General features: G+C 38.6%; 2 protein-coding genes across 3 annotated transcripts in view; one reads left to right on the top strand and one right to left on the bottom strand.

The window, feature by feature from the left end:
* Nucleotides 1-35,507: 35,507 nt before the first annotated feature.
* fam78ab (family with sequence similarity 78 member Ab) lies at nt 35,508-50,546 on the bottom strand. Of its 2 annotated transcripts, XM_061733641.1 has the most exons (3): nt 50,139-50,546; nt 49,192-49,495; nt 35,509-37,347 (listed from the first exon to the last, which is right to left on the bottom strand). In XM_061733641.1, the coding sequence occupies exons 2-3, from the start codon at nt 49,452-49,454 to the stop codon at nt 36,822-36,824; spliced, it is 789 nt and encodes a 262-aa protein (XP_061589625.1). In that variant the 5' UTR covers nt 49,455-49,495; nt 50,139-50,546; the 3' UTR covers nt 35,509-36,821. The 2 variants fall into 2 exon arrangements, with proteins under 2 accessions (XP_061589624.1, XP_061589625.1); XM_061733640.1 differs by having other exon boundaries at nt 35,508-37,347; nt 49,192-50,546.
* Nucleotides 50,547-63,658: 13,112 nt separating this feature from the next.
* Nucleotides 63,659-72,089, top strand: part of LOC133454525 (inactive phospholipid phosphatase 7) — a 14,474-nt gene continuing 6,043 nt past the window's right edge. Inside the window, 4 exon segments of the mRNA XM_061733248.1 lie at nt 63,659-63,890; nt 64,002-64,399; nt 65,121-65,162; nt 65,164-65,458. Coding sequence (XP_061589232.1) covers nt 64,199-64,399; nt 65,121-65,162; nt 65,164-65,458 — 538 coding nt within the window. The 5' untranslated portion in view covers nt 63,659-63,890; nt 64,002-64,198.

The following is a 72,089-nucleotide window of genomic DNA, read 5'->3' as shown; positions in this document are numbered from 1 at the left end:
CTCCGTCAGGCTGCAGACGCTGCAACCTACATCTCTGATGAGAAGGAATCTTTCCCTTTACCCTAATTTAATGGATCTTATTGACGGAAATGTAACAATAAAGAACTCAGTAGGCCTAGTAGCAGTTGGCACAATTGTGGCCCATAAAAACACAATACTGTAGCCTAAATAAATGATTAGCCTACCTTAAATGATGCCAAAGGTGCTCTTGCGCTCTGGCGTGATGGAGATGAAAACTTGGGCTTGGCCCGGTAGCGGCTCTAGCTGGCCAAGCCCTCCAGCCTCCGGCTTGGCCCCTGCTCACCCGGCTGATGTTACCAAGGAGGCGGCGGTGGAAACTCCGGTACGTTTTCCTCCTCTTTTTCCTCTTCCTCCGAATCCGATAACTGGACTACAGACTCATTTGATTGATCTATCCTTTTTGTTTTGGGCCCGGGCCCGGTGCCAAAGAAATCAGATATCCTTTTTTGGGACATACTGAAAGCTAAACACTGAACTGATAGCTGTCATCATAGCGCGCCGGCGACGCGTTTTGGTATACGCTGATTCGCGTGATGATAAAACTAAAGTGTAGTTTAAGAATATTTATTTCTAAAATAGTATTTTATTCCCCAACCCAGTCCAACTTTTTATTTATTTGAATAATGTGACAGGTTTTATTTTATTTTATTTTTTCATCATCCCTCCCTCCTGTCTGGAGGGGGGGCGGGAGCTGGGGGAGGGGGTGCGCTACCAAGAGGAGGGGGTGCTGCCGCACCCCCAGCACCCCTACTTCCCGCGGTACTGCCTAGAGTAGCTGCTGTTAGCTGCTCCCCTGCAGCTCCCGAGCAGCCGGCCAGTCAGGGCAGCTGGGTGACGGTTCAAAGGAAGCGTTGTCCTAAAAGGCACACAAAACACCACCACTTGCTTCACGTCTCTAACCATTTTTCCCCACTCAGCGACACACCCGCTGAGAAACCGACCCTGGTGATTGGCGACTCCATAGTGGGGCATGTGAGGCCGACTCCAGCGACCATAGTTAGGTGAATACCGGGGGCCAGAGCGGGCGATATTGAAGCAAATTTGAAACTGCTGGCAAAGAGTAATCGTAAATTTGGTTAAATTTTGTTATCATACATGTCGGCGCTAATGACTCCCGTCTACGCTAGTCGGAAGTCACTAAAGTTAATATTGTGTCGGTGTGTCCGTAGGTTTCTCTGGTCCCCTCCCCAATCTGACCAGCGATCCTATGTTTAGCCGCATGTTATCGCTCTGCCGCTGGTTAACTCGGTGGTGTTCAGAAAACAATGTGGCCTGCATCCAACATGATCTCTTTAAGCTACTGTCCCCTTTAAAATATAGGATCTGAGCAAGATAGGCATCAAAAATAAAGCAAAAAAAACTAACTAAAAGCTATAAAACTGTAAGAACTATGAAAAACTGTGTTGTGCCACAGAGGGGGTGCTGGTTCAGTTATCAAAGAGTTATTAATGATTGTCGAGGGACAATCCTTAATAATTAATAAAGTAGATTATTTATCAAATTGAATTATCAAAATGACTTAATCAAAACAGGGCACCACCTGATGTAATCAGGAAAATTGATAACTAAACAGCAAAAATCAGCCTCAAGGTAAATTATTCTTCAGAATAATAGTGTAGGGAGAAGTTCGAACACAGGCCTTTGCAACCAGCAATTGTGACAAATATGTGTAAAATAAGCACAAACAACTTCTTTCATTCAAATTAATCATAATTTATTTACACAAGTGTCAAGAAGATTGTAAGACAACACTTTGGATCAATTCCGATTGCTAAACTACCCAAAAACAACAACTAACTAACTATCTAAACATGAACACAAAACTTCAGATTACATTTGATTGAGACTCACGTGACTCAAAATGGCGGACGAGATTTCGTCTCATCCAGTGAGAGTGTGCGTGTGTGTGGGGGGGGGGGTTAGTAGGAGCAGGATGAGAGGAGAAAGCAATAAGATAAGCAAACACACTTAAACTAATGAACACAGTTGTGACAGGATCAGAAGGCCGGCTCACAACGTAAAACTCAAGCCTGGATTATGGTTCTGCGCTACACCAACGCAGAGCACACGCCGCTGCCGTGACGCCGTCGTGAACCCTTCGGACTTCTCTGTCACTCCATTTCGCCGCGGTGCAGTACCCCCCACGAGCGCTAGAGGGGTGCGTTCTTTTCCTGAATGGTTTATCCGACTTTTCCGGTCACAGTGAATCAAAGAGATAAGGACAACTTGTTCAAAAAACCAAAACAAAAAAATCACACACACACACGAAGAAAAGAGCGCTGAAAGTTCACGACTGCTTCACGAACTGGAACCGGAAATGCATTGCTACCAAGCAAACCAATCACAGCCCTCTCGGTCAACATTGGGTCTGCGACCTCTCGACGCATAGTTACAATTTTTGGGAGATGTGCGTCACGCACGGCATGGCATGCGCCGTGGGGTGCTCATTGCGGCGCAACCTGCAGTGTACGCTTGGCGTCGATTTAACGCAGAACCATAATCCAGCCTTAACTTTTGAAATGTGTTACTAAGTTTTTCTGCCCAGACACAAAACAGCCTCTTACGTGGATCTTGTAAATGAAGAAAAAGTGGTTTGGTCTGGCCGGTCGGCGTTCCTTGTTGAATAAAGGGTGGTTACGCTCAGCAGGGGATCCTGATGTCTCTCACTCTATGTTCCATGTGGATGAGGGCGCTGCATCATGGGCACAGCAGCTGGTTTCCTTCAGCTTCAGGTCGGTCCAAAGGCGTTCACGTCGAGGCATGCAGGGTACCTGGTTCAGCTTCTCTGAGGCTCGGAACACTCGTGGGCCACCAGTTGCAGCGCTCCAGACGATTCTTCGGTCAACAATCCTGGAGGGGCCAGATCATAGCTAGTCGCTCTTCATACTAAAGTAGTAGTTCCTGCTCACAGGGAACTTCATGGGACCGTGGGCAGGTCCGAAGTGCAGAGATCCTTTAGGGAAGAGAGCAAAAAGAGAAGAGAAGAGGAGAGCTTTAGTCTTTATAGCTGGGCCCAGGAAGTCATTGCGGCCCCCCCTGTGGCTTGCGGTTTATGTCCAATGAGGTGGCTCTTCCTTATCACTGAAGGGCCACTGTGGAGGTCGCACCACACCAAAATGGTTGTAATTTTCTATGTAGTTTTGTTTGTTTCACTATTAACATGCTAACACTTCAAGTAATGACAGTACACATAGTCTTTTGTTTTCACATGACACACATTTTATTATTTGACAGTTAGTTTCTAAATTGAGTGCATGCATTTTAGTTAACAGTCTGTCATTTAATATTATTTGTTAATTGTTTTACTTTTTGTTCCTTACATGGATCTGGAGAGTCCTCCCCTGGCCAAAGGGGGCGACGCTGCTTGAGTTGGCCTTTTATCCTGGAGCAGGAAGTGGAAGAGGCCAACTGAGTGTGCCAGAGGGGGGGGACTCTACCAGCAATGATCCAGTTTCATTAATTATATTTGACTTTTTGGTTTGTTTTGTTTTTGTTATATAACAATAAGTTTAGTTGAAATTAATTTAGTTATTTAAATCTTTATTGTTGTTTAGGTTAATTTAGGATATTGAGTTAATTGTTTATTCCTGCCCCCCTTTTGTTTCTTTGTAGGCTAGCCTGTTTGTATATAAACCCCCCTCTTGTGTCTAATGGCAGGTCAGTTATGTTGAGTTCATGTTAAGTTACTCTTTGTTTCTGTTGACCTCATTTTTGTTTAGATGATCCCATTTTTCAGAAGTTGTTTTCTTATGTTTGCATTTTGGAGGTTTATTTTGTTAAGTTAGTTGTTTTGTAAAATAAACGCAAAGCCCTTTACTTTACACACCTGGTGTTCTGCCGTCTTATGCTTGGTCCCTCACAGCCACATAATGCAAATCCTGCTTGAGCTTTGATTCCGTGGAGTTTCCTTTGTTCCAAACAGGCGGTCAGTTGTAAGGAAAATCGAGGCTGGTCTCAGAACAAGGCCTTAAAGGCCTTAAAGTTTGCTTAAAGCAGGACAATGTAACTTTCAGCTTTTGTTGAGTTTGGCGGCTCCTTTGGACAAAAGTGGTAGTGCTTTACCAGTAGTGTGGAAGGGTTCCTACCATCCACCTCCAAGTTATATAGTGCCATTGAAGGCGATACAGACCCCTCAGACCATGACAGAGGTGTCATTAAACCTGTTGTAGGTTGATGTACCATCACAATGACTCTGGAAATATTATATTAAGGTCTAAAAGTTACATTGTGCTGCTTTAAGGCCTCCACTGTTCATATAATCACACAATGCAAGTAGCCACTCAGACATAAAAGTGATGCCGAAATGGATATTTTCGGCTTTCTAAAAAAGAAAATAAATACCAAACTATTTGCTGAAAGTAAAGACCTAGTTATTCAGGTATGAATACTAAACCCGCAAAACCGTCGCAGAGATAAAAGATTACTTTATTTTTTCACGACTGAACTTGAGCTTTGAAATTCGCTGGTTTTATTTACACCCAAGAGGTGAGGCGGCATCACCCACCCAGGGATGCGCGTCAACGGCAGATCCATTTCACGGTGAAGGTAAATTATTGTAGCTGGACACGGAGGCAGATTACCGGGGCACACTCACTGTTACGAGCCCAAAGTCTGTAATGCTTTCAGCTAAATCGGATGAGCTTAGGAGATTTTCAGCACCCACTCCACAACTGGCCTCAATGAAAGCATTAAAAGCAGAGTGGCCATTTGTCATTGTTGTGTATTTTAATATCTCCTCCTCGGTTTGAACTGAAATGTGCAGAAATTATCTTTTAAATTTCATCATCTCATTCTTTCCGATGATGAATAAGTGTAGGGTGAGTCTCTCAGACGCTCTAAAGGTTGGCTGTCTTTGTGATATCCTGATTAAAAATAGCTCGGTCCAAACCAAACACCCCTCCCCCAGCTGCTTTTGTTTGACATACATGCTCTTGAGCACATCCTGCTTTTGCTGACATATTCATCATCTCTTCATGTGCCGCTGCACCCCACACTGTGTGCATTTTTCGGGCCTTGAGGCATTTCTATGAATAGCATGCTACTTCTGGGATGAATGCTGCTGATTGTGGTCACTCAAGCATCTCCCATACTGTACATATTGTACCGGCCAGGCTGTTTGGGTCACTGTGGAACATCAAGCGAGATGTGGATGTTATGCACGGTGTTGACGAACACGAGTGCCTCTGGAGCTGAATGAACAGTTAACGCTAATGGGTAATTTGGTCTGCACAGATAATCCAAATCCAATAATCCACCAACAAATATGCACAACCTTGCTTCAGATTTCTCTTGACTCTGTGCACACTGCTGGCATGATACTGCACCTTATACCAAGACCTCGTTGCATACATATTCCTATTACTAAACTTTGAACCCCCTACCTGCCAGGGCCTTCCTTGAAAATAATGCTCAGCAAGCCCTTCTGATCATTCCTGGGGCCCGGCTTGTGACCAAAGGTGATGGAGCTTTTGCAGTCCGGGCCCCCAAACTTTGGAACTCTTTACCTGCTGAGATCAGGTCAGCTAAATCCCCCACTGCTTTTAAATCTTTACTAAAAACATTCCTTTTTAAAAAAGCTTTTATTGTGGTGGGAATATTGGTATTAATTTTACACTTGGTTAGTGCTGTCTTACGTTCTTATCCACTAGGCACTTTATTTTTATCTTGATGTATTTTATTGTTCTTGGGAAGGACCCCCGTGACCCTGCAAAGGATACAGCGGGTATAGATAATGGATGGATGGATTATTATTATTATTAGGGCCCAAGCACTGAGAGTGCGAAGGCCCTATTGTATCTGTAGGAATTTTTTCCTTCTTCCAACAAAAGGAGGGCCTTTTTTTCCCCCTAAACGTGCCCCAAAAGTCACCAAATTTTGCACGCAAGCCAGGCCTGGCGAAAAATTTGATATTTAATGGTTTGTATTAATGGGCGTGGCCTAATGGTTCAACAGCGCCCCCTAGAAAACTTCGTGCCCCAAGCCCCACAATACGGTTTGACGTACATGCACGAAAATCAGAACACACCTGTATCATGTCGCAACTTAAAGAAAAGTCACAGGAAGTCGGGCATTTTTAATTAATCGTGTAATTTTGGTGCAATTTATGCCATTTCTTCACCCGTTTCTTCGCCCGAACCGCAACGTGCACCCAGGTGTGTTATACATCAAAATCTGCTACGGTGGGCATTACTTTTCTCAGTCAAAAGCGTTACCGTGGCGACGATAGACGCCAAAAAGCGCGCGCCCCCCCCCCCCCCCCCCCCCCCCCTCATCTGATTGGTCCATATTTGATAGTTCCTATTTTCTGCCATAACTTTTGAATGGTTTGACATAAAGACTGGTGGGTGGTGTCATAGGACTCGGTTTTGAGTCCTTAAACAAAATTGGTGCAAATTATTCCCGCCCCTTCATCTGATTGGTCGATATCTGATATTTCCTACTTTCTGCCATAACTTTTGAATGGTTTGATATAGAGAGTCAGGTGGTTTCATCCGCTAAATGTCCAGTTCTGAAGAATCTACATGCAAGTTTTACAAGCGCTTCCACTGCAGCACACCTGAACGTGCACAAGGGTGCGAGGGCCCGTTCATCGCTGCTTGCAGCTTTAATTATTATTATTATTATTGTTATATGTATTATTATTGTTATTATTATTATTATCATTATTATTATCTCTCTTTCCTGGGTAGATGCTCGTGAATTGCTGGAGGAAGGAGACTTCTTATATGTGGAAAAAAAATACATTTATTGAGCTAAAATTTCAAAGTAGTTGATGTGATAGCAGTTTTATAAGAGCTGAGAAAACAAACAGTCCTTAAGCATATCCATCTAAAAGTGAAGTACATTCATTCAAAATTTCCACCAGTAGAGAGAGAGAGAGGTCAGAGTGCATTAACTTTGAGCATTTCACAAACTCGCCAATGGCCTGCTGTGAAAACACCTCCTGGCTCTGCACCACCAGTTGCTCTGCTGTGGGTTGCAGTCATATCCTGATGTCGGTGCAGTCGGCATCACTTCCAAAGTCAGAGGATGTAGGTCACTAAAAAATGAAAAGTTATTATGCTCTTAGAATAAACCAGGAACTTTCATGCATATGGTCTGGGAACCTTATGCCAACCTGTTGCAAACTTCTGGCAACAGGTTGCAACTGCATTATCCTCGATAACAGTACAGAATATTCCAGAAAACCCTCAAACATTTATTTTAAATAATTTATCCACAATTAATGCTTCACTATGTCAAAAACGAATTTTGCTTGCTGGCCTAACAGCAGCAAAAAAGATGATTGCAGTAAGTTGGAAACCTCCACACACGCTTAACATCTCCCATTGGTATCTGACTTTTCTTGATATTATCTATCTGGAAATATCTACTGCCCGAATCCATAATGAAAAACAACAAAATATTTTATTTTGGTATATGGCAGCAGATCAAATTAAAGCCAAACTTGAAAGATGCATTTAAAATTGATATAGACTACCTTGTTGCAGCTATCCAGTTTTTGATATTATTATGTTTTGCCTTCTTCTTTTTCCTGTTTTCCTTATGATTAATTATTAATTGTTTTCATCGAATGCTTAAGTCCGAGGGGTGTGTTTGGAAGGGGGTGAAAATATGTGTATAATGTGTGTTTGACATCATTGTGGATGCCATCGTTCATAATAAAAAAAAGAAATATAAATAAAAACATTTGATCACGAAAAAAAATTAAAAGTCACACTCAGCATTTTAAGGATAAGCTGAGATAATAAATCATCTGTCAAGTGTTGCATTAAAATTCTTTAAGAACTACCTTAACGAAAGGATAGGTGGACAGCTACTGGATATAAAGTTTTCCGCAGCATTTCCCAGAGATCCTCAGTGATCTGGACCCATAGCGGGCCGATACATTTGAGTCCAGTGAGTATTGGCTTACCGGTACTTCTGGGGTCCGTTTCACAAAGCAGGTTCAACAAACTCTGAGTCTAATCCTGAACTCTTAGTTGATCTACTCTGAGATCGGGAACTCTGAGTTTTCGGTTCCAGAACAGCGGATTTGAGTTAATTTACTCAACTCTAAGTAGTTTCACCTGGAGTTAAGCGCGTGCGCCACAACTATAAAAAGCCAGTATCTATAGAGCCCTGATACAACGATTCACCATGGCAACCGGCGACAACAAAAGATCCACATACCTTTTTTTTTTTTTTTTAAACTTTATTTAACATTTCAATTTACAAAATCCCTTTGAGGAAAAATTAGTTTGCATCTGAAGATCCACATACTTCACGCCGTGTCCTTTTTCACCCGAATGGAATTAGAGATTTTAATGTGCGCATACGGCGAATTTGAACATGTTTTTTGAAAAAAAGAGTAACACTGCAGCACAAAATAATATAAAATTAATTTAACAGATCTCTACATCATTCACCTGCAATCCTGTGGAACTCCTCCTTGGTGGCTTGGACAGGTTGATCATAAACCTGTCCAAGCCACCCGTCCCTTGAAATACGGAATTGTTCCATAATTGGGAGTTAAAAGTTGCGTTACGTATTGCAGTGTTTCCCAACCCTGGTCCTCGAGGCACACTGTCCTGCATGTTTTAGTTGTTTCCCTGCTTCAGCACACCGTGATACAAGTGGCTGTGTCATCAACAGAAGTGTCAAGACCTTGATGACAAGCTAATTAGGACCATTAATTAGAATCAGGTGTGATGATGAAGGGAAACATCTAAAACATGCAGGACATTGTGCCCCGAGGACCAGGGTTGGGAAACACTGCCGTATTGAACCAATACAGACACATATTATGCTCTTATTTATTCATGTAATAATACAGGTGGAGGTCGGAAAATTTGAATATATTGCAAAACTTCATTCGTTCGTAGTAAATTCAACTTAAGGTGAAACAAATATTATTTCCCACTACATGCAAAGTGAGATATTTCAAGCCTTTATTTGTTATAATTTTGATGATTATGGCTCACAGTTTATGAAAACCCCAAATAAAAAATCTCAAAAAATTAGAATATATTATGAAATCATTAAACAATTCAATCATCAAAATTATAAAAAATAAAGGATTAACATATATTGCTTTGCGAGTACTGAGACTATGTTATATACATGTATTACGCGGTCTGATAACCATCTCCCGACGAATATTTAATTCTCTGCGCATTAATTCTGCACCTTCATCAATTGTGTCTTCATCAAAAGGACATGCCATGTTCGTGACAATGGACTTCTAATATATATACTGACTCTGTTTTTAATGACAGACGGCAGAACTTTGCCAAAACTCGCCTGCTGACTGAATGAATGAGGAAATCAAATGTGCGTGTGTCTCTGAAAGAGGCGGAGACGCAGAGAAACTCCAGGTTTCACGATATAAACCTGGTCCCGACCAGGTTAGGTTCAGAGCGTCTGTTACTACGGTAACTGACCCAGATCTCAAGTTACCTCTCTTTGTGAAACAGGCTAGAGTTACCTCTCTTTCTCTGGTTTGAGTTACCTCCCTTTGTGAAACGGAAAACTCAGAGTTTCCCTCATTTCAGGGTTAACAGACTCCGAGTTTTCACTAAACCTGCTTTGTGAAACGGACCCCTGCTGTAAAATGAAACAGTGATTAGTTGAAGCAATCCCAGATCATAACGCTGCACCCACAGATGCCAGGCATGATGGGTGTAGCACATCTCCTGCTCTTCCAACCAAACTTAAAACGTTTCTGTTTAGAAAAGCCTCTAGTAACTGTAACTCTAGTCAACGAAGGATGGGACTTGACACAAAAGTAATAGTTTGTAGGATCTTTAATAGCCCAACTGACCTCAATAGAGAACAGAATATTTTTTTTGTTTGTTTTTTTTTTATTACCAACATGAAAAATACACGTATAACAAGCAGCTCCCAAATATACACACAACAAAGGGAGGGCATTACAAGACAACAGGGGCCTGTACTACGAAGCGGGATTTGGGGTTAGCGAGGTAACTTCAGGTTTAACCCTGGGTTTTCAGGACTACGACGGTGGTTCACTTCTTACCGGGGTACATCGCCATGGTAACTTATGCTGAACAGCTAACCTGCTCCGGAGCAGGTTATGTTCCAGATACAGATCGCCGGGTATAAAAGCACCGCCCACTGACCAATCAGCTCTCTTGGAAAATGGCATGCCCTTTCGAAGAGAATCCAGTGGAGCTCGGTGCGCGGATCGTGAGAGGATCCCTCCGATCTTCTTCTTGTCATTTTTTTTTCTGTTTGCTGCAAGAAATGTCAATGCTATTTCATTGTGCTTTTGTATACTGATATCATCCTAAAACAGAGAGTGATAGAAACACTAAAGCCTTGTACTTGTTGTACTTCTAAGATATGAAAGTGAGCCTACTTACCGCTTTGAATTATGTTTTTATATTTATTTTTTATTTGCTCCCATGTGCGTTTCACTCCGCTGGGGTTGCAGCTGAAGGAATGAGGCTACAATTGTCATACACGCCATACGAATACATCTAAGCAACACATGCATTTAACAGAATAGACAACTGTAATTATAGTCAGATCTACTTATGCCCTAATGATGGGGCAGTGATGTTTATATCCCTATGAACTTACGCATTTATACAGTCAGCGATCTTTTGCCAGCTGTCTTTCCTGCATTTTGCAGCTGCAACTGTGTTGCTTTTTGCCTGTATTATATGCCTATACTCATCATATTTCCGTAAAATTATTGTTTGCTCTTCGCTACTGAAATAAGCGGCTCTGACAGCGGACTTCTCCATGCTTGCGATTGGTCATGCGCTGAAAACACCGCCCCTTTTATGTGCACGCGCTCATATCCAGATTGGAGAAACCTGGGTTGATATACCGAGTTGATAACCACCGTCGTGTGACCGCTTAGCGTGATTGCAATTGTCCGGGTTAGTGAATCTGGATAAGGAAAAGATATCCTGGGTATGTTGAACTTGCTTCGTAGTACAGGCCCCAGGTGGGGTTTCAAAGTGTTTACATAAAATACATACAGAGTGCATATTATTTACATTTAAGCTGGTATTGGTTGCAAAATATCATAAAAATACATTTTCACTGAAATTTTATTGAATGTAATGTGTGTGTGTTTTTGTTTGTTTGTTTGTTTGTTTGTTTGTTTGTTTGTGTGTGTGTGTGTGTGTGTGTGTGTGTGTGTGTGTGTGTGTGTGTGTGTGTGTGTGTGTGTGTGTGTGTGTGTGTGTGTGTGTGTGTTAATTCATTTGTTTAATTCTCAAAAAAAAAAAAAAAAAAAAAAAAATAGGTCAAATGTGTCCTGTGAAGTATTTTGTATTGTATTAACTGTAGGTTTGCGCTTTTTTGCCATAAGATACATGTTTTAACAGATTTGATTTCAGAAGTTGGCATCAGGAGCGATTGATCGGTCCTGTTCCCATTTTATTGTTGGTATGGAGAGTGTTTTTTCTGGATGGGAAATAATTCTGTATATTTTGGAGAGAAGTTGTTTTGTTGATTTAATGTCAATTAAGTCTTAGCATGATGGCGGAAGATTGGGGTTAATGGTTTTTATGTCAAATGAAGCTTGAATTGCTGAATTAAATTGTATATATATGTATAATATATATATATATATATATATATATATATATATATATATATATATATATATATATATATATATATATATATATATATATATACACATATGTACTCCTCCTTGAACCGCCACCTTACTGTGGTGGCGGGGTTTGTGTTGCCCGAGTGATCCTAGGAGCTATGTTGTCTGGGGCATTGTTGCGCTGTATAATAAAATCGCGGTGAGCCGCGAGTCGTTCTCGCGCTGACTCCCCGCTTCCTGATTCAAACGTCTGACGGCCCCGCCCCCGACCAATCGGTGGCGTGTAGTGTGATGACATCAGATCCAGGGCCGACTCAGCACGCTCAGAACCTCGGCAGAATAGGTACAGAAAAAGTACCTACTTGGCCAGCCTCTACCCGTCTCGGCCCGTAGTGGAGAAGCGCAAGACGGGGGCATGGCGAGTAGAAGCGCACAGAGTAGGTACTAGTCGAAAAGTGCCATAAGAGTGGTTTACAATCTAATCATGGTGAAGAAAAAACCAAGGACCGTTATATCGCCCCGATCGGCGTCACCGGGGCCCCTCCATGGAGCCAGGCCTGGGGTTGGGGCTCGAAGGTGAGTGCCTGGTGGCCGGGTCTTTGCCCAGCCCAAAACGCCTTCCCGTAGGTCCACCACCCGCAGGAAGGACCATGAGAGGCTGGTGCATTGTGGACAGGGTAGCGGTCGTAGCGGCCGTAGCGGTCGTAGCGGTCGTGGCGGGGCCTCGACGACCCAATCCCTGGACCAAAACCCTCTCAGTGGGGACATGGAATGTCACCTCGCTGTGGGGGAAGGAGCCGGAGCTTGTGCGTGAGGTTGAGAGATACCAGCTAGAGATAGTCGGGCTCACCTCCACACATAGCTTGGGCTCTGGAACCCAGCTCCTTGAAGGGGGCTGGACCCTCCACTACTCTGGAGTTGCCCAGGGTGAGAGGCGGCGGGCTGGTGTGGGCTTGTTAATAGCCCCCCAGCTCAGTCCGTGTGTTGGAGTTCACCCCGGTGAAACGAGAGGGTCGCTTCCCTGCGCCTTCGAGTCGGGAAAAGGTCTCTCACTGTTGTTTGTGCCTACGGGCCGAACAGCAGACAATTCAATGCAATTAAGGTTTTCCTCCCTCTAGGGGAGTTTTTTACCTGCCATTGTTTATGTTTATATAATAATTGATCAGGGTTTATGTTCTGTTCTCTGGAAAGAGTCTAGAGACAACTTCTGTTTTAATAGATGCTACATATAAAAATGTCATTGAATTAAATTCTTACCTCCCTGCACCCATAATTCTGTAAAAGTCCAACTACGTGACTCTTCCACTTCTCCAGAGTGCAGTCTTCATGCTCCCGAGCCTCCCAATTAACTTCCCAGATAAGTGGTTTTCCCAAGGCTTCACAGCCGTTTGATCTCAATACCTTCACCTCGTCTTGCTGTCTGCATGTGGGAATGTTACTTCCACACTAAACAGAGCAATAAGATCAGCTGCTGATTTTCTCTAACTGATCTCACCGAGCATTAAAGTCATCTCAGATCACAAGCATTCAAGATGTAGTTCCAAGTAGGCCGAGGTTTAAAAACAGTCGAGCACTTTTTCCGTCTGTGAAATACAAGCAGTTATAAAATGACAGTGACAAGATTACTCTGATTAATACATTAAGGCAAGTAAAGTATTTTCTGTCATGGTTGGTCCACCAGCCTTCAGTAATTTTCCACTCACCTCTCTCCTGCTCCCCCCATCTGCCAGCCACGCCCACCTCGTCACTCACTCCACTCACCTGCTCTCCCAGCTGCAGCTCCTCAGCAATCAAGACAGCATAAAAGCTCCACTCTCCTCTTTGCCCACTGCCACATCGTCTCTATGCATCTAGATGCAAGACCCTCCAGCATTCCCTGTCTTGACTTCCCGTTGCCGACCCTGCCCGTTCCTGGACTCTGCCTCGTCTCCTTTTCTCCGGTGCCTGACCTTGTCTTCCGAACCTGACACTGATTACTGCCTGCTCTTCGTCCCTCGTTCCGTCTGCTTTGTGTGCTGCATTTGGGTCCGAAACCTCACTCTGTAACAATTTTGTAACAATAGAAATCCCAAGCATTGTCTTCTTGAATACGAATGGTTTTGTAGTTTCCCAGGTTTCTAGTGTGACAGCACAGAGCCATACTTGTACTGAAGTCTATTTTAGCACCGGCCATTTATCATCGTCTGTTTTCCCCCTCCAGCTACGCGTTCGTCTCGAAACCGCTGTCACCCAGTCCTGCACTTAGCTTCTTAAAGTCACTGAGTGTTTCTGATATTAGACAAGAGTTACGCTTTTAACTAAATGTTTGATAGAATCTGAGCCAATGAAGTCCATCTTTAACTGCACAAATTTGAATTACCTACCTGCCTCAGATCTTCGTCCTCACTCCCTTTACATTTGCCTTTAGCTTGCTTGAGGATTATGCAGGTTGCTTATCTTGATACTTCAAAGGAGCTTTAATACAGAACATGTTCATTTCAGTCAGACTCTATTTAGTCTTCAAAGTGAAGTTTCTAACAGCCTCTGCAGAAGAAGACTTTTACACGTGGCACAACTGACACAGGTGCTTTCAACAGCAATTAAAAAGCTTGGCTGCTTTGCACGTGAATGGATTACAGAGAATGGGTTTAAAGTCTTATCTAATAGACGTTACCATGGATGTCAGAGGTGAAGCTCTCAGCATCATTATAGCTGCTGTGTTTTTAGAGAAAGGACAGAAGGCAAACACGGAAAGCGCAAGACACCCGCGACGTCGACATCTGGTTTTTCTTGTCCCATTTTAAAGTGCATATGATTCTGTTAATCCTCGTTCTCTGTACTTGCTTCGGGTTACTCAAACATAAGGCGATTGCAGGGGTTTTGAATTAGTGTTAAGGCTCGGTTAGCTCATAATTCATCAATATCCCCTTGAGATCAGTTTGAGCTCTTCACTCCCAGTAAACACTTTAAAGTCGTTGATGATCGTATGTGCAGAATCAGAGGATGAACCAAGCGATCTTCTTGTAAATAAATGCATATTGAGCCCCAGCTGATGTCGACAGAGGTGTTCCCCCCCAGTTTTTAGCCAAATCTGTAAAAATGTTTCAAGACCACTATAATAACGGGGTAATTTAAAAGCCTGAAATCCTACTTACTTAAGGGCATTCAATCCTTCAAGTGTGATTATCTAAGATTCTTGCACATATCCTGTAAGGTCAGATATAATTTGTGATCGTTACTAAGCTTTAACCAGCATGTGATGGACCAAATGATGCACATCACATAAATAAATTGTTATTTTATCACAACGCAAGTTCACTACAGTCAACTACAAGAGGTAAGACAGAGGTATATACAACGTGCTTGTGCTGTGTTAATACACTACATGTAACAGGCAATCACAGCACACAGTCTTGTATTGACAAATCTCAGGCTTATTGAATCAGCAAATTGGTAATCAGACAATGTACAAGTACATTATAATTCCATTTTGATTGTGTCATTTATTTTTATAAAAACATGTTAACTGTAAAGAAATCACAACACTGAATGTTCGCAAATGATAACTTTATTGTTAAAAAAAATCAAATAAAATAACATTTGTACACATTATATACACCATACACTGTTTATATACACCAAGTTGTATATAAATAACATTATTCATATAATGAATAATGATGTGATTTTTTTATATTGCGCATCCACTTTTTCAAATGTCACTATGCACTAGGAAGGCACCACCTGCCTCCATCAGTGCCAGGCTCCTTTTCAGGCCCTCCTTCTCCATGTGGTAACTCCCACCGACTTCATTGCTCTGTATAACAAAAGAAGTGAGACACAAAAAGGGATATGTAATACCATTTGAGTGTTATGTGTTATAAAATTAAAACAAATGTGCTGTACCCATTGACCACTGACCTGCACTAGCTGTACATCAATGATGGTGTTTCTCTTCAGGTTCATAAGAGTGTAACTCCAATATTTGGCACAGTGTCCTGAGGAATTAAATTTTATTAAGGAAAATATGAACAAAATAAATCAACATTTCTTAGTCAAAAGTCAATTTTGAAGCCCATGCCTTGCAGTAATAAAGTTTCAATAAAGTACCTGGAGAGTCAGCCCTCATGTCTTCCGAAGGTGTCGTTGAACAGCTTCAGGTGCATTTCTTGGAAGATCTGAAACCATAGACAGAAAAAAATTGTATTACTAATAGAGCTTCAAGCTTTTCAAGCGGGGATAATTTGCACCAATTATGTTCAAGGACTCAAAACCGAGTCCGATGACACCACCCACGACTCTTTATGTCAAACCATTCCAAAGTTATGGCAGAAAGTAGGAACTATGAAATATGGACCAATCAGATGAAGCGGGGGCACGCTTTTTGACGTCTATCGTCGCCACGGTAACGCTTTTGACTGAGAAAAGTAATGTCCATCGTCGCAGGATCGAGACGCACATTTTGATGTATAACACACCTGGGTGCACGTTACGGTTCGGGCGAAGAAACGGCCAAAGAAATGACGTAAATTGTGCCAAAATTACACGATTAATTAAAAATGGCCGACTTCCTGTTCGGTTTCGGCCATGGCGCCAAGAGACTTTTCTTTAAGTTGCAACATGATACAGGTGTGTTTTCGAGGGGGCGCTGTCGAGCCATTAGGCCACGCCCATTAATGCAAACCATTAAATATCACATTTTTCGCCAGGCCTGGCTTGCGTGCAAAATTTTGTGACTTTTGGGGCACGTTTAGGGGGGCAAAAAGGCCCTCCTTTCGTCGGAAGAAAAACGAGAAAAAAAAATTCCTACAGATAGAATAGGGCCTTCGCACTGTCAGTGCTCGGGCAGTTATATAATAATAATAATACATATTATATATAATAATAAACTTTATTTATATAGCACCTTTCTTAACAAAGTTACAAAGTTTTTCCCAAGAACAATAAAATACATCAAGATAAAAAGACAGTGCATAGTGGATAAGAACATAAGATAGCAATAACCAAGTCTAAAATGAATACCAGTATTCACACCACAATAAAAGCTTATCTAAAAAGGAATGTTTTTAGTAAAGATTTAAAAGCAGTGGGGGATTTAGCTGACCTGATCAGCAGGTTCCAAAGTTTGGGGGCCCAGACTGCAAAAGCTCCATCACCTTTGGCCACAAGCCAATGGTGATGAGGGAGGCCCTAGCAGGTAGGGAGTTAAAAGTTCTTTAAAATAACTAGGGGCTTAATTATGCCTTAAAAGTCAGCAATAGAATTTTAAATCAATGCGATATTGAACAGGAAGCTAGTGAAGGGACGACAGAATTGGAGTGATATGTTCAAATTTTCTTAAGGCAGTGATCAGACGAGCAGCAGCGTTTTGTACCAACTGAAGGCGGTGGAGTGATGATTGAGAAATACTGGTGTAAAGGGCGTTACAATAATCCAGGCCAGAAAGAATAAAAGCATAGATAACTTTGTGGAGATTATCAGGAGATAAAAAAGATTTGATTTTGGAAATCAGCTTCAGCTGGTAAAAACACGACTGGACAACTTTCTTAATTTGTTCATTAAAACAAAGGCCGGAGTTAAATAAAACACCCAAATTCCTAGCAGTTGGTTTCATGTAGTGTGAGAGGGTTCCGAGATTGGCAATTATCTGGCTGGAGGATTTGGGAGTGGCAAATAAAATAATTTATGTTTTATCATTTCATTTGAGAAAAGATTTTGGGATGTCCAGGAATTGATGTTGGAAAGACAGTTGGGTGAGACTGATCTGATTGGTGGCTCTTAATGGAACATATAACTGTCGTCGGCATAACACTGGTACTGTATGTTGTGTTTCTTGATGACTTGACGCAGGCATAAGGCACCAGTGTAGTCTCATCCAGATAATGCTCAAAGGCTTGAGGCAAATCAACTCAATCCAGTTGTCTTGAGTCAAGTCTTTGCAGAAATCCTTTGTTAAGGAGAAATAGTTAAAACTATATAATTATCGGGACATAGGCATCGCATGATTGTTTCTGACCACTCACCTTGTTCATGAAAACATCAAATTCCCGAAAATATTTTTTCATTATGGGGTAGCATTGCCTCAGTGGGTGGAATCAGTTCTCCCACCAGTGTTGGAACAACTCATCCCCTGTCGAAGTGTCCTTGGGCCAGGCACTGAGCTTACACTGCCTCCCACATTGCAAATCACTGCCACTTGAGGGTAACGACCCAGAGCTCCAATAGTACCAGTCCTTCTGGTGAAGGTAGTGTCAGGTCATCACTTGGCCAGCAATTCCTCTTCAATGTGTTCCCATGGCGTGGGGCTAAGGAAGTGTGTCTGTGTCAGACAGGAAGCGGGCATAAAATAAATAAAATGTGACTTAAAACACCAGATCAATTACGAACAAATGAATCTGCTGAATCTGATTCCAAATCCAACTAACAGTGAGTAGGTCTCTAGTTAGTCCCTCTAGTTAGTGTTAGTAAACCTCTAGTTAGTGTTAGTCTAGTTAGTGTTAGTAAACCTCTAGTTAGTGTTCAGTAAACCTCTAGTTAGTGTTGGTAAACCTCTAGTTAGTGTTCCGTTAACCTCTAGTTAGTGTTAGTAAACATCTAGTTAGTTTTGGTAAACCTCTAGTTAGTGTTACGTTAACCTCTAGTTAGTTTAGTAAACCTCTAGTTAGTGTTGGTAAACCTCTAGTTAGTGTTCAGTAAAGCCTCTAGTTAGTGTTTAGTAAACCTCTAGTTATTTTAGTAAAGCCTCTAGTTAGTGTTCAGTAAACCTCTAGTTAGTGTTGGTAAACCTCTAGTTAGTGTTAGTAAACCTCTAGTTAGTGTTCAGTAAAGCCTCTAGTTAATGTTAGTAAATATCTAATTAGTGTTAGTAAACCTCTAGTTAGTTTCAGTAAACCTCTAGTTAGTGTTAGTAAACCTCTAGTTAGTGTTCAGTTAACCTCTAGTTAGTGTTGGTCTAGTTAGTGTTAGTTAACCTGTAGTTAGTGTTTAGTAAACCTCTTGTTAGTGTTAGTAAACCTCTAGTTAGTGTCAGTAAACCTCTAGTTAGTGTTAGTAAACCTCTAGTTAGTGTTAGTAAAACCTCTAGTTAGTATTTAGTAAACCTCTAGTTAGTTTCGTCAACCTCTAGTTAGTGTTTACTAAACCTCTAGTTAGTGTTAGTAAACATCTAGTTAGTGTTTACTAAACCTCTAGTTAGTGTTTAGTAAACCTCTGGTTAGTGTTAGTAAACCTCTGGTTAGTTTAGTAAACCTCTAGTTAGTATTTAGTAAAGCCTCTAGTTAGTTTAGTCAAACCTCTAGTTAGTGTTTACTAAACCTCTAGTTAGTGTTAGTAAACCTCTAGTTAGTGTTTAGTAAACCTCTAGTTAGTATTTAGTAAAGCCTCTAGTTAGTGTTTACTAAACCTCTAGTTAGTGTTAGTAAACCTCTGGTTCGGTTTAGGCTCCTGGGACACCATCTTCTCTGGCTCACTCATTGGGTAGTCATGTGACCTTAGTCATGTGACTCCGTTGTGTCTATAACTGCCAGAGCTACTTCCTGTGGACCAAACAACTGATGAAGGTGTTTGGATGAACACCGAAACGTCTTGTGTTTTTAAGTATGTTTTAAGTCCAGTGTTTTTAAAATAAAATCCTTTTTAGAAAAAACTCTGGTTAGTTTACTAAAGCCTCTAGTTAGTGTTAGTAAACCTCTAGTTAGTGTTTAGTAAACCTATATTTAGTGTTTAGTAAACCTATAGTTAGTGTTTAGTAAACCTATAGTTAGTTTAGTAAAGCCGCTAGTTAGTGTTTAGTAAACCTCTAGTTAGTGTTTAATAAACCCCTAGTTAGTTTAGTAAACCTCTAGTTAGTTTAGTAAAGCCTCTAGTTAGTGTTTAGTAAACCTCTAGTTAGTGTTTAGTAAACCTCTAGTTAGTGTTAGTAAACCTCTAGTTAGTTTAGTAAAGCCTCTAGTTAGTGTTTAGTAAACCTCTAGTTAGTATTTAGAAAACATCTAGTTAGTGTTTAGTAAACCTCTAGTTAGTTTAGTAAAGCCTCTAGTTAGTGTTTAGTAAACCTCTAGTTAGTGTTTAGTAAACCTCTAGTTAGTGTTAGTAAACCTCTAGTTAGTGCTAGTAAACATCTAGTTAGTGTTTAGTAAACCTCTAGTTAGTGTTTAGTAAACCTCTAGTTAGTGCTAGTAAACCTCTAGTTAGTGTTTAGTAAACATCTAGTTAGTGTTTAGTAAATCTCTAGTTAGTGTTTACTAAACCTCTAGTTAGTGTTTACTAAACCTCTAGTTAGTGTTTAGTAAACCTTTGGTTAGTTTAGTAAATCTCTAGTTAGCATTTAGTAAACATCTAGTTAGTGTTTAGTAAACCTCTAGTTAGTGCTAGTAAACCTCTAGTTAGTGTTTAGTAAAGCCTCTAGTTAGTGTTTAGTAAAGCCTCTAGTTAGTGTTAGTAAACCTCTAGTTGGTGTTTAGTAAACCTCTAGTTGGTGTTTAGTAAAGCCTCTAGTTAGTGTTTAGTAAACCTCTAGTTAGTGTTTAGTAAACCTCTAGTTAGTGTTTAGTAAACCTTTGGTTAGTTTAGTAAATCTCTAGTTAGTATTTAGTAAAACCTCTAGTTAGTGTTTAGTGAACCTCTAGTTAGTGTTTAGTAAACCTTTGGTTAGTTTAGTAAATCTCTAGTTAGCATTTAGTAAACATCTAGTTAGTGTTTAGTAAACCTCTAGTTGGTGTTTAGTAAACCTCTAGTTAGTGTTTAGTAAACCTATAGTTAGTTTAGTAAAGCCGCTAGTTAGTGTTTAATAAACCCCTAGTTAGTTTAGTAAACCTCTAGTTAGTTTAGTAAAGCCTCTAGTTAGTGTTTAGTAAACCTCTAGTTAGTGTTTAGTAAACCTCTAGTTAGTGTTAGTAAACCTCTAGTTAGTTTAGTAAAGCCTCTAGTTAGTGTTTAGTAAACCTCTAGTTAGTATTTAGAAAACATCTAGTTAGTGTTTAGTAAACCTCTAGTTAGTTTAGTAAAGCCTCTAGTTAGTGTTTAGTAAACCTCTAGTTAGTGTTTAGTAAACCTCTAGTTAGTTTAGTAAACCTCTAGTTAGTGTTTAGTAAACCTCTAGTTAGTGTTTAGTAAACCTCTAGTTAGTGCTAGTAAACCTCTAGTTAGTGTTTAGTAAAGCCTCTAGTTAGTGTTTAGTAAACCTCTAGTTAGTGTTTAGTAACATCTAGTTAGTGTTTAGTAAATCTCTAGTTAGTGTTTAGTAAACCTCTAGTTAGTGTTTAGTAAACCTCTAGTTAGTGTTTAGTAAACATCTAGTTAGTGTTTAGTAAACCTCTAGTTAGTGTTTACTAAACCTCTAGTTAGTGTTTAGTAAACCTCTAGTTAGTGTTCAGTAAAGCCTCTAGTTAGTTTTTAGTAAACCTCTAGTTAGTGTTTAGTAAACCTCTAGTTAGTTTAGTAAAGCCTCTAGTTAGTGTTTAGTAAAGCCTCTAGTTAGTGTTTAGTAAATCTCTAGTTAGTTTAGTAAAACCTCTAGTTAGTGTTTAATAAACCTCTAGTTAGTGTTTAGTAAAGCCTCTAGTTAGTGTTTAGTAAATCTCTAGTTAGTTTAGTAAAACTTCTAGTTAGTGTTCAGTAAAGCCTCTAGTTAGTGTTTAGTAAACCTCTAGTTAGTTTAGTAAAGCCTCTAGTTAGTATTTAGTAAAGCCTCTATTTAGTATTTAGTAAAGCCTCTAGTTAGTATTTAGTAAAGCCTCTATTTAGTATTTAGTAAAGCCTCTAGTTAGTATTTAGTAAAGCCTCTATTTAGTATTTAGTAAACCTCTAGTTAGTTTAGTAAAGCCTCTAGTTAGTATTTAGTAAAGCCTCTAGTCATGGGCGTCAGTTTGATTTCAGAAGTGCTGGGGACATTTACCATAAACCTGAGTAAGGTTTGAAAAGTGCTGGGTACGAGCTAGGCCCATTACTTCCGAATTGAGGTTTCATGATAAATAATAGGCATTGCATTAGATGATGCGTATTGACGCGATATTGTCCCCATATTAAAAGCCATCTGCGCGGTCTTATTTAGGTCGTCGGAAACATCATATACATATTGCAAGCCTTTTATTATTTTAATATTGCTGATCATGGCTTACAGTTTAAGAAAACTCAAATATCCTATCTCAAAATATTAGAATATTCTGGGAATCTTAAACTGTAAACCATAATCAGCAATATTAAAATAATAAAAGGCTTGCAATATTTCAGTTGATTTGTAATGAATCCAGAATGTATGACATTTTTGGACTCCAGAAAAATAAAGGACTTTATCACAATATTCTAATTTTCTGAGACAGTCCTGTAAACTTGTTTATGTCGTTGTGCTGAACCACTTGGGAATATCCACGGTTACTTTGTGTTAACGGAGCAGCAGAGAGCAGCGTCTTGCTGCTGCAGGAAACTGCGCGCTGGAAGCAGATCAGTGACGGACACTGGCTGACTTATGGTTCCGCGTTGCACCAACGCAAAGCGTACGCCGTAGGATACGCAGGGATGCGAACGTACGGTACGCAACGCTGCGTAACCTACGCCGTAGGCTACGCCGCCGATTTAACGCAGAACCATAAATCAGGCGCATTTGTCAGTTTTTTCAGACTTTTCGTCTTTTCAACTGAGCATGAAGACACATAAAATGAGGGTGCAATGCTTGCTTATGCACCCTCGTAGAACCGGGCCTGCAGAACGCAACTTTTAATTCCCAATTCCCAACTCCTACCTGGAGGTGAAGCCCGAGTCCTCCCCGCAGCGCTGTCTGTCACACACATATGATCTGGGCACAGACGCAGCAGGTCCTGTTGTCCCGCCACTAAGATTTTGCTGGCCTTAATGTTGCCTGTGTTTTATTTTGTTCATTATTGATAAATTTAGTGTTGATATGTGTGTGACAGACGTGTGTATGGGGGGTTAATGAAAATACGGGACAAATCGCGTCTTACTTAATTTTTTTTTTTTTTTTTTTTTAAAGTGGTGGGGACAAATCTGCTCGTCAGACAAAGTGGTGGGGACGCGTCCCCACCGTCCCCGGCGGAGATGACGCGCCTGCCTCTAGTTAGTTTAGTAAAGCCTCTAGTTAGTGTTTAGTAAAGCCTCTAGTTAGTGTTTAGTAAACCTCTAGTTAGTGTTAGTAAACATTTGGTTCGTTTAGTAAAGCCTCTAGTTAGTGTTTAGTAAAGCCTTTAGTTAGTATTTAGTAAACCTCTAGTTAGTTTAGTAAAGCCTCTAGTTAGTATTTAGTAAAGCCTCTAGTTAGTGTTTACTAAAGCCTCTAGTTAGTATTTAGTAAAGCCTCTAGTTAGTGTTCAGTAAAGCCTCTAGTTAGTATTTAGTAAAGCCTCTAGTTAGTGTAAGTAAATCTCTAGTTAGTGTTCAGTAAAGCCTTTAGTTAGTGTTTAGTAAACCTCTAGTTAGTGTTTAGTAAAGCCTCTAGTTAGTATTTAGTAAACCTCTAGTTAGTTTAGTAAAGCCTCTAGTTAGTATTTAGTAAAGCCTCTAGTTAGTGTTTACTAAAGCCTCTAGTTAGTATTTAGTAAAGCCTCTAGTTAGTGTAAGTAAATCTCTAGTTAGTGTTCAGTAAAGCCTCTAGTTAGTGTTTAGTAAACCTTTGGTTAGTTTAGTAAAGCCTCTGGTTAGTATTTAGTAAAGCCTCTAGTTAGTATTTAGTAAAGCCTCTAGTTAGTGTAAGTAAATCTCTAGTTAGTGTTCAGTAAAGCCTCTAGTTAGTGTTTAGTAAAGCCTCTAGTTAGTGTTTAGTAAAGGCTCTAGTTAATGTAAGTAAACCTCCAGTTAGTGTTTAGTAAAGCCTCTAGTTAGTGTTTAGTAAACCTCTACTTAGTTTAGTAAACCTCTAGTTAGTGTTGAGTTAGTGTAGTGTTCTCCAGCAGGAGGGCCCCCCCCCCTTATGACCCAGGTCCTCAAGGTTTCTTCCCTCCTAAGGGAGTTTTTTTTACCTGCCACTGTTTATGTAATAATTGCTCTGGGGTTATGTTCTAGTCTCTTGAAAGATCGTGGAGACAACTTCTGTTGTAATAGATGCTAGTTATATAAAACATAATTTAATTTAATTGAACCAGAGTGGTGTGTTTTATTAATGTGAAGGTATTTATATTCATAGAAGTTAACGATTGAGGTGTTCAGTTTTAAATTTCACAAATTTGAGCCTGTAATTGCGAAAAAAGGATCTAGATGTTTTCCCTCAGGAGCTGCTTGTGATGTTTGAGTTTATTACAAAAGTCTTGGCAGAGCGTGGGAGCTGTGGGATCCAGCTCCATCACATACCGTAATCACACTGACGGCAGTTCCAGGCGGCCCACGAGACGTTCAGTGTTTAGTGACCAACTTTAATTCAGATGGAAAACTACATTTTTGCTGTACGCCGATCAGTCTTTGTCCTTGTTCGGGGCTTAGTCTGGCAGTCCAGATGCACACGTAGTTTAAAAGTCCCTCTCTTACGTAACTGCAGGGGCTGCAATCAGAGCGCCAGGCTCAAGCTTAGCAGTGATTTATCTGCTTTGTTTGCAGCGTTTCATTTCAATAAAAGTTACATAATATTCTCTGGATGTCACCTACAGGCACTGAAAATGTTACAGCTCTTGAGGATTTCAAAAAGTTTTAAATTGTGTTTACAGACGTCTGCCCCAGACTTTAATATCTTTTATAAAAATGTCCAGTTAGTCTAGGCAGAATTTCTGAAAATGTGCTTATTTAAAGTGCTGAAGGCATTTTGTGAATATTTACAATATACACCATTTCTAGGGGTATTAAGGGGTGCTGGATCCAAATCTGCTGTATATGAAGCTCAGAAATGTCCCAAAATGCCTCAAAATTGAGAAATCCAACATGGCCGCCAGGCTGAAATCTATTTTTCAGTATATCTTTTTGACTAAACAAGGTACAAACATGAATTAAATGTACTTTTGTAAGTTTTCCTACATGACAACCTCTTTATCACTAATGACCACCTTTTTCTCTTTACTTGTGCTGATTATTGACACTTGATCTAAATCAGGACAGGATGTTAAATTCCCATGTGTGAAAACCTGTGAACATTTAATTCAAGTTCGTAACTTTTTGTACATTTGTTTGTACATTTGACCTCAAAACAAAATACAAAGTAAGTAAAAGTAGCCTAATAAAAATAATAATAACTGAGTAATTATTCATAGTTAAAAACAACTTTTTTTGCAATATCTAAGCAGTTTCTTCACATTACATCTCAATTCTGAATATCGAATTGCCCATGTAGGAAAACTTACAAAAGTACATTTAATTCATGTTTGTACCTTGTTTAGTCAAAAAGATATATTGAAAAATAGATTTTCGCTTGGCAGTGGCGACGATGTTGGATTTCTCAATTTTGAGGCATTTAGGGACATTTTTGAGCTTCATATACAGCAGATTTGGATCCAGCACCCCTTAATACCCCTAGAAATGTTGTCAGTTATAAATATTCGCAAAATGCCTTCGGGGTTCTGATTTTGTGAAAATTGACCCTGTCTAAGTAGAATGTTGCCTGAAGGTGGGATTTTTGCTGCTCCTTCAAACAGTCATCAGTGTGTTATCACTTCTTCTGTCTATAAATACTCAGCGGCTCATGACAAGTATGTAAAAAGTATGTTGGCAAAGTGTTAGATGTGTTTTGTGCTTTAAGCCAGGAGTCTCTGCGGCGTCGTTAATGTGGAATTAACTGTAAATCCTGTCTGTTTCAACCTCGACAAACACTGAGACCTTTAAAACTCAGGTGTGCGCCTTCTTAATCAATCCAAACAAATAAAAGAGGTCAACGCCCTTTCACCTGCAAAAGTATCTCCAACACAAAGCATTGTACATGCTTGAGCTTTTTCAACGTCAAAGACATTTTTAGCAATAAAAACGTCTTTTTTTTTTTTATTAACTAAATTCATGTTAGGATAAAAGATAAATCTGTAACGCTACGTGTATGGGCAGAAATATGTGCCACTAGAAACTGAATTTGAATAATTTATATTTGAATTTGAATTGCTCAACTTGAATAATTTCATCGAAAAACTGAATCTGAATCACATAATTTGAATTCGTATCGTTTAATTTGAATCATTGCATTGCACAACTCACAATTCAAATACAGTTCTTGCAATTCAATTTCAATTTCACTGTGCCAGACATCCGGGTCTTCCGCAGGAACAGCAATCGAGTGCAGATACAAAGAACTCCTTTTCACGTAGCCTGCTATAACCTCTATTTTCTTTCAACGATATAAACGACCAATGGGAGCTAGATATTTCGAAACCTATTGTGTTTTCTGTATATATATTTTTGTCCATATACGTGTCCCTGATTTCAAGCAGTGTAACTGTGAAAATCTGACTTCAGTCTTTCTGAAAGCAATGGAGTTATTTAGAGGTTGATCCTGGGGAGGATAGAAGTCTTATCGATCGAAAATAACCAAGCGGGCGGGTTCCTGTGGATCAGCGGTTAATAAGCTTGGTATTGTTCTGTAGCCTGCAGAAACTTTAACTGTTGCAGCTTTTAACCCTGCCACAATGAGAGTATTAATAGTAAAGTCTGGTGTAGTGCTGGTGCAGTGATTATTTGGAATAACAAACCGTGACAGGTGGATCTTTGCAGGGAGACACTACAGCCATGTAAATATAGCCGTGAATGTGCAGTTCAGGAATGTGACCAGGATAGGAGACACGGTGGAGGTTGTAGGTCTGGAAGCGAGTCAACTGGACTAAACTTTTCATGCACATGGCTTCCCAAAGATGTTGTTTTCATTAGGCCTGTGTTGAAAACAATCAATTTTCTGATTCTAAATCGATTCTCATATTAATTCCTAAAAATCGATTTGTATGTCTAAAGATCGATTTTTTTTATTTTTATTTTTTTATTATTTATTTATTTATTTTTTTTCATCATTACATTTTTGCCTGGTGAACTTTAATCCCAGTAGTCCCACTAGTTTTGAAAACTCTTTTTCTTTAAAGAAATTGCTGGACATTTCAGCTTACATTTCTAAATGTTATATTAGTTCAATGAAGTTCATATTATCTATATTTACTAGAGCTTGTTTGGTTTTCTCTGTTATCAGACACGGTTTGTCATGAAATACCTGAAAAATGCCGGTGCTTCATGTCCAGCTGTGTCTGGTGACAGAATAAATCAGACAAGCTAAAATAATCTGTTTACTGCTTGAGCTGTTGCAATTTCTTTCTTTTTTTGCACTTTAAATGGATATTGAAATGCCTATTTGAGTTATTTATTTCTTAGTTATTTCACAATAATTATTGTGAAATTATTATTTCAATAGTTATTTTACAGTCATATAATCCAGGAAACACTAACCCAAATCAATATTGAATTGAATCGGATCAAATGGTGATTATCGATTCTGAATCTTAAGAATCGGAATCGAATCGATTCTTGACATTTGAATCGATCCCCAGCTCTAGTTTTCATACAATCTCGCACTATTTTTTTTCTCTGCATGTCTATATTTAATTTTTTGGAATTTTGCTGATTAACCGTCGGAGAGATAGAAATATCAGCCCTCTGCTTGTGCTGTACTAGATATTCATTTTCAGCTGTTCCCCGGACACTAAATGAGTTAATCTTTCATAACCAGAGTCATTTCCAGAAAATTATAAAGAACCCACCAGAGCTTTGACAGCTCTCTGTAGACTTACAATGTAAATGTGGAGCATAACATACTGAAATATCTGTTTATGACCCATGCATATTAATAACTTCATTCACATTCATACGTTTTGCACAATTGATCCAATCGATCCCACTTTACAGCGACCGTAGCGGCACCTTAGGAACCTGAGGTACTTATCGGTCACCGTGCCAAAATTCTCACTCCCTCATCAATGGTGAATTAATCTGCAGCTGAAAATAGTCCCTGACAAATGCACCATTTCCTTTTCTTAATGACTCCAGTGCCCAGTGTCTCCAGGAAATGTATTAACATTTTATGAATCAGTTTATAGGCTACGATGATGATGAGTCAACCGTTGAAATGCTGCAGGCGGAGCAGTACTTGATCTCGCCAGCTTATCTCTTTAAGTAAAACGTGTCTGAAAGTGTTTGAAAATATTTTAAAAAACTGACAATATTTGGATATATTTGGCACCTCACATCTCAAAGCTGCAGGCTTTCCATGTGGGATGTGGAGTTTAATCATCCTGGGGTCGATATAGACTGCAAAAAAGTGTAAAATTTCCTCTTCTGTGCCCCAGGAACTTGTAACTGTGAGCTTGTGAGCACTTCCATGGATGTTAATCATTCATATTAACTCAGCATAATATATTCCTTATGTACTCTGTCGCTCATTACTTTCCACCACTGGCATCAACAAAAGGAGAATAACTGTATACACAGGCTTGTAACATCCATTCCTGTATCCTGTAGCCACAGGATTTGTTTATATGTGTGCAAGCTTTTAAAAGATTTAACAATTCGGCCCTTAAGACTGCAGATCTTTGTCCTGGCTCGGAGGATGTTTGACTGGATGAGTTCGGTGGGTTGAATTAACACAGAGCCAGAAATATTTGGCATGAAAGCCAGCCTGGAGTGGCACATGAATAGCTGAATGTGGTGTGTATTCATTAGCAGGTCCAGAATTAGCCCCTGACCAGAGCCAAATGCATAAGTGAGCTGTTGTTACTAGCCATTTGCTGATAATTAGCAAACATATAATTCACCCCTGTGTTTTCTTTAATATATTTACTGGCTGAGATTAAAATTACCTTCAAAATCCTCCATATGGTTCATATCCCACAAGCTTATAAGGGTTTCATGTTAAAGGCAGGGTAAGCAAGTTCTAGAGCAGGGGTCGGCAACCCAAAATGTCGAAAGATCCATATTGGACCAAAAACGCAAAAAACAAATATGTCTGGAGCCGCAAAAAATGAAAAGTCTTGTATCATCCTTAGAATGAAGACAACACATGCTGCATGTTTCTATATTAGTTAGAACTGGGGGAAGATTTTTTTTCATTATGCACTTCGAGAAAAAAGTCGAAATGTCGAGAAAAAAGTCGAAATGTTGATAAAAAAAGTTCAAAATTTTGTGAAAAAAGTTGAAATGTTGAGAAAAAAGTTGAAATGTCGAGAAAAAAGTCAAAATTTTGAGAAAAAAATTGAAATGTCGAAATTAATGTTGAAGTACAATCTCGAGAAAAAAGTCGAAATGTTGAGGAAAAAGTTGAAATGTCAAGATTAAAAAAGGAAAAAGGAAGAAAGAGGAAAAAAAGGAAAAAAAAAGAGAAAAAAAGGAAAAAAAAGAAAAAAGGAAAAAAAAAGAGAAAAAAAGGAAAAAAAAGAAAAAAGGAAAAAAAAGAAGAAAAAAGAAAAAAAGAAAAGGAAAAAAAAGGTCAAACATTTTTGAAAAAGCTCCAGGAGCCACTAGGGCGGCGCTAAAGCCCCCTGTTCTAGATGATTGTTGATATTTGTAAGAAAACATCAACAAAACAGAGAGCTATAATAACTTTCACTTCATCATATTCTCTTTGAAGTCATTACTTTTCTCATCATTTTTAGAAAACATCACAAATACACTAAAAGGAAAAAGAAAGACGGTATTTATTTGTACACATTACTGTTTTAATGAAAAAACAACATATTATTCTATATGTATATATTTTTTTTACTTTTAAGGGGTTATTTCCCCAGTTTTGTGCATTTTCACAGTTTTAAATAATTGCCAGAACCAACCCATTTTCAAGTATTGTTGCAGAAGTCAACGTCAAACACAAGAACACATTCTGCTCGAACTATTTCAGTGCTGTATTTCCAGAAAGCAAACCACACTAAATGAGAAACATACGCAGCAGTCGCTCACATCATTACGTGTGCTACATTTGGGCTTACATTTAAAACAACGACTCTCCAGATATAAAAAGAAGAGCAAGATGAATTGACCTTTACAACCATGAGGTTAATTCTAGGAGATGAAGCTCAGGCGGTTCCAAGTGGCTGCTGATGTCTCGTGGTGAATAAATTACTACATAAAAATGTAAAGTCAAGGTAGCAGCCCTCCACAGCTTTCAGGAGGAGTGTGGGTTTAGGAGAGGAGACATCCCTGTACTTGGCACCGCCCTGCAAGCGTGGCTACCTCTGCAATATTTCTCTGGAAATACAAACATGCAATTAATCAAAAACAACTGAAAACAGGCCTGTCGTTAAGTGCCAAAAGGTTTTTGAGTTCACAAGTCTCCTAATGGGTACCACTGCATAGTTTTGGCTTTGTCCAATATTGGCAGCAGATTATACACACACACATATATATAAATATATATATACATATATAAGGGCTGTGCGATTAATCGATTTTAAATCTAAATCGGATTTATTAATCACAATCGATGTTAAAAAAAGGAAAACGGATTTTCCTTTTTTGCAGCTGGCTGCATTACAGACAGAGCTCGTCTAGTCATCTTTGTTTGGTCAAGAAAATTGTAAATGTTGTCACTTTACTAAACTCAAGGAGGATTTACAGTATCTTTCAATTGCACTTCATTCCCAATAGGGAAATTTGTTTGCTATTTTTCTTTAAAAATAAAGATAAAATATCCATCCATCCATTATCTATACCCGCTTTATCCTTTGCTGGGTCACGGGGGGGGGTCTGCTGGAGCCTAGCCCAGCTATTTTCAAGCGAGAGGCAGGGGTTACAAGATAAAGATAAAATATTTGAAACAATTTATTTCATTGTCTTTTGTAGTTTTACCAAAAAAAAAAAATCGAAATTGAAATCGAAAATCGGGTTTTCAGAGAAAATCGGGATTTTATTAGTGATGCACCGATTGTTCGGTAACCGAAATTGTTCGGCCGAAAATGGCAAATAAACACTTTCGGTGTTCGGTGGAATAAGTGGGAAAAAAACCGAACAATTAATAATGGCGTTGTAAAATAAGGAAATAGACTCCGTCCCGTAACGTTGCGCACTACATAAATCGTTGGCCAACCAAAAACTAACCACATAAGAATATTACCTAACATTCACCAGGAGGTGGAACCAAAACAACATAATGCTGGGAAATTAAAACATTTTCATTTTTTTATGTTCAATAAATATTTTCTACCTTGTAATTTTGTACAAGGTAGAAAGATTGTTTTCTTTTAAAAGCATGCCTAAATCAAATGTATTTGATTTATGCAATGGTGAAAAAATTGGCAAAATAAATGAAAAACTGCGAAAAACCATGTTCGGTATTGTTCGGTATTCGGCCAAGTGTTTATTATTATTTTCGGTTTCGGCCACAAATTTTCATTTCGGTGCATCACTAGATTAGATTTTTGTCCAAAAATCGCCCAGCCCTAATATATATACATGCATATATATATATATATATATATATATATATATATATATATATATATATATACATACATATATATATATACATACATATATATACATATACACACACACACACACACACACACTGTATGCTTGTATGTTAGTTTTGTTTTTCTGAGGCTTAGTTAAGGAAGCACAGGAAGCATCTCTGACATATTTCAGAGTGTGAACATAAACATCATCGTACACGACAGACAGGACACTCGTGCCCTTTTTCCACAACACAACACTCGGTGCTGCTGATGACCAACAGGCACCTGCTCAGCGTCCTCGCTACTCCCCATCTCTCATTTAAAACAATAATATAGTCTCATACCCCCCCCCCCCCCCCAAAAAAAAAATACACGCTACATATCACTTCCTGTTAGTCAACAGGTGTGTTTGTGCATATCTCTGTGTGGCGTGTCCTCAGACGGACAGCGTGCAGGCCTGATAAATGAGTCCATGCTGCCAATGTGACACTGCTGCTGCAATCAGATATCACGCCAGGCTGCTCCTTTCCCCTCCGGGTGTTTTTTCTGTGTGTGTTCGCAAGAGCAAAAAGCTCAGGCTCCTGTTTTTATGACAAGGACGTAACCTTTTCCTGCACACGCTGTGAGTGTGTGTGAGTGAGATGCAGAGAGAAAGAGTCATAACTCAACAACTGCGTGTCCTGCCTAAATCCCTTCAATGGGATTTACAACACACCTACTGAGAGTGTGGGCCACTTGGCGTGTCGCGGTTTAATTACATTACATGAACTCCAGCTCGCACACCATCCAGAGTATTCACCGGCCGTTTGCAGGGTGTTACAAGCTCTCCCCGTGCAGCAGTGTGAATGTTTAATGCAGCTTTATGCAGCTTTAAATACAAACCACCAATTTTAAGCGACTTGTGGCTGGCGTTCAAGTCACCGTTGTACCTGCAGGACCTTTCATGGCGGGACCTCACCTGAGCCGTTTGACCTCACTTAAGCTTCAACCGGGACTCTAGCTCGCCCGGCTGGGCGTCGTGGGCGGCTACTGCAGATTTAATTAAGACAGGAGTTAGGGCTGGGCGATATAATCGAGATTTTAATATATATCGATATATTTTCAAACGCAATATGGTACGAGACAATATCGTTTATATCGATTATTAAAAAAATAAAAATAAATATGATTTTGATATAGATTATTTTGTGACAAATTGATTTGAATGTTTTATTTGAGATTTGCACAAATGTTTTGTTATTTGCACAACTGTCAACCTCAGTGGAAAAGTCTGCCTGTTACTGTCTACATTATATTAATTACACAGTGTATTTTAATTTAATTGTTATGCAGGAAAGGGATATTTGTAATTTATTCAAGAAGCATTTTTAATCTATATATGCAGGCAGTTTATTTTTATTTCATTTGTTTTATACATGTTGATATTGTGCAGACCTCTGTTAATAAAGGAACCTGTGTGACATTTGGCACGAGGCTTTGTATTAAAACTGACGTTTTTTTTAAGGGTTTGCCTCAGAAAAAAATGAAGCTAACAGAGATGCTAACAGAGATGCTATGCTATAATGCTTTGGGGCAGGGGTCGGCAACCCAAAATGTTGAAAGAGCCATATTGGACTAAAAACACAAAAAACAAATATGTCTGGAGCCGCAAAAAATGAAAAGTCTGTGTATAAGCCTTAGAATGAAGGCAACACATGCTGCATGTTTCTATATTAGTTATAACTGGGCGGAGATTTTTTTTTCATTCTGCACGGGAAAAAAGTCGAAATGTTGAGAAAAAAGTCGAAATGTCGAGAAAAAAGTCGAAATGTCGAGAAAAAAGTCGAAATATTGAGAAAAGTCAAAATTTCGAGAAAAAAGTCGAAATGTCGAGATTAAAAAGGAAAGGTAAAAGGAAGAAAAAAAGAAAAAAAAGAAAAAAGAAAAGAAAGAAAAAAAAGAAAAAAAGAAAAAGAGAAAAGAAGAAAAAGGTCAAACATTTTTGAAAAAGCTCCAGGAGCCACTAGGGCGGCGCTAAAGAGCCGCATGCGGCTCTTTAGCCGCGGGTTGCCGACCCCCACTTTGGGGGAAACCCCAATTATGGCACAGAAAAAATATCGATATATATCGAGTATCGCCATTCAGCTAGAAAATATCCAGATATGACTTTTGCTCCATATCGCCCAGCCCTAACAGGAGTCTGTGTAGCCTCTTGCTTCCCTTCACTTTCACCAAAACGCCCTGTGACTCAGATGGATTTGATCTACGACTTCAGGCTCAACTAATACTATTTGATGTTTGGTGCAGAGTTTAACAGAGAGACTGTGCTTGTAAAAAAAAAAATGTGAAGGAATTTAGAAAATACTCTGAATTTATGCTCAAATGAAGCTTGCGATCATTTATTTTCCACTTGTAGGCAAATAAGATAATTAATTTGCATCAGGAGGTGTCAGTAGAGTCTTCATGCGAAACCAAGTCAACAGATCTAATGTCACATAGTTTTCAATCATATATTGAATAAGCTTTTATCCCAGAACAAAGTACTACTGATATTTTTACAATTTCCTATAAAGTGTGCTAATCTCTGTCTAATGGATTAATGATTGGGTCATCAGTTTTCTTTATCCGCTCTTGTATTTGCCTTTGAATGGGTTTAATCTCTTGGAGAATGAGGCTTGTTTCCCCCCCCAAATCTGCTTTTACCAGACTAGCACAGGCCGTTTCAGCTGTTATTTAGATATCTGCTGCAGAAATCTGCCCACTGCTGCTCGAGCTTTAGTCATTAGCCTATAGCTGAAGGGCGATAACGGAGAGATAACGGTGCTTTTAGACGGAGACGGCACGAGTCTTTGTGACACATATAAGAAGATCAGACTTGTGTGGAAATTATTTCTTTGGTCGAAGTTTCAGGTATTTACGACGAGTATTAGGGCCAAACCAAGACAAAAAAATTACGAGAATAAAGTCATAATATTACGAGAATAAAGTCGTAATATTTTGAGAATAAAGTCGTAATATTACGAGAATAAAGTTGTAATATATTATAAATATATAAATATAACTTCACAAGATGCTCAATATTCCTCATTTTAACACAGGGAGAAGATGCTCTTCCTGTTACAGTTCTCATAAATTACCACTTTATTTTCATAATATTACGACTTTATTCTCATAAATTACCACTTTATTTTCATAATATTACGACTTCATTCTCGTAATGTTACAACTTTATTCTCGGAATTTCACGACTTTATTCTCATAATATTACGACTTTATTCTTATAGTATTATTATGACTTTATTCTATTACGACTATATTCTCGCATCATTACGACTTTATTCTCGTAACGTTACGACTTTATTCTCGTAATATTACGACTTTATTCTTGTAATTTTTACGACTTTATTCTCATTATATTATGACTTTATTCTCGTAATTTCCCATTTTTTTTGTCTTAGTTTGGCCCTAATACTCCGTCGTAGGTATTAGAGCTGATGAACTGGGAAGACGTTTCAAACCATTTGAATCCAAAACTCTGCGTTCATTTTTTGTCTGTGGTTTAAAAAAAAAAAAAAAAAAAAACTGATGCCAAAATTCAGCTTGTCTCTCTTTTCTATCTGTTTTCAAGAGCGGTTTCAGCCCTCTCTCAAAGATTTCCATTTAGATGGGCAAAAGGCATTGCTGGACGTGGATATTTAGCTGACCGGAGCTGTTTGTTCATGCGTGCGCCGCATTACATTTGCTGACAGTAAAGTAAATAGGAGCAATCCCCCCATGAGCAGCCCAGAGAAGTGGGTCATCTATATGCCAGCCGAGCAGTTGGCATTAAATCCTCATCCTTCCTGCTCTGCTTTTCAGCTTCGACAAGGGAGAAAAAGAGAGAAGGGAGGGAGGCGCGGGGGGGGGGGGGGTCACTGCTGTAGATAAAGATTAGAGGTGATGGAGGAGGGATGAAAGAAAGTGTTACCGTACAAGACTGATAAATACGAGACGGGAAAACGACCACACAGCGCAGACAGGCTGCTGTGCTAACTCCCCTCACTGAAATGTGTAGGCCTCGATTTTCTGATTCTAAATCGATTCTCATATTAATTCCTAAAAATCGCTTTGTATGTCTAAAGATCGATTTTTTTTTATTAAAAAAAAATATATATATATATTTAAAAAAAAAAAATTATATATATATATATATATATATTTTTTTTTTTTAATAAAAAAAAAATATATATATTTTTTTTTTTTCCCATCATTATATTTTTGCCTGGTGAACTTTAATCCCAGTATTTTTGAAAACTATTTTTCTTTAGAGAAAATGCTGGACATTTCAGCTTAAATTTCTAAATGTTATATTAGTTCCATGAAGTTCATATAATCTATATTTACTATAGCTTGTTTGGTTTCTCTGTTATCGGACACGGTTTGTCATGAAATACCTGAAAAATGCCGGTGCTTCATGTCCAGCTGTGTCTGGTGACGGAATAAATCAGACAAGATAAAATAATTAGTTTACTTCTTGAGCTGTTGCAATTTCTTTCTTTTTTTGCACTTTAAATGGATATTGAAATGCCTATTTGAGTTATTTATTTCTTAGTTATTTCACAATAATTATTGTGAAATTATTATTTCAATAGTTATTTTACAGTCATATAATCCAGGAAACATTAACCCAAATCAATATCAAATCGGATCGGATCAAATGGTGATAATGGATTCTGAATCTTAAGAATCGGAATCGATTCTTGACATTTGAATCGATCCCCAGCTCTAGAAATGTGTTCCTCTGTTTTACCGCTTATTAACGGAAGTACTGATTATTCAGTATGAGGTCTGGTGGCAAGAGTAGCCAAGGCAGGATGGATGAACGAAAGAAAGACAGAGGAAGGATGTAAGAAGGAGCCCTGAGATGTGATGATACATGACGCGAGATTTTCAGTAGATTTTTGTCTCAAGTTGATATTGCATCGCTACAGTTTGGTTTATCGGTGCCGCTGATGAGTGTCGGGTTCACTCGTCCACGCAGAGCATTTCCTCTGTTGCATAATTAACTTGAAACACGGTTATTTTGATTGCACAATCTGTTTTTACACATAAAGCTGCTCGTCTGTCGATAGATTTGAAAGGTGAATGCAGGGAAACACAAAAGGTCCATATTTGAGACCTGGGTTGTATTCAGTGCTTTGGTTCCCTGTCCTAAACCCCCACGCCTGCTGCCAGCACCAACATCTGGATGAAGACGGGACACATATACTGGATTGCACTTCGTTTAAGGCTAAACATTTGCAGTGGAAAGCAATGTAAACTTAAGGCAGCATGGACTGAATGTCTTGCATGTTCTTAAAAAGTACTAAAGTCTACAATGTCACGCATTACACTTTGTCCTGTTTGAAAGAAACACAACAGCAACAAAAAAACAAAATAAACACATTTAAATGCGCGTTTTCTCCAGCCTCATAAATAAAAACACAACTGGTATTTGCACACAAAGTATGCGCAGCATGTGTGCAGACATGACCGTGCACGGTACGTAGATAAAACCCTCCCGCACGCACAAATCCCACATCACTTGGCTCTAATAGCCACAATGTAAAATAGTAAATATAACTCAAAAACACAGTTCTATCATATTTTTGCATTTTAGCACAGTGAAACCCGACCGATGTTTGAAGGTAGAATGGTTGCAGTTAATTCGCTCCAGTTTCAAAAGTATGTTCAAGCCTTCTTCAACAAGTGACAGCTGGTTTTCCCTCAGCGCTGGTTTTCATTTTGCCCATTTTTATAATCTCTGTCAGTCTTTTGAAGACGTGAGAAGAATACTGAGGCAAGAAAAGGGATAAATAAATAAAAAAAAGACGAGTTAAAGCGGTGAAAAGGAGGGCTAAAAGCAATAAAACACATAAGAGGTGATACTGCTAAGGTATCCAAGGCCAGTCTGGTCAGTATTTGGGTGGAATGACCACCACAGGGTCACCGTTCTTTGGCCGCCACATCAGCACCTGGGCATCGTTGGCGTTTGGCTTGACTGTGGCGTTAGGGGGGATAGGCTCGTTCTTGCCCAGGATTTGAGGCTGTTCCTGAGCCACGGGCTCCTTCAGAACAGCCCTCTGACCCAAAGGCTTCTCTGGGTCCACCTGGATGTGGAGACGCATCCTCCAGTGAATGGTCTGGAGGACGAGCGTCTCCGCGGTGGTCTGATTGATGGCCACCAGCCAGGTGGTGAAGCTCTGGTCACGGTAGATACTGCGTAGCTGAGGCACGTTGCTGTCGCTGACCGGCACTCCCCAGGTCACGCTGGGGTAGAAATTGTCATTCATACTAACGGTGAACTTGCTGTCCTTCTTGGTGGGTCCGACCACCGTGCAGGTCTCCGTGGTGTTGCCGTACCACGGGTAGTTGACGCCGTCCGAGTCGCTGATGGCCTGGATCTTGCCATCTCGCAGGTCGGGAAGCTCCCAACTTGACCTGGAGGTTAAACAAAAAGGAGACACGGATGTGGATTTAATCACAAATGGAGACACTATGGAGCTAGAACAGTCTCATAATTGACAAATGCAGAGGACAAGTTTTACAAATGCACAGACCGATTTGCAAATGCACAGAACAATTCACACGTGCGTAGGACAAGATATACAAATGTATTTTTGATGCACACACAGATGTGGGTAGAGTAGCCAAAATTTGTACTCAAGTAAAAGTACTGTTACTTCAGAATAATATGACTCAAGTAGAAGTAAAAAGTAGTCATCCAAATAATTACTTGAGTAAAAGTAAAAAAGTACTTGGTGAAAAAACTACTCAAGTACTGAGTAACTGTTGAGTAACGTCTGATTTATTTTTTAACACAACCATTCAAACAGACAAAAGTACAAAATAATCATCTTCAGGCAAATTAAATCAATAAAATAAATTAAAATTAATGAAAAATAGCTTAAATTAAAATAATCTAAAAGTAAATTCAAGTACTTTAATAAATAAAATAATAACAGAATAAAAAAATAAATTAAGCACAAGTAGCACAACATTTCAAGCCTTTGTACTTTTCTTTTTTAACCAGGCAGAACTAGAACAAACATGAACTCATAGAAACTCTGTGTGTGTTTGAGTCTGTGTAAATGTGACAAAACATGCAAAAACAAACGTTTTTCCCAAAGAATCACCCAGTGATGTCATGAGATTGACGCGTACGCGGATAAAAGGGATAAAAGAAAAGTAACAGCTCAACGTAGCCTAATGTAGCGGAGTAAGAGTAACAGTTTCTTCTTCACAAATCTACTCAAGTAAAAGTAAAAAGTATAGTAATTCAAAACTACTCCTAAAAGTAAAACATTTCCCAAAACTTACTCAAGAAAATGTAACGGAGTAAATGTAACTCGTTAGTACCCACCTCTGTGCACACACAAATATAACCTGATTTACAAATGTTTTTTTGTCTGTGAGCTGCGCTGGATTTGCGTGTGACTTTTGAGACTCCCCTGATGTGACTAGATCCACAAATACGTTTTTTTTAACACAGAAGGATCTGCAACCAATCAGATGTCTTCCTTTGTTCCAGCCAATCATAAGAGCGCACCCCACGTGGGGGACGCAGAGCAGTGGATAAAACACGACTTACTCTAAACCAATCAGATTAAAGGGGCGGATACACCTCCTGTTTCAACTGCGTTAGAGCCGTTCGCTTAGAAAAGTGATTCATATTTAGAGTTGGTGGAGTAAAGATAAATGAACAGCAACAGGAGATAAAAGATAAATAAACAGGATGGAGAGGAGATCACTGTTCTGCTTTTCTTGTGATCCCGGTAAAGAAAACAGCGCGATCGGAGATGGTTTGTCGGGCTGTTCAACCAGATTGGCTGAAACAAAGGAAGACATCTGATTGGTTGCAGATCCTTTTTTTTTTTTTTTTTTTCTTGTCTGCACACATATTAATGATTGATACCATGACGGTAGAAACCAAAGGTATATATATGTGCATTATTACTATATTTAATATACATATATATACGCATACACATACATAAATATACACATACAAACCCAGTGTGTCTCCGTGCAGGAACACACGAAGACACACGTCAAGCACTGGAAATCTGCAACAAAAAACCACAAACAAAACACGAAACCGGCACGGAGCTGACCAAAATGTGCGTGTACATGTCTTTGTGGCACACACACACACACACACACACACACACACACACACACACACACACACACACACACACACACCCCCCCCCCCGCGAGACCGGAGGCCGACACGGAAGAACCCGGAACCCAGGCCACCAGCAACCCCACAGAGGGGAGAAGTAGGAGGGAGGCAACCCACCGCCACCCGGTCCGGGACGGACACGCGGGCAGGTGCACCCGCCCCCACGAAAGTGGCCCTCCGAGACCAGAGGGTCGCCCCGCCGCGGAGGGGGACCGGAGACGGGCCCCGGAGAGAGGGAACCCCCCAACAGGGCGACACCCGCGCAGGCCCGACAATGGAGGGCCCCAGACCCAGGCATCCCATTCATTCATCCATTCACCTATCTGATTTCTATAATAATAATAGTATAATATACTAACAATAATAATAATAATAATAATAACCAACCAAAAAACGTATTTGTGGATCGAGTCACGTCAGGGGAGTCTCAAAAGTCACACGCAAATCCAGCGCAGCTCACAGACAAAAAAACGTTTGTAAATCAGGTTATATTTGTGTGTGCATCAAAAATACATTTGTATATCTTGTCCTACGCACATGTGAATTGTTCTGTGCACGTGTGAAACGGTGTGTGTATTTGCAAATCGGTCTGTGCATTTGTAAAACTTGTCCTGTGCATTTGTCAATTAGGAGACTGTTCTAGCTCCATAAGACACAGCCTTTTCATCATACGTCAGAGTCAGAGTCATTTTTATTGTCCCTCGAGGGGAAATTCATTTAGCAGTATGGGAAACAGTCATCATACAAAGACAGGCATACAAATAAGAACAATTAAAACATTAAAACATGACATAGTAACCATAATAAATGAGTAAAAGCAGAAGTGCTTCCAGCAGTGCTGGCAGAATGAAAAAAATGTAAAAAATATTAAAATGTATGTGAATTGATCATTTTAACAGCGGTTGGTATAAAAGAAAATGTATACCTATTGCTATTGGCCTTGGGAAGCCGAAAGCGTCGCCCAGAAGGGAGTAGGACAAACTCTTCTGACAGAGGGTGATCAGGACTGGCCGAGATATCTTGTGCCTTATCTTATATTCATCTTATATTACGTGCAACCAAAAGTTTAAAAGTTATTGTTTTTGCGCGTCTAGGGATGGGAATTGATACGATTTTTACGATTACAATTCCATTTTCGACTCTGCTTACCGATTCAGTTCTTTATCAATTCCCTTATCGGTTCCCATTTGGAAAAAAAGGACAACAATGAGGCAAATGGCGCTAATATGATAGAGAGTGTTCACTAGTTTATTAGTTACCTGCAGTATTATTAGCCAAGGACATGCTAATGTTGCTGGAAAACGCAACATTCCTTGATCATTATCGCTGCTGTGTGCGCAAATATTTTTGCATGTTGGTAGCATTTCTTTCTTCTTTGACGAAATATTCACTTAGCAAGTATTGCAAGTTAGCCTGTTGTCGTCTGTTTTACTGAAATATAACCATACTTTTGTACATCTGTATCGCTTGGGCGCCATGTCTACTATCGACTGCTGGCTTACGCACGTTACGCAACATGGGTGATGGCGTCATTCGTGCTCACTGGAATCAAAAAGAGAATCGTTTGAAAAATATGCAAACGATTGCAAGGAATTGAAACACTGGGGCTGCGTCCGAAATTGCATACTTCCACCCTAATGAGTATGCAAAATGAGTATGCAAGATTTTTTTGTGCGTCCGAAACATTAGAACGTACTCAATATTGTGCTCTATCCACACTCATTCCGGAGAAATTTATTAGTGTGGATTGATGGACACTAGCTAAGCAGAAACTTCCCACAATGCAATGCAGCGGTGTTTGGTTGCTAAGTGATACGTATATTTCATAAGTATAATATTAAGTATAATAATATTATTATATAATATTAATATTATAATATTCGCATATAATAATATTATATAATGTCATCTTGTTCCGGCCAGATAAACGGGAAATAGCGGAGCGGTGCTGCTACTGCTGCTGTTACCATGGTAACTGCTGCTACTGCTGCTGTGACAGGTCACTTCCTCCCAACGGCAGGAAGTGACGTGCGCGCTCTTAATATATTGTACGTACGAATTAATGCACACTACTGATATTTACTCAAAAGTGTGCCGAATTTAAGTATACTTTTTAGTATATGGGTCAATGACGAATAAGGTTTTTCAACAGGCAGATTTTAAAATAATAAAAAAAGAATATCTATTGCAGTAGTTCAAACATTAAGAATGTTGTGTACACATAAATTCATAAAACTTTTCAATTAAGTGATTTTTTTCAAGATGAATTGGCACTAGCCTTAAAAAAGTCCTGTGCTGCAACCATGATTCATATTAAAATAAATTAATTTTTTTAACATCTTGACATCTTTTTTTTTTTTTTTACAAGTTTTCAGTGTTATACAAAAATGTCTTTTTTAATGGTTGCGTCACATGATATTTCATAAAATGGACATCAGTCAAACTTTGTTTGTATATTATGATGGAAATATAAATACAAATGTGTTGCAATCTTACACACAGACATTTCGGAAATCATGCCAGATAGGGCAGAAGATTGATTTAAAAACATTTAGAGTGATTTCAAAAATAGTTTTCAAAACAAGGGTCCTGGTCGGACGGTCGCACCACATGACATTTTGACGCCTAAAACAAAATCCCAAATAACTAGTATTTTTTGTAAAATTCAAGTGAGTCCATATCTGGGACAGGTAGGTCATATATCTGGTATTTGTTTATCCATTTAAACCTTTTTTGAATTGAAAAAAAAAATCTGTTTTTCAGAAAATATAGGCGTCACGTCATTGACCCATATAGTGTTTAGTATGGCATTTTGGACGCACCATGGGAACCGGTTCTCGATTCCCATCCCTAACAGGGGTAGGGCTGGGGATCGATTCAAATATCAAGAATCGATTCGATTCCGATTCTTAAGATTCAGAATCGATTATCACGATCCGATTCGATCCGATATTGATTTGGGTTAGTGTTAATAAAACTGTTTTTTTAGCTGTTGCATGAATTATATGACTGTAGTTATGCAACATATTACTACTAGTATTATATTGCGATTCAACAGCAAGTGTTGGCAGCTAATGATGCTGTAAGGACCAATCAGCTCCCAGAATGCTGATAGAACTGCTTTCAGAAACATCGTGTGGGTCAGAATTATCAAACAGATCCAGGGAGGAAACAGAGATCGTATGAAATCGCTTTTATTTTTTCCCCATTCATGAGAATTTGGTTTTTAACATTTATGCAAATGTAACCCTAAGACAGTATATAAAGCAAAGAAATATAGACAATTTATGCAATTATAACTGAAAACTTGAATCTTTTCATACCTTTAAACATATTTAAAGGCAAAAACATGGCACCAGTTATTCTCGTGTCCAACTATATATTCCTTTTTTGGGCATAAACAAAAAAGTACCAAAAGTTGTAATGTAATGATAATTTTTTTTTTTTTTTTTTTTTTTTTTTAAAATTGATCTTTAGACATATGAATTGATTTTTAGGAATTAATATGAGAATCGATTTAAAATCGGAGAATCGATTTTTTCAACAAAGGCCTAAACAGGGGCGCATTCATGGGTGAAGAGGAAGTAGAGCAAGGGGCTCAACACACAGCCCTGCGGCACGCCAGTGTTCAGGGTGATGGTGGAGGAGGACACACTTCCTGATTTCACAGCCCCCCCAGTCTGTTAGTAAGGAAGTCCATAATCCAGCTGCGGCGTGAGCCGGCTGAGCTTGGAGATCAGCTTGGATCACCGTGTCGTATGCTGGACTGAATTCAGCGAACAGCATTCTGACATTTGTACTGGTACTGTCCAGGTGGGTGGGTGCCAGATGGAGCGCTGGGGAGAGAGGGCATCCTCATATGGGTGCAGTGTATCAGGCTTCAGTTTCGCAATAACCAGCCTCTCAAAACATTTTGCGATGTCAGTGCAACCGGGCGGAAAAAGGCAGCAGCTTTTAGATATTTTTCGATTGCACCATGTTTTAGCACGTTATCATCAATGAGGCCAGGTTTTAATTCCTCACTAAGAGCAAAAGGGTTAGTTCTGAAATGATCATTTCAGTTTCCATCCTGCTACGTTTGAAAAACAACACAAACGTAAATTAACTCAAACAAAACACAGCGTGTGACGCTCAACAACTGAAGTGACCTAGTACCTCTGTTCTGTCCATTTATTGATTTTTCCACCCGCAGCAGGAAAAAGATCACCTTTCGTTCCCTGATATTGAAGATCAGCAGAACAGCGGTGATAACAGAGGGATCTCCAGCCACATGAATTACTGCCCACTCAGCCAGGACTCACACCATGATTTATGAATTCCCCCAGGAGGGCCGAGATTAGCATGTAAGGCGTGAGGCGAGCTCGCCCTCATCAGTGCATGTGCTCATTTGTCTGTGTGTGCTTTTGTGGGTGCACTTTCTACTCCAAACCGATTACTTAGCCTCTAAAGTGATGCATCAAAGACTTTCTTTATACATATACATACATACATACACACACACACACACACACACACACACACACAGGACTGTCTCAGAAAATTAGAATATTGTGATGAAGTTCTTTATTTTCTGTAATGCAATTAAAAAAACAAAAATGTCATACATTCTGGATTCATTAAAAATCAACTGAAATATTGCAAGCCTTTTATTATTTTAATATTGCTGATTATGGCTGACAGTTTAAGATTAAGATTCCCAGAATATTCTAATTTTTTGAGATAGGATATTTGAGTTTTCTTTAGCTGTAAGCCATGATCAGCAATGTTAAAATAATAAAGCCTTGCAATATTTCAGTTGATTTGTAATGAATCCAGAATGTATGACATTTTTGCATTACAGAAAATAAAGGACTTTATCACAATATTCTAATTTTCTGAGACAGTCCTGTATATACACACACACACACACACACACACACACACACACATATAAAATTATATTTGTCCTTCATTATACGTTTTTTTAAATGTGCACTCGTTTCCCCGCAGGGGAACTTTGATCAAGAAAGGGGAAGACGTGGTAGGCGCACAGCTCACTTCCTGTTTGTGTCTTTGCAGCCTTCTTCACCAGAAGTAAAAGGTGTGCAAGAAGTGGTTTGCAGAATTTGCAGACATGATGTCTGTTACTTTGAGACTTTTTATCACGTTAAGACGTCATCATGCTTTAAATAGTTCAACTGAATGCAATGGGTAGATGAACCATGGTGTTAAGGACCGGATACTTAAGTTCATCTGAACGGGCTTAAAAAAAAAATGAGGCTGGAAATCACAGTTGTAATACTTGGTTGCAATTTCCTGTTAGCTATGCCTGCTGATTGTAAGCTGTGTGCATTGCAGCTTATGACTGAAAATACTCTGGCAGGAGTTTGAATAAACAGAGAAAAGACAAATCTTAACATTTAAGCATCCTCTATTAAAAAAGTCACATGCTAACTGAACAGAAAGAGCGTGGAAGTGGCGTACTTCCGTTTCCTGCAGCTTTGCTGTCTGGTATATGAGCATATTGTGGGGAAATAGTTCGAAGCAATGAAGTCTTGTTGAGAAAACACAATAAAAACATCCAAGAGAGGCTTTTTGACACAGGGCAGATGATGAAGATTAGATCATGTTTTGTAGAAAGAGACTTACATGTAAACAACTTGTCGGATTTGCTCAACCTCATTATATCCGTTGGTAACCAATTAAACAACTTTTGTGTACATTCCCCCCTTATTCCTTTCTTTATTTCTTCTTTGTGTATGCTTGCATGCTTATAAATGCACAAACTAGCCCCACACTCACGTATCTGTACTAGGGCTGGGCGATATATCGAGATTTTAATATATATCGATATATTTTCAAACGCGATATGGTACGAGACAATATCGTTTATCTTGATTTTTTTTTTTTGAATATATATATATATATATATATATATATATATATATATATATATTTTTTTTTTTTTTTTAATGATTTTGATATAGCTTATTTTGTGACAAATTGACTTGAATCTTTTATTTGAGATTTGCACAAATGTTTTGTTTTTTGCACAACTGTCAACCTCAGTGGAAAAGTCTGCCTGTTACTGTCTACATTGTATTAATTGCACAGTGTATTTTAATTTAATTGTTATGCAGGAAAGGGATATTTGTTTTATTTTATTCAAAAAGCATTTTTATTCTATATATGCAGGCAGTTTATTTTTATTTCATTTGTTTTATACATTTTGATATTGTGCAGACCTCTGTTAATAAAGGAACCTGTGTGACATTTGGCACGAGGCTTTGTATTAAAACTGACTGTTTTTTTAAGGGTTTGCCTCAGAAAAAATGAAGCTAACAGAGATGCTATGCTATAATGCTTTGGGGGAAACCCCAATTATGGCACAGAAAAAATATCGATATATATCGAGTATCGTCATTCAGCTAGAAAATATTGAGATATGACTTTTGGTCCATATCGCCCAGCCCTAATCTGTTGGTAACCTATTAAACAACTTTTGTGTACATTCCCCCTTATTCCTTTCTTTATTTCTTCTTTATGTATGCTTGCATGCTTATAAATGCACAAACTAGCCCCACACTCACTGATCTGTACATCAGTATGGCCCAGGAGTGCAAACTGGAGCAATGGACGCGTGCAGAATGTCCGCCATCAGAGAAATCACCCACATTACCGTCCTCAGCTGTTCTGTCTAATTACAGCGTGCTGAGGCTTTATTAGCACGGAGACACGGGAAACTACTTCGTACGAGATTCCCTGCAGAGCAGACACATCTATTGCATCCTAAGTGTGGCATCAGAGATGTGCAGAAACACGTACACGAGGAACAGCTGACCTTGGGATGTGCAAACTTTTGATTGCTACCGTAAAGATAAATACTGTATAAATTTAATTTGCCCAGAGGTGTCAAAAGTATTCACATTCATTACTCAGGTAGAAGTATAGATACTAGAGTTTAAAAATACTCCTGTAGAAGTTGAAGTATCAACTCAAGTTTTTTACTCAAGTAAAAGTATAAAAGTACTGGTTTCAAAACTACTTAAAGTATAAAAGTAAAAGTAATGTAAGGGGGAAAAAAGCCATTAAGGACAAAAGCCATTGAAAATGAATGCATCTTAGTATAATGTAAATATATTAAAGAACCATATATGTGTACTATTGAGCATTAACCAGGGTGCTTGCTCTTTTTCCAAATTAAAATTCCAGACTTTTCCCAGACCTTTTTAAAACTGATATTTTTTTTCCCAAGACCTTAACTTTACGTACTTGTATACTTGTGTGCCTACTGCCGACTTCATTGGTTGAGATTGTACCAATTGTGTTTATTAGAAATGTTTGTTAGAATTTTTTATAGCCTAGTATTCAACGAATGCATTATTCACAGTAAATTATGTTTTTACTGATGAAAACGTTTCAAAACATGAAAATCACAAGTACATGAATTTCACATTTCCACAATGCCTTTGAGCATACTGTAAAATTCTAACATACATTTTTTCCCCATACTTTATTAAGACTTTCACACAAAATTCAAGACTTTTCAAGGTCTGGAAAACAGTGTTTCAAAATTCCATACTTATTAAGACTTTCAAGACTTGCGCAAGCACCCTGATTAACATGTGTTTCAGAGAGCAGGAGATATGATGACTAGTTGCCTATAAAGTATTGTAATGGTGCAAAAAGTCAAACTTCAGAGGCATGTTATCATTTATCCTAACCTTTATTGGAATGTACATCCAAGTTTAGTTGCAGGAATCTGAGGGAACGGATGTAAGAACAAAACTGGACAAGAACATCTGAAACAACCACAACCAAATTCACTCTATCCGGATGGAGCAATTTAACTGGATAGTTTTTATTTAAAGGCCGAAATGAAATAGAGTAACGAGGCTGTTTTTAAAATGTAAGGAGTAAAAAGTACAGATAATTGCGTGAAAATAAGGAGTAAAAGTAAAAAGTCGTCTGAAAAATAATGACTCCAGTGAAGTATAGATAACCAAAATTTCTACTTCAGTAAGGTAACGAAGTATTTGTACTTCGTTACTTGACACCTCTGAATTTGCCAAACGTGATGCAGTTCTGTTTAAGAAACAGAAGACGCAGACAGTTGTAGCACATAGAAGTTCATTTGAAAGAAAAAACACACAGATGAAGGTGGATTTTCAGTGGTTGGAGGTTGTTTAACTTTCTCAGCGGCGGCTTTCTCACACGCAACCTGAAGTGGATGTTTCATTATCGTAAAGCTGAGCAAAATATGCAGAGCTCTATTGGGGTGGGGGGGTTTGTGGGAGAGGACTGTGTTTCTAATCTTGTTCCCACAGAGCTGAAACATCCTCTCCTGCAGCGTCTGCAGATAAAGCTAGTTCGGCTGAACCTGCAGTCGCTCACTTACATACAGTAAAGAGATAAGCAACATTTTTTTTTTAATCGATAAAGCAAAACTTTAAAGCTGTTCTTGTTTCTTTTCATAGTCGTATCCTTAAAAACGACCAGCGTCGTTGCTTGGTCACAAACAGCTGCACTGCTCTCCACCTTCACAATGCTCAGGTCTGAAAGGTCACGAGGGACAGCTGAGCAGCTTGTTGAATATCTCTGCTTTTCTGCATATCTTTGGGAAACATGCGAGACTGATGCTGTTGCGTGAGAGCCGATGCAACCACGGTTTCACTTCTGTGTCATATTTCCCCTCAACGAATCATTTAGGCAATATTTGTCATACAGAAACAGGAACTCAAACATTCTCAGAAATTGAGGCAAGAAGACTGCTGGTACTTGGCTCTGATTGGCCCTCGTTTAGCATCAAGTAACTGATATGTATAATCTATCTTGTCCCTTACCTTTAAGGCCTACTGCAATTTCACTTGTTTACTCGTAGTTTAACTTGTTGCTTTACAAGTTTCTAAGTTAGATTCTTCAAACATTTGAAAAGCCTCCGAAGTCTGAACTTGTCAAACTTGGATGAGAACTTTTGTCAACTGACGCTTGATAGAAAAACACATATATTTGTTAATATAATATACCAATTACATATGCATGTATATATTTTTGAGAGGCATTAAAGTAGATGCTTAAATTTTACTTCCTGACTATCAGTCATGTGATACTCAAAGAAATAATCTAAAGCTTTTAATGTGTGATTAATGTCCTGTCTCATGTTGTGTCCTTATGTACTGTCCTGTGTAATTGTAATTTGTATTATGTGTTTTGTTTTAATGTAAAGCGTCTTTGAGTGCCCTGAAAAGCGCTATATAAATAAAATGTATTATTATTATTATTATTATTATTATTATTTTCCAGACCTATGAATATATCTATTTTTGACATTTCATGTATCAAACAAATGATTAGTAACAAAACAAACGGACAACCCCTCTTATTACATTTATAAGAGGGGTTACACAGTTTTATATACATTTTATATGAATAGTTTTATATACATTTTATATAAATAGTTTTATATACATTTTATATAAAGTTTTATATACATTTTATATAAATAGTTTTATATACATTTTATATAAATAGTTTTATATAAATTTTATATAAATAGTTTTATATAAATTCAATACAATATATATCCTTCTGGTGTTTTATTTATTATTTTTTTCACATAAAACCAAAATTCAAGTAAAATAATTCTAGACATTGCTCGTTATTTGTTATTCTAATATAATAATTCCTCTCCTTTTCTATGCTCCATTATGTGAATTTAAATGCTTAATTTATTTTGTTATACATATGCACCTTTTAATTCTTAGAGCGCCTTGTTTTTTGTTTTTGTATTCCTTACAAGAATCCCCTTTTTTATTTTTATTTTCCTCTTTTCATATTGCATTTAAATTGATATTTGTCCATTATCCCATTTTTGAGAGTTTGTATATTTTTAATAAAGTTTTGTTAAAAAAAAAACATGTAAAAGGCTATGTAGAAACAAAATAAGAAACACAATATAAATATACAATATGAAAATGAATGAATGAGAGAATTATATATATATATATATATATATATATATATATATATATATATATATATATATATATATATTTGCGTAATTTACTCAGGTTATTGGGTCAGACACACTCATCCAGCAGTGAATTGGCGGTGGTACTCACATCCCTTTGTCCCCATACGTATTGTAGAACTCCATGTGGTTGCAGGCTTGGATCCAGCCGATGGTCCACGTCTCTTTGGCCGCCAGAGCCGGCACCAGGACCCGGGCATTGGCTCGGAAGTGCGGCGTCCGGTAGCGCAGCACCACGCTGGACGCCTCGTCGATGCTGGTGGGGTTGGAGTCGATGGACGCGTTCAGCTCCAGGACGAGGATACGCTCTCGGAAACTCTTGGGCTTACACCTGATACTCTGGATGCAGCCCATTGCATTGAACTGCAACACAATCCACAACAACGTCCAGAGCTCTGGAGGAGGAGGAGAAAGACGCATGGAAACAGTAGCAAGAGAATCACCACAGGTGGGTGCACATCTCGTTCCTTTCAAAAAGCAAAAATAGTTTACCAGCACAACTTGTTCATAGAGCGGAAAGTCTTTAAAAAAAAACAAAAAAGGCATAGATCTTTGACTGTGTTGTGAAATAAGAGAAAGACAGGCCCTAAAACCCCATCATGCGTGCGGAGCGCATGCTTTCCGGTGCGTAAAATAACTTTACCAGACCAGATAGGTCGCTGATGTTTTCATCCTGCAAAGCTATGAGTCAACACCATCTAAATATGCTCTAATTAAAGAAAAACTACAACATTTTGGCAGCATGTGGCATCCACTAGACAGCTGTGCGGGTGTGTTTCGGGTTAATTATGAGCTAAATAATTAATAAAAACAACTTATGTTACATCTTGGCGTCAGGTTCCCTTTTGTGTCATGAAAAACTAATAACCCCTGAATGTCTGTGGGCATAATCAATACAATTAATTAAAAACAAATGCAAAAGGCTGCAGAGATGGAACCGTCTAATGATCTAGCCTCTATTTCTAATGGGAATACATTTTTGTTTTTAGGTTTTGGTCTATTTTAAGCCGGAAAAGTAGCATGCGAGAAGAAGTCTACCTATAAAATTATTGAGAGGAGAGTTTCCAGTGTCTTCAGCGGGGTGAAATCCCGGAGAAATCCAGTCCGTGCAGGGTCGGAGAGGTAATTCCCTGATCCCCGGCCCCCCCACCCGCCGCTTCACCGTCCCATTGACAGCGGTGGCATTTCTAGTCGAGCTGGAGTCTCATCGCCGCAGCGTGCAGAGGAGACCGTCGGGTCAACTTCTGCGCCCATTTCACGAGAACAAGCATTCTTAAAATGAGAAAAAAATAAATAAAATAAAATAAAATACTGGGGAATTAAAAACAACGCGCCTCGTTTGTCGCATAGTCCGAGGGGGCCGTCGCTTGCGTTTTTCCTCAGCCTGAATGCCTGTGCAAGCTGTCGCGTCTGGGGCTCCGTCCCATCGCGGCGGCAGGTTCACCCGTTGCGCGTTGCTTTATCTCAGCTGCTTGGGAAGCAGCTTTATAAGCATCTCCATGACGACACTTCCGCGCTGACGCGCAGGAACTCTGGGAGATGTAGTCCGTAAAGCTCTTTATTCCGTGCGGCAATTGTAAACGTTTATACATCTATAAAGGTACTATCAAAAGAAAATCAGTCTATACATGATTTATGTGAAACCATGTTAAAGTCTCTTGCTTTTTAATTTACAAATTTTGCTACGCTTAAACACTTTTGTTGGAATGTCAACCCCTGTGATTATTTTATTTTGTGATTATTTTATTTTATTTTATTTTATTTTATTTTTTATTTAATCTAGAAGATTATCTTGGAAAAAAAATTATAGATTTACATATTCGCTTGTGTGTTGTGAACTTATGTTTCAGTTGCAAACTAATGTTTCCTCAAAGGAATTTTGTACTTTTGAAATGTTGAATAAAGTTTATTTAAAAAAAATATATAAACATTAATTTGTATTATATTTTGAAACTGAAAACACCTCCAATTTTGTCTCCGTCAGTTTTTAAATGACGTTTTTATATATAAATAGAAAGAATAGAAAACCTTTATTAACATTAAGCACAAAGCACTTTTACTGGCAGTAGCTTGGATATTTTTAACTGTACACCCTATGTATGTATGTTGTCTTTTAATGCTGCTCCTTATGCCTTTTAAATTGCCCCTCAAGGACAAATAAAGTGTTTTGAATTGAATTGAATTGAATTTAATTGAATTGAATTGTCATTATAATAATATAATGACATTAAGCAGCAGCTCCATAAAAGTGCACCATGTAAAAGGCTACTCTTGACATTAATAATGTTCCACATTTTGAATTAGGCCATATTATTTTCTTCATGGGTGATTTGGAATTTTCTGTTTCTGATATTATTAATATAATTTTGTTACTGGGTAAGTACCATATTCATTGTGCCAAATGTAAACCATCATTCTGGGGTTTTATTAACGATTTTAAGATTTTTTAACATAAAACAAAAATTCAAGTAAAATAAGTCTAGACATTGCTCGTTATTTGTTATTCTAATTTAATAATTCCTCTCATTTTCTTGCTTAATGCTTAATTTATTTATACATATGCACCTTTTAATTCTTAGAGCGCCTTGTTTTTTTGTTTTTTGTATTCCTTACAAGAATCCCCTTTTTTATTTTTATTGTCCTTTCTTTTCATGTTGCATTTAAATTGATATTTGTACATTATCCTCTTTGAGAGTTTGTGTATTTTTAATAAAGTTTTGTTTAAAAAAAAACATGTGAAAGGATATGCAGAAACAAAATAAGAAACACAATATAAATATATATATACAATATGAAAATGAATGAATGAATGAATGAATATATATATATATATATATATATATATATATATATATATATATATATATATATATATATAAATATGGCACATGAATGGATGAAAGAATATTGCACAGTATGAGGTAGCTTATGAGTTCAGAATGTTCACAGCTTTGGGAAAGAAGCTGTGTGTTCATTTTTTATTTTCATATATATTTGTGTCGGTTTTTATCTATTATATATTTATTTATTTGTTTGTTTAATTGCTTTCAATTTTCACTATGTCCTCAAAGATTAAGGATATGCTGACGTGTGTCTCCGTGTGTTCCTGCTTCCTGGATTGGCAGTGGATGTCGTCACCCCCCCCCCAAAAAAAAAAAAAATCACTGGGTTTGTATGTGTATATTTATGTATGTGTATGCATATGTATGCGTATATATGTATATTAAATATAGTAATAATGCACATATATATGCCTTTGGTTTCTACTGTCATGGTATCAATCATTAATATGTGTGCAGACAAGAGAAAAAAAAAAAAAAAAAAGTTCACGCAGAGGGAAGACAGATGGCAAACAAAAATATGAAGAAAACAGCATGTCTTCTTTTTATTTTATTTTTTTATTATTATGTTTATTGAACAGGGACAAATGTATCAAACATTATTTCATAAAAAGTACAAAACAGATGTCATACATACAGGTTTCTCGCCAGAGCTCATTTGCAACCCCTGTCCCTGGTTAGGCCTTTACCTAAAATTCGAAAGCAGAGTTAAAACAGTACAAAACCATTAAAATACAAAACATGCAAAACATGCTAAACAGAATAAAGACAATACAAAGACAAGAAGCAAAAACACAAACCAGATAAGGACAGAAAACTAAAATAATACAGTGGTACAGTATGTTAAAGTCAATGTTCACAAGCTTGTTTCAGTTTCAGCCATTGTTTTACTTGTGTGCTAAAAACTTTGCTTTTGAACGATAGCAGTGCCGAATAATATGATACATGGTGTTTTGACACCAACAAGAGATGAGTTTGCTCATCAAATGACTTCTCAGATTTTTAAATCCGTGTATGCTGAATGAACATAAAAAATCCCCCCCACCCCCGACCAGAAACGGGCTCTAAATGACATCTGCTTGTCAAGAAACACTTTTTCATACCAATCCAGGGAACTAGGGGTCTTTTCCATTAGTTGTTGATGAAAAACTTTGTTTATATGGACATAATTTAGATATGTAATATCTAATGTTCTGCAGAACCGAACAACTGTATAATCTGCAGTCGGGTAGAAGTAATATTCCGTCATGGTTTGTTGCCGCCTGGAAAATTACACATAGGTAACTGATCAGAATATTTCTCATACTATATCCCATAATGCAATGCACCAATGCACATGCACAACTTTGTAGACTACACTGTAAGAAAAAAAACGCTGTTTTTACGGAAAAAAACTGGCAGCTGTGGTTGCCAGAATAATACTGTAAAAGATACAGCAGATTGTAAAACACATTACAGAACAACCTGTGAATTTTACAATTTTAAACTGTAATCCTTTACAAAATAACATTATACAATTTACCTACAAAACTGGTAAATTCAACATCCATTTTCAGCCAAATTAGCATGACTACACCTTCACTAAAGCTATTTTCTCCTGTACAATTTACGTGCAGCCATTGCTTATTTTACATCTAATCTCATTAAATTTCACTGGAAAACATCAAAATAGAGGCATTATTAATCGGTAAAAGCCTCATTATAAGTAATTAAGTAAGTCTCAAGTATAAGACAGTAATTTGACTGAATTTTTCTGCTTATTTTATTAAAAGATTGTGTGTTGTGTAACATATTTTGTAGTATTAATAGCGACGTTTTGTTGTGAAATAAACATCTACATACTATCATTGAATTCTTTGAGTAATGTCTTCATTAAATGAGTTATTACACGTTAGACAGACAAACTCTGACACAATGTCAACAAAGATTTTCATCTGTAACATTTACGGTCCTTCACCGTTGCTATTTCACAGTTTTTTACTGTAATTTCTACGGGCTTTTCTTACAGTGTACTTACAGCAATGATCAGTAGGACTACATACAATGTTGTAGCTACGGTATGTAGCCTTGTATGGAGTTTCAGAAACAGCCTCAATGGGCTTGATGTGTAACATAGCTCTGCAAAATGATAAGCAGTTGTCCCAAGAGGTGACTGGGGAGGAAGTCCAAAGCTTGGTTTCTTTTTTCTGTAGTAGTAACTACCACGCGAGCTACACTGTAATTGAATATCCCTTTAAATTAAATTGAAACTAATATTATAATATGAAAAAAGTATTTTTTTCATGCTTCAAACAACCTTTTAGTTGCTGTATACCAGGCCCTTTGATGGTAATCAGAATGCTGATGTGGCCTGAGACAAAAATAGCTTCTGTTTTAGATAGTGAAAGAGACCTCTGTGTGAATGTGAACACAGCACTTGTGGGTCCGACGCGCTCCATTTAAACACCTTGGAGAAGTGAAATCCATTTTGGTTACGCTTCGTCCCTATCTTCTGTCGATGGTTTTGATTTCAGGATCACCTTCTCAGGCTTTTGTGCATCTACAATCCTCCCGGAGATGCTGTGTGGGTCCACATCATGGGCTTTGACTTTTCTTGGACATTAAGCGATTATTATCTGTGTTGTTTCTACTCTAACAAAATGTTCATGTTCCTTTTTCATGGCCATGCTTGAAGATCGTCTTTCACAAGATTGGCTGGAAGCGGATGTCATTCAATACATAGCCTGCCTGCATGATATAAACGGCATGGACATAGCAGATTGTGGAGGCTCTAAATATATCTATAAAGGGCAGAGGAGGGGTAGGGCTGCTGTAGAGGGCAGGTTATTCTGGGACATTTCACTGTTGTGGTGAACTCACACCACTTGAGTTGAGTTATCTTTAGATCAGGGGTCGGCAACCCGCGGCTCTAGAGACGCATGCGGCTCTTTAGCGCCGCCCTAGTGGCTCCTGGAGCTTTTTCAAAAATGTTTGACTTTTTTTTCTTCTTTTTTTCTTTTTTTTCCCTTTTTTTCTCTTTTTTCTTTTTTTCCTTTTTTTCTCTTTTTTCTTTTTTCATTTTTTTTCTTTTTTTCCCTTTTTCTTTTTTTCACTTTTTTCACTTTTTTTCTTCCTTTTTCTTTTCCTTTTTAATCTCCATATTTCGACTTTTTTCTCGAAATTTTGACTTTTTTTTCGTCATTTCGACTTTTTTCTCGTCATTTCGACTTTTTTCTCAACATTTCGACTTCTTCTCGTCATTTCAACTTTTTTCTCGAAGTGCATAATAAAAAAAAAAATCTTCCCCCAGTTATAACTAATATAGATACATGCAGCATGTGTTGCCTTCATTCTAAGGCTTATACAAGACTTTTCATTTTTTGCAGCTCCAGACATATTTGTTTTTTGTGTTTTTGGTCCAATATGGCTCTTTCAACACTTTGGGTTGCCGACCCCTGCTTTAGATGAATTATCCTTATACATTGATTACCGGTATACTGTTAAAAAAGCATATGGCTGTCTTGCTTCAATCAACTGTTTCACACTTCCTGTCAGAAAAAGGTTAATTTCTCAACTCATACAACCACTTGTTGATTATGCAGATATTGTTTATCAAAATACTCCAGATATCCATCTTAAACCTCTGACTGTATTATTTAATTCATTCGTTATGTAGATTTGTGTTACGTTGTCCTTTCAGAACACATCATTGTTTTATGTTTGATTCATTGAACTGGTTTCAACCCAAATCTAGACGGCAATTTCACTGGCTTCACTTCCTTTTTAAATGTGTTTATTTTCACTGTCCTCCATATTTAAAAGAACTCATGATTCTATATAACTCTCCATACTCACTCAGACATATTAATTTTCCTTTTTTCTTTGTTCCTAGAATTTTAAAAGTACGACGGAGTATTAGGGCCAAACTATAAGATAAAAAAAAAAATGGAAATTACGAGAATAAAGTCGTAAAATTACGAGAATAAAGTCGTAATATTACGAGAATAAAGTAATATTGTTGCGAGAATAAAGTCGTAATATGACGAGAATAAAGTCATAAAATTACGAGAATAAAGTCATAGCCTAATGTTGCAAGAATAAAGTTGTAATATTACGAAAATAAAGTCGTAATATTACGAGAATAAAGTCGTAAAATTACGAGAATAGTCATAGTCTAATGTTGCGAGAATATAGTCGTAATATTATGAGAATAAAGTTGTAATATTTCGAGAATAAAGTCGTAAAATTACAAGAATAAAGTCATATTGTTGCGAGAATAAAGTTGTAATATTACGACTTTATTCTCGTAACATTAGGCTATGACTTTATTCTCGTAATTTTACGACTTTATTCTTGTAATTTTACGACTTTATTCACGTAATTTCCTTTTTTTTGTCTTAGTTTGGCCCTAATACTCCGTCGTATAAAAGAGGTTGGGAAAAGATCATTTTATTTTAAAGCTCCATCAGATTGGAATAATCTTCCTCTCTTTTTGCGTTCTATTACCTCTTTTCATTGTTTTAAGTTGGCATTATACTCTCATCTTAAAACAAATTGCCTATGTTTTTAATTTATTTATGTATTTTTTTGTGTCCTTTTTTCTATTTATTTATTTTTATTTATTTATTTTTTCTTTTTTCTTTTCTCTCTGTTATGTTATATTTATCTCATTGTCTCGGTTATTCAATTAGTCTACATTGTAACTAGACTTATGTGGGTAGGGGTTGTGTGTGGGAGCAAGATGTCTGTGTTTGTTTTATGTATGTCTGTACTGTAATGTGATATATTAGGGCTGGGCGATATATTGACATTTTAATATATATCGATATATTTTCAAACGCGATATGGTACGAGACAATATCGTTTATATCGATTTAAAAAAAATTTATTTAATTTTTTTTTTACGATTTTGATATAACTTATTTTGTGACAAATTGACTTGAATGTTTTATTTGAGATTTGCACAAATGTTTTGTTATTTGCACAACTGTCAACCTCAGTGGAAAAGTCTGCCTGTTACTGTCTACATTGTATTAATTGCACAGTGTATTTTAATTTAATTGTTATGCAGGAAAGGGATTTTTATTCTATATATGCAGGCAGTTTATTTTTATTTAATTTGTTTTATAAATTTTGATATTGTGCAGACCTCTGTTAATAAAGGTACTATGCTATAATGCTTTGGGGGAAATTATGGCACAGAAAAAATATTGATATATATCGAGTATCGCCATTTAGCTAGAAAATATCGAGATATGACTTTTTGTCCATATCGCCCAGCCCTATGATGTATTGTAATGTATGTTTTATGGGACCCCCTTGAAAATGAGATGTTACATCTCAAGGGGCTATCCTTTAATACATTCTAAAAAAATTCTAAATAGTGAATGCAGGGTGGGTTGAAGCACCATTACCCTCCAGGCCACTAGATGGCGCTACCATAAAATTGTAACGCTAAAATTACTCTCTTATTACAACTGTTATATCGTGATGTTGTGGTGAAGACCCAAGTGCAGGAGACGAGGTGGCGAGAGTACAATCAAAGTCCTTTATTATAACACAAATTGCTGCTCAGGCAAGAATCCCTTCACTTCCAAAGATCAAGGAAAAAATAAAATAACCAGGAAAACACTGCTAGGCAGTCAAACAGACAACGATGACGAACAGACGGGTAGAAACACATACAGACCAGCAGAGAGGAACGGAAGTCAAGGTAAACTCAGAGGGCTGACAATACACAGGTGCGAACAATCAGAAACAGAAAACAAGACAAAGACAGACCTTAAACAGGAAGTAAAGTTTACAGAAACAGAAAAAAGTCAGAGGAGAGAAAAACAAGACAAGACCCTATAAATCAAACATCAAACTGAGCTCAGATCCAACCAGAAAACACAAAAACTACAGAAACATGTATGACAAAAGTATGACAAATGGTAGGACTTTCCCTTAATTTCTGTGAATTTTCTAGCTTAGCTTTGGCTAACCCTCTGTTGTTTTGATAGCGGCTGAAACCCTGATCACCATTATGAGCCAGAGCTTCGCCGTGTCCGGTTTTCTGCTGAGACCTTGTTTTGTTCGACATTATTAGCTCGGACTACACTTGTAGTTCTTGAAACCGGTCTTGGTCTCAAGACCACTTTTATGTGGTCCTGGTCTGGTCTCGGGTCTCTGGGTCTCTCCAGGTCTTGAACTCGGATAACTGAGAGTCCGTTGCAGCAAGGTGACAGAAACTGGTGATCAGCAGTTCTTCCTCTTTTTAAAGGAGCTTGAGGCTCCTTTTAAGAAATGAGACTCTCTAGCGCCACCCTTCACCATGACGGCCGTCGGGGGTACTGCAACCAACAGTGAAGCCGGCACGGGAGAACGGGGAGAACGCGCATGCAGCGTAATGTGACGTCACATCCGCAGCCCAGCGCGGGAAATTCGGGCCCACAATTGCAGCGCATTTTGCAGCACACAGCCTGTTCAAGGCAACGGAGAGATACGCTAGAGGGCTCATTCTTTTTGGTTTGGAACGCTTCATCTGACATTATTACTAGAAAACTTAAAACGTATACGAATTTTTTTCATAAATCCTGCCTCAATCCTGCCTCAAGCTCCTTTAATGTAGAGTTTTGTAAACTATTTGTATTTTATATCTGATTTAATGTTTTGGTGCATCTGCATGTGTCTGTATTTTGTGTTTATAACGGCCTCGTTTGAATAAATATATGAATAATATTTGCATATCGTTGTGATTGATTAAGCATCAGGTCCATTACAGTGATGCTGATATACGGTGTAATCTGATTACTATAATGGTAAATAATGTAATTTCAATCTTTAATATGTAAAATTCAGGTTTCATCTCCAAATTCCGTCCAGTTTAAATCAGTAACATTTACTATTCATTCCTTTTCTGAGGTGGAGGGTGTTGGAGCTGGTTATTCTGCTAGAGGACTTTGGGACTAGTACTAATAGTCGTGTCAATCCTTAAAAGCACTGGAGTCAATCCTCCAATAGTGTAGAAATAGCGGTAGTGCAGTCGCCACACATATCTGATCTCAGCTGATGGATGAAAACATTTATAGTGAGTTCAACATCATCATCCACTTCTCTGTGTTATTGTGCTGCAGTTGAATACAAGCTGATGTTCTACAATCATGCAGGATCAGGACATTACTAGGCAGAGCCGTCTGGGAGATTTGCGAGGCCCTGTGCGAAATGGCCGGGGGGGTGGCCCTCGCACGCTCGCTACGCTCACGCGTGCAAAATTTTTGAGTTTTTCGAAAAAACCCAGAAATTTTTGGGTTTTTCGGGTCGGATCGGGTGTCTATATGCGCAATTTTAACTCTCCAAAATACTGGATACCTTCCCCTGCCTCATCATCATTTGACTTGCCTCGACGCGGGGCCCCACGGCTGCTTGAGGCCTGGTCGGATCGGTGATTTTTCTAACAAATTTATCAAACGAGCCTTTCAGAGAGGCATTAAACTCTTCCATTTTCTTTAGTTTTTTTTTTTTCATTCCCTGATGGAAATTTCCTGAATCTGTCTCGTTCTCTCGACATTGTGTGACAGTTTGTTCCAACTCCACCCGTCTGGATCAGAGCAGCTTGTGTCTGCACTTGGTCTAATCAGTTGTATTGAACAACAGACACGCGCATCATTGCACATATATTTATTGATATGCGCAGACTAGTACACATTTAGGTCTGTAATGGAACGTGACTGTTGATATTTATAAGGGAAAAAAGGAAAAAAAAAAAAGGAAAAAAAAAAAAGAATTTCAATTTTTTTTTTCTTTTTTCAAAAACGGCCCATAGCGCGAGGCCCCTTGGGGCGCGAGGCCCCGTGCGGTCGCACGGTTCACACACCCCTTGCGGCGGCCCTGTTACTAGGTTTGTTTTTGGTCTCGGTCTTGAACCGAACTAGTCTTGGTCTTTATACTCTCTGGTCTCGGTAGTGTCCTGGTCTCGTTTTAGGCCGTCTGAACTACAAGTGTAGCTCGGACTCCAACCCTTCTAAGGCTGTGGTTTACTATTTAGAATAGAATAGAAAGGCTTTATTGTCATTATAGTATAATGAGATTAAGCAGCACCTCCATAAAAGTGCACACTCGTAAAAGGCTATGTAAAAACAAAACAAGAAACAGACAATATAAATATATATATACACATACTACAAATGAATGAATGAAAGAATATTGCACATGAATGGATGAAAGAATATGGTGCAGTATGAGGTAGCGTATGGTGCTGCAGTGCTCAGTGGTCAGTGCAGATATGGCAGTGCAGTTTTATTAATGCAGATGAGTTTTTATTTTTGATCTGACTTAATTTGTGGTTATGTAATTTGAATTTTTTTTTTACAGCTGTTCTAATTTCTTTTATCTTTTTGACAGGCCAACAGCCAGCTCTTGGTGGTGGTGGTCCTCTTTCTGGTTTGTGGTGCACTATTTTCTTAGTTTAATTGTTTGCTGTGTTTTTCTTTTGTGTGGTGCTTTCATTTTAGGTCAATACCCTATCCAGCTCTGTAATCCTAGAGTTGAGTCTTTAAACTGATTATGGTTTTAACTTGCTTACTATTTTAGATAAATTAAATTGTTACATAGGAGGAAACTGTCTCCAGCCTCATCTGCAAGTTTGTGTGCCACCAGTTCAAGGTATTTTGTAGGTGAATTTCACCTTAACAGGTCTATCCAAATTAAATCAAGCATACCTCCACATTTATAAGGGCAATATGCATAATCTTGGTCTCAATGGATAGCTCAGACCTCACAGCATACATTTCTGGTGTCAGAAAAATTGTGAATGCTCACATGCCTGAGCAAATTATGATAAACCAAAGAAAAAAAATGACATTTTTATCCTCGTCTAATTTTCTTTTAGTTTGCACAGAGGAAAACACCATGATATGACAGTGCGTCATTACAGTATGTCGCACATATGACTCATTATTATTAATGTTCTAATCATTAGGGCCCGAGCACTGACAGCGCGAAGGCCTTATCCGTAGGAATTTTTTTCCTGTTTTTTTTTTTTATTTTTATTTTTCCGACGAAATGAGGGCCTTTTTTCCCCCTAAACTTGCCCCAAAAGTCACCAAATTTTGCACCAAGCCAGGCCTGGCGAAAAATGTGATATTTAATGGTTTGCATTAAGGGGCGTGGCCTAATGGCTCAACAGCGCCCCCTAGAAAACTTTGTGCCTCAAGCCCCACAATACGGTTAGATGTACATGCACGAAAATCGGTACACACCTGTATCATGTCACAACTTAAAGAAAAGTCTCTTGGCGCCATGGCCGAAGCCGAACAGGAAGTCGGCCATTTTGAATTAATCGTGTAATTTTTGCGCAATTTATGAAATTTCTTCGGCCGTTTCTTCGCCCAAACCGCAACGTGCACTCAGGTGTGTTATACATCAAAATGTGCGTCTCGATCCTGCAGCGATGTGCATTACTTTTCTCAGTCAAAAGCGTTACCGTGGCGACGATAGACGCCAAAAAGCATAATCTGATTGGTCCATATTTGATAGTCCCTACTTTCTGCCATAACTTTTGAATGGTTTGATATAGAGAGTCGTGGCTGTGTCATCCGCTAAATGTCCAGGCCTGAAGAATCTACATGCAAGTCATACAAGTGCACTGCAGACTATCTATAAAGGCTGGCCAAGACACCACGCCTGTGCCAGATTATTCCGATTATACCGGTACGATAGTGGCCTCAGCTTCCAGTGACTTTTGTGTTTAGTCATCGCTCTTAACCATTCCTGGGATTTTGTGCAGATACCGGGGTGCCTCTCTGCCGTGCCTGATCACTCTGCGTTTCAATTGTAAGCAAAGTAAACATGTCTGCTTACTTTTTAAAATGATCCATAATGCTGCAGCTCCCCCCTTGGAAAAAATGTGTTACTCTCTGCTCTGAGAAGTCAACACGAACAACAAGATCTGTTACAAGGGGTGAGTGTAGTGGACCCCAACGCAAAATTGCATTTGGAAAGTAGGGATGGGCGGTATGGACAAAAAAATGTATCACGATAATTTCTGGCATTTATCCCGATAACGATAAAAATTATGATAAAAAATACCAATTCAACTCCACCTTTGTAACTATAAATCTATCACCACATTCAGTCTTTGGAGCCAAAACACTGCTCTAAAAGATACTAAATGCTACTAAACTCATCAATTAAATTGAATTAATAAAAACCAATGAAATGAGTTACACCTGTACTGCAAAACTGGAATGACTCAGATCCGCCATGTTTGTTACACAAAAACCTATCAACGGGAATTTATCTTTCTTTCTTTCTTTCTTTCTTTCTTTCTTTCTTTCTTTCTTTCTTTCTTTCTTTCTTTCTTTCTTTCTTTCTTTCTTTCTTTCTTTCTTTCTTTCTTTCTTTCTTTCTTTCTTTCTTTCCTTCTTTCTTTCTTTCACGCTTTCACGTACGTTGTGCGTGGATTTAACGCAGAACCATAAATCCGGCTCTACACAAAAACGTCATCAATTTATCGTTTTTACCGTGAGATGACAAATTCTTACCATGGGGAATTTTTTGACGGTATATCGTGAACGGTAAAATATCACCCATTCCTATTGGGAAGTCATCATTTTCCTGTATTGCAATGACTCAATGGAATATTCTGCTTTAAATCTAAGGCCAACATCTGACAGATCCCATGCTCTGGTGAATCTGCTTCCATGTTTCTATTAATCTATTTTATCTATCTATCTATCTATCTATCTATCTATTATCTATCTTTGCTTTGTTCTGCTGTTTTACTTATTTTTTCTTTACAATTTTTTATCACACTGCCCAGGGACTACAGGTGGAAAATAGCAAGCTGCTATAACCTGGCACAATGCATACTCTTGTACAAGATTAATGTCTTATTGTGCCCTGTCCCTGTTTTGCAGGGGTGGCCATGGCCCTCCCTACAAATTTGTTGGCCACCCCACTGGCCTCAATCAAAAAAACAAAAAAACACTTGCCGGTATAGATAAAAAAAACAAATTATATGTATTAATGAAATAAATATAGGATATATTAAAAAATATATTATATATATTATATATTAAAAATGCAAATATATATATGCCTTAAGTTTTTACCAACATGGTATTAACCATTAATATATATGCAGACAAGTCAGAAAGTAAAAAAGAAAAGTATTTCTGAGCATAATAATAAAAAAATATATATAAACAAAAAAATAATATATATATTTTTTTTAAATAAATATATATATATATATATATATATATATATATATATATATATATATATATATATATATATATTAATAAACTAAATATATGATATATTAAAATATATATGATATATATTATATATATTATATATTAAAAATGCATATATATATATATATGTATATATATATATATGTATATATATATATATATATATATATATATATATATATATATATATATATATATATATATATATATATATATATATATATATAATGTTGTTACCAACATGGTATTAACCATTAATATATATGCAGACAAGTTAGAAAGTAAAAAAAGGTATTTCTGAGCAGCCTGTCTACTACAACGGTATAATAAAGTCCTGTAATGATGGCTTTTAGTTTTGGCGTCCACCCCAAGAATTGAAGTCGTCGTCCCCCCCCCCCCCCCCCCCCCACCCCCCCCCCCCCCCCCCCCCCCCCCTAGGAAACAGTTTTGGAGGCGCCCCTGGTTAAGAGTAAGGCATCATTTGGAGAAGTCCACTCCGCAGCAGGACGCACGGCGCAGGCGCCCACCCAGCGTGCGTAAACGACGTCAAATCCGTACGGAAGCGCAAAAGCGCCGCACAGGCGGCGTTGCTTTGTCCTCCTTGTTGATTGTTTTTTTTTATTATTATTTATTTCATTCACCTTCTCGGGTTTTTCTGCAAGTACAATCATTCTCCTCTCCTCGCAGAGAAGACCGGAGATGCTGCGCGCATCCTCATCATCTTCCCCAGGGTAAGACAAAAAAAAACATGGTCCTGTATTTTTCATGCACATGTCAGCTGTGGTTTTTATTTCCCTGCGTAACAAAATGCTCATGTCTCTATTTTATGGCCATGCTTGTAGATCGTCTTTCACATGGTTGGCTGGAAGCAGATGTCACTCAATTCACAAACTGCCTGCATGGACGTGGCAGATTTCGGAGCCTCTAAATATATCTAATAAGGGCACAGGAGGGGGGGGGGTTATTCTGGGATGCTGTTGTGGTGAAGTCGAACCACGAGTGATTGTGAGCTGAAAGAAGAGCCTGCCTGTTTCCAAACATGTCCTCCACTTACAACGTGAGATCCAGGGCTCGGGAGAGGAACAGCGTCCTCAGCAGACCCGAGTTCATGTCCCTGAGCGCGCAGCCGCTCCGCGGCGGCGGCGGCGGCGGCGGCCCCGGCCCCGGCCCCGGCCCCTCGGAGAGCCGCCGCGCGTCCAGGCGACCCCCGCAGCCAGGGGCGTCAATTGGGTATGGCAAGGTACGGCAGCCGCCACACCTTGGCTTCCAGGGTTAAATGTAAATGTTTGTTTTTAAATACTTTTATGGAATTACTCTATTTGTATTGATTATTCTATTATTTAATACATATAGAATAACTAAAAATGCAAATCAGAACATGATCGATTTCACTAGTTATTACACTTCAAAAACTGAAAATCTTAACAAGAATATTTGTCTTATTTCTAGTTAAAATGTCAAAAAAAAATCTCATTACATTTAAGACAAGACTCAAAAACAACCATTTTCACCTGTTTCAAGTAGATTTTCACTTAAAATAAGTGGAAAAATCTGCCAATGGAACAAGATTGTTTGGCTTGTAATGAGAAGATAAATCTTGTCCCACTGGCAGATTTTTCTACTTATTTCAAGTGAAAATTTACTTGAAACAGGTGAAAATGGTCAAATAAGTTATTTTTCTGGGTGATGGCTCTTGTTTTAAAGTGTAATTAGATTTTTTGACTAAAAATGAGGACATTTTAACTAGAAATAAGACAAATATTCCTGGTAAGATTTTGAGTTTTTGCAGTGAGTGAGACTGCATTTGGAAAAAGTTCCAATTTTCTTGACCACACAGATCAGCTACATAAACTTCTGTGATGAGTATTTGCTGGACGTGTTGATTGATACTCTAGTTAAGTTCTGTGACTCGTAACCTTGCCATACCTTAGCTTCCACTGAATTGACGCCACTGCCCGCAGCTCAAGCACCAGGCGAGCCAGCAGAGCGAAGAGCCCGCCCGACACCACTGGGAGCAAGGACAGGAGGGAGTCCACCAAGATGCCCGAGGAAGACTGCATGCAGCTGAACCCTTCCTTCAAGGGAATAGCCAAGAACGCCCTCCTGGCCATCGACATCTGCCTGTCCAAGAGGCTGGGGGTGTGCGCCTACACGTCCTCTTCCTGGGGGGGCTGCCGCTCCATGGTGGCCCTGTTTGCGCTCACGGGGCACGGCATCACGTGGATTATTGGCACTATACTGTGCCTCACACGGAGTAACACGCTGGCAGGGCAGGAGGTCCTAGTCAACCTGCTGCTCGGTAAATGCTGCACAGCACTCATCACCTAATAAAAAAGAAAAACTAGTGCCACATACCCATCATATAATAAGAGGGACCTGCACCTACAACCTCTTATCTAGTCTAATGCACATTCAGATTTGTTCAAAAACCAACAAATAATCCTGAAATTAGTCAAAGTCCTTGAGCCAAATAGCCTAGGGCAGCCTCATCTTCAAACCAAGACAAACACTGTAAGATGTCCATCAAAGCAGAGTGTAATACAGTGTATAGATAAACATTTAAGCACTGTATTTTGATTTGAGGATTTTATTTCAAACATGCATGTTAAAGAAAAGAGTACAAAAAAAGTGACAAAAAACAGAATACAAATATGTGTGTGTGTGTGTGTGTGTGTGTGTGTGTATATATATATATATATATATATATATATATATATATATATATATATATATATATATATATATATATATATATATATATATATCACAGCTCTTGGGCAGACCTCACGGATCCACCAACATGCTCGAAATGGACTAGGATTGAAGTAACCACTTACGAGTCCTATACCCCTGAATCTTATACACATTTCTTACATGTAACAAGGCGAGTTTCAATAAGCTTACTTATTAAACACCCATACCTAGAAAACCTAGAAAAAAGTACAAATTTCTGGGAAAAAAGTCGAAATTTCTGGAAAAAAGTCGAAATGTCAAGATTAATGTTGAAGTAAAATCTTGAGAAAAAGTCGAAATGTCGAGAAAAAAGTCAATGTCGAGAAAAAATTAGAAATTTCGAGAAAAAAATTTGAAATGTCAAGATTAATGTTGAAGTACAATCTCGAGAAAAAAGTCGAAATGTTGAGAAAAAAGTCGAAATTTTGAGAAAAAAGTTGAAATGTTGATATTAAAAAGGAAAGGAAAAAGGAAGAAAAAAAAGGAAAAAAAGAGAAAAAAGGAAAAAAGAAGAAAAAAAGAGAAAAAAGGAAAAAACAAACGAAGAAAAAAAGGTCAAACATTTTTGAAAAAGCTCCAGGAGCCACTAGGGCGGCGCTAAAGAGCTGCATGCGGCTCTGGAGCCGCGGGTTGCCGACTCCTGCACTAGAGTTTACATCTGAGTCACAGGAAGCACGGAGACAAAAAACTAGGACCTCAGTTTTATTTTCATTCAAATTTAAAAAGTTTAAAGCCATGAAAAAGAGAGGCATAACATTTATTTGTGATCTTAAGCGTAATAGCCGATGTTCACCATGAAAGCACAAATAAAACAAGATTCAACCAATTTGCCCTGATAAGAAACAACACTACAGGCCACTGTGCAACAAATCTAAAAAGCCATGTGACTCCTGATGAAGTTTCTGCCACGTTAATGAAACAGTCATCTGTAACGGTCCAATAACTAACTGTACGGTTATGTCAATACATGCTGTGTAAAAACACAGCGACTAAAGATAATCAGAGCTCTTCACAAACGACAAACCATTCAGTCCATCCATTTATTAACTTGCACTTATCCGAATTCGGGTCACAAGGGCAGCAGCCTAAGTATAGAATAAGTATAAAGCCTAAGTATACACAGTACTCGAGATGTAAAAAAAAATCAGGGGGGATGGTGGATTTTATCATATGGGGACAGATAATTTGTGCTGATTACAAATAATATAATATATTACAAATAATAGCAGTGACCAAAACACCTGCAGAAATACTGCAGGAATGACATAGCAGCAGTTAAATGCAGCCTTCTGTAAGCTTTAAATATCCACTGGGCTTACATCAAATACATCAAAACACAACAATAAAAAACACTTTTCTGAACTTATCAATATGACTCTGTCCTTCACAGGATACGTAACATGGATCACTGCAAAAACTCAAAATCTTAATATTCTTAATATTTGTCTTATTTCTAGTTAAAATGTCTCATTTTAGTAAAAAAAAATCTCATTACATTTAAAACAAGACTCATCACTGGAAAAAAACATCAATTTTCACCTGTTTCAAGTAGATTTTCACTTTAAATAAGTAGAAAAATCTGCCAGTGGAACAAGATTTTTTGCTTGTAATAAGAAGATAAATCTTGTCCCACTGGCAGATTTTCTACTTATTTCAAGTGAAAATTTACTTGAAACAGGTGAAAATTGTCAAATAAGTTATTTTTCTGGTGTTATTTTTCTGGTGATGACTCTAAATGTTGAAATAGCAGTAAAACCACATTCATTGATGAAATGACATAAGGGATGGAAAGGAGGGATGGCAGTTTTACAGGGGGATGATTTGGACCGTTTTTATTTCAGGGGGGATGCCATCACCCTCATCCCCCCTCAACTCCAGTACTGAGTATACAGCCTTGGCATTCCGGGCCAGTCAAGAGATGTGGTCTCTCAATTCTATGCAGAGAATTTGGAAATAAGATAGAAAAATGGGGAGTTTTATGCCCCAGCAGGTGATCTGCCACGTCACAGTGATGGCAGCTGCAGAATCCTGGCCTACGAACGTCATACTTTCCTCTGTACCACACAGGTCACCGCGGTAAAGCACCGTGCTGGTGCTGGTAGACATGTAACGCTGATTGAACACTGGTTTTAAGCTTTATTTTAAGCTTGGATTTTAGTTTTGTAGTCAGTTTTTAGGGAACGTTCATTTATCCAGCTGCAAAGAAGAGTCTACTATTTTTTTCAGAAATATTGGTTTGACCCATCTGTTTTCTCACTTGTACGGACAAGCTTGCATGTACACACACACACAAACACACACACACATGCAGACAATATCGACTCAGAACATGGATTATTCACCAAAAGCAACACAAATCTGGCCGTGGCCACGTTGGGCTGATTGGAAGCCAGTAAATCTCTGGATCTGGGACACGGTTTCATTGTGTTTAGGATTTTGCTCGGTATCAAACGCTTGTTCTGTATTTGTTGGTTTATGACTCTTTGTTGGGGGGGGGGGCAGCAACAATCTATTTAAAGATGGTTGTAAAATTAACATTACATGCTGATATTTTACCATTCACGATAAACGGTCAAAAAAATTCCCCACGGTAAAAATAATAATTCCTCGCGGTAAAAAATGATAAATTCCCGTTGATGACGTTTTTGTGTAAAGTCGAATTTATGGTTCTGTGTTAAATCCACGCACAACGTACGTGAAGGAAGGAAGGAAGGAAGGAAGGAAGGAAGGAAGGAAGGAAGGAAGGAAGGAAGGAAGGAAGGAAGGGAGGGAGAAAAGAGGAAGGGAAGAAGGAAGGAGAGAGCAGGAGGAAAGAAGGAAGGAAGGGAAAAAAGAAGGAAGGTAGGAAGGAAAGGGAAGAAGGAAGGGAGAAAACAAGGAAAGGAGGAAGGAAGGGAGAAAAGAGGAAGGGAAGAAGGAAGGAGAGAGCAGGAGGAAAGAAGGAAGGAAGGGAAAAAAGAAGGAAGGAAGGAAGGAAGGAAGGAAGGAAGGAAGGAAGGAAGGAAGGAAGGAAGGAAGGAAGGAAGGAAGGAAGGAAGGAAGGAAAGGGGAGAAGGAAGGGAAAAAACAAGGAAAGGAGGAAGAAAGGATAGAGCAGGAGGTAAGAAGGAAGGAAGGGAAAAAAGAAGGAAGGAAGGAAGGAAGGAAGGAAGGAAGGAAGGAAGGAAGGAAGGAAGGAAGGAAGGAGGAGAAGGAAGGGAGAAAACAAGGAAAGGAGGAAGGAAGGGAAAAAGGAAGGAAGGAAGGAAGGAAGGAAGGAAGGAAAGGGGAGAAGGAAGGGAGAAAACAAGGAAAGGAGGAAGGAAGGGAGAAAAGAGGAAGGGAAGAAGGAAGGAGAGAGCAGGAGGAAAGAAGGAAGGATGGGAAAAGGAAGGAAGGAAGGAAGGAAGGAAGGAAGGAAGGAAGGAAATGAGCCAGAAAGAAAGAAAGAAAGAAAGAAAGAAAGAAAGAAAGAAAGAAAGAAAGAAAGAAAGAAAGAAAGAAAGATAAAATCCCGTTGATACGTTTTTGTGTAACAAACATGGCGGATCTGAGAGCGAGATAGATTTATAGTTACAAAGGTGGAGTTGAATTGGTATTTTTTTTATCGTCATTTTTATCGTTACCGGGATAAATGCCAGAAATTATCGTGATACATTTTTTAGTCCGTACCGCCCATCCCTAATGCTGAGTGACAGTACTTTATGTTTTCATCTACCATCTTCTATTAATAGTGTGTGAGGGTTGATTAATTCAGACCACTGTTGCACCAGAAATAGTCCTCATATAGTGTTGTAACCCATAGTTACCCGCCACTAAGAACGTCAGAAAGCAGAATTACAAATATGTGAAAATTCTAAGACTATATGTATCAGGAATGAGACAAATACAACCTCAGATAAACAGCAACATGTCATATATGTCACACTCTGAGGGTCATGCCACAGCATTTTAATCAAGCTGAGGGTTTGACGTTGACCGGGCCACTACAACAGCACAACTCTTGAGCTTTTTCCTCCAATCTTGGGATCATTGTGCTCTTGCAGGGCCCAGTTTCTGCCCAGCTTTAGCAGTCGGACGGATGGCATCATTTCATTCAAAAATACTTAATAAATTGCCCATATTCAGTTGCTAAATAAACCCCAATCATCACCCCTCCACTAACGTCCTTGACAATATGAAGACTTTGGACCAAATCCACAAAAGGATTGCGCGGCTTTTGCGGCCGCTAAACCGGTGTAAATGAGACAAAAAGAGAGCGTCTAATTCACAAAGCACCCGCAAAGGGGGAATTGCACCACAAACTGCGCTGCCAAGCAAATAGTGTCATGGTGCGCCTGTGCCATTTGCATGCATGTAAATTAGGTAATATTCATACATTCGGCGCAAAATTGCGCCCTTTCTATGCAAATAAGCCTCATTGCAAAAACCGTCTAATTCACAAAGGCCAGCGCTATTTGCCACACGCAAAAATAGTGGAGCAAATACCGTCTTTTTGAAGCGTGTATTAACTGCGCGCAAACTCACTCCTCAAGGCTGATTTATGGTTCCGCGTTACACCAACGCAGAGCCTACGCCGTAGGGTACCCGGCGACACGCACCGTATGGTGCGCGTCGCTGCGTACCCTACGCCGTACCCTACGGCGTAGGCTCTGCGTCGATTTAACGCAGAACCATAATTCAGGCTTCACTCCCCCTCTGTCTCTGTTTCTCTCTCTCTCTCTTCAATATCATTCAAGCCTGTGTGATACTCAATGATATTAAGGGTGAAATCTACAGTCAGACATGACTGTACACAGTCAGATCAAGTGGGGTTGTGGACTTATCACGGATTTAAAAATAAAAATAACAGGACGGAGCTCAGGATTTATCCATACAGTAATGGGCTGCTTTATTACAAACAATTCCACCATATAAACATATAAATCTAGAATGTGTGTGTTTAACAGCTGACCTGTAGGTGTGTGTAGCAAAACACAGAACATAAATTACCGTCAGATCCTGATCTGATCCTGATCCGGTGTTAATGAAGTTACTGCAAGACTTTATGGGCGTGTTTGCGCCGGCATATCATTAGAGCAAAATCTTTTGTGAAAAGGACCTTAAAGGTATTGTGACATCATTTTTAACATGCTTTTAACACTATTAAAAGTCTTGGCCAACATCCCTCAAATGTGTCTAAAAGAGTGTAACAAGAAAAACTTCACTCTAGTACTCCATTCCTGGCTTTTTATGACAGTGTTTTTTTGCGCCGTGAAAAACGCTTCCTTTTTCCCCCTTTCCTGTCAATCATTGCTCCGCTCCTCCTCCAAACCTCCTCCAACCAACCGCTACACACTTCTGCCCGCGTCTCCACACACACGCGCGCACACCGACCACAAACACCGACACACAGCCCAGACAGGGCGACTACAGCCCGGGGATGAAGTCCAACCGGGACCAGAGGACCGGGACCGCAGCTCCCCGCGAGCAATACGCTCACAGCGGCGTCGGAGAGTTAAGCCGGGAGCGACAGGCGAAGCATGCACGGAAAAGCAGCAGGGCGAAGCAGACAGTCCACAGCAAACAATCATAAAAATAAAGGCATGCAAGCAGCAGTGTCTCCTTATCTTAAGTCCAGTCAGTGGCCACGGGTCTTCTTAGCAGTTTTCCTCCGGTGATTAGAACAGAAGAGGCTCTAAACAGCTCCGTGTTAAGCCTGATTTATGGTCCCGCGTTAAATCGACGCAGAGCCTACGCCGTAGGGTTCAGCGTACGGTGCGCGTCGCCGCGTAACCCTACGCCGTAGGCTCTGCGTCGGTGTAACGCGGAACCATAAATCAGCCTTTATGGTGCGCTGGAGAGGAGAGGAGGCAGGGAGCTGGGTGGAGGGGGCGGTGATTTAGCGGGTCGTTACGTAACGACCCGCCACCAAACCACATGCGCCGTTTTTGCACAGTTATGCGGAAAATCCCAGAAAGCACACAATACACTGAATGTTAAAAGTTCGTTGTTTTTTGGGTGTAATTGATGTCAAGACACCCAACAAAACACAAAAAATCAAGAAAAATGTGTTTTTCATGTCACAATACCTTTAAAACGGGGCAAATTGAGGGCGCAAATGCGGCGCAATTCACAGCGCTATTTGCGGGCGCAATCTATTCTTTGTGGATTTGGCCCTTTGTCTTTTTCTACTTTTTTGGGGAGGATTTTGGGCAAACATGGCACTTCACACAATG

The sequence above is a fragment of the Cololabis saira genome, chromosome 11 (genome assembly GCF_033807715.1).
Source record: "Cololabis saira isolate AMF1-May2022 chromosome 11, fColSai1.1, whole genome shotgun sequence".
Lineage (NCBI taxonomy): Eukaryota > Metazoa > Chordata > Actinopteri > Beloniformes > Belonidae > Cololabis > Cololabis saira.
Note: the sequence above shows the minus strand (reverse complement) of the source record. Positions and strands in the feature narration are given on the sequence as shown.

What these genes read in the sequence shown, in the direction of transcription:
- fam78ab (XM_061733640.1), bottom strand. Translation starts at nt 49,646, where the DNA reads ATGCCTTTTTTGTTTTTTTTTAAAGACTTTCCGCTCTATGAACAAGTT. An exon ending in ACGTATGGGGACAAAGGGAT is followed by an intron (nt 37,348 to 49,191) that starts GTGAGTACCACC and finishes TTTAACCTCCAG; the next exon opens with GTCAAGTTGGGAGCTTCCCG.